We start from the raw sequence: 72089 nt of genomic DNA, 5'->3' as shown, positions 1-72089 counted from the left end.
GATGCAATTAGAAAAAAATTTATAAATTTTTTTCTTTGATTAATAAATATTATGTTTGCTTTCAAGTTCTTGTGTTTAATACTTATGTAGTTAATCTTTGAAAAGCTTATTCATTCGTAGGGACGGATCGTGATCGAGAGATACGGTCCATACTCGAGCAAAATATCCTATCTTAAGTATTTACTTATATATTTTTTTATTTTTTTAAAGATCTTTTATGATTCAAGTTTGAATAACTTATACTGTAGGGAGACGGGTCATGATCGGAAGATACAATTCATACTTGGTGAGATAAGTTATGATCAAATCTGATAATAAAAGATCTTAAAAATAAGATAAAAAATATATGAGTAAATTCTTAAGATAGCTTATTTTGCTTGAACACGGACCATATCTTCTGATCATGATCCGTCCCTACGAACGCATAAGCTATTCAAAGATTAACTATATAAGCGTGAAGCATAAGAACTTGAAAGCAAATATAAAATTATTAATAAAAAAAAAATTTATAAGTTTTTCTAATTGCATCAAAGATAAATACAAGAAAAATATTCAAAATAAAATATAAGATTGAAATTTAAAGACTTATTCTACTCCCTCGAAGACTTGAGCTTCTAATCATGCATGATGTCGATTCGGCTTGCCATTACTCCCTTCATCCTCCTTGCTCCAACACTGAAGAAAAGGCTTTATTACATGATACTAGAGGGTTGGGCTTTGTTTATAGGTGTTAGGAGAAAGGAGATTTATTGGGCTAAGTAATATGGGACTAATAGAAGAGGATAGATATTTGTTTTCTTTTAAAACTCTGAAGTCTCTCTATTTTCGTCGCATCCCAAGTCCTGTATGCGAACCCAATCCGCATGAAGATCGCTCCCGCATTCAGTCCACTTCCAGCATCTTGTCACGTCTTTCTACACGTACATCCAAGGCCCATACATCTTTCTCCCAATTTTTTTCTAGCATCTCACCAGCATCTTAACACATATATCCAAAGCCCCACGTTTGTAAAAAAAAATCATCCAAGATTCCTCTATTTTTTAAACCACCATGGGCCCACCTCTTTAAATGCTAATGCCAAAGCCCATATCTTTTAAAAAAGTCCTTCCTCTTTTATGCTAATACCGTGCATGTCCCACTTCATACTTTTAGTATACCTCATGAATTTTACTTGCCTCGTTCCAAAAATCCGTAAACCGTTCTGAATCTATACCGTATGCACATCTTTGAACTAGGTGAATTGATTTATGAATATTTTTCTGTACATAATAATTCCTACAAAAGAAAGAAAGAAGCATCAAATTCTGTATAATATAGATCAATTAGTAAGGGATTTAATGCTTCTATATCTTAATTAATGTATTTATTATCGAGGTTTTCACCAAACTCTCATAAGGAGAAGGAAAGTGCAGAGAAGAGATGAGGGAGGCAACAGCAGGAGGAGCTTGCCAAACATATTGTAGAGGAGGATGATGATGAGTTTTAAATGGGACTTTAACCTTCTTTTATGTGGTTGATGCTGTTTGAGTAATTTATTTTTCATTGAAGTAATGGCGGGGACCAAACTTTATTTCAAGAACCGGCATTACAATTTTTTGTAACTCTATTACAAGTTTTTATCTGATAATATTTATGGATTGACCATCTGTTCACAATTCTATTGAGCAAATGGCTTATTGTCCGGCATTATTTTTCTTGATTCAATTGGGTTAAATGTTTGCTGTTGGATGATATGGTTAATGGGATATGCTCCAGAATTCTGAGGTATAAGTTAAATTTGTTGTTGATGGCTAAAAGACATCTGGAATTACATGGTTGCATGTATGGCTATCAATCTCTTATATTGGATGAATGATATACAAGGAAAACACTGAATAATTTCAATAACTCACATGAGATTGAACTTGGCTTTGTCTTCTTTTGAGGTAGTTCGAAAGGATGGTGCACATGAATGTGGAATTGGCAGCTATTAAAGCACATTTATGATAACTGGTCTGGAGAGAGCTCAGCAAGCGCTTCAAACCATCATCATCAGCGGCTCCATCTTCAGTGTTCTGAGTGGTAATCTTAGCTTGCTGGCTGCAGTGGAGATCAAGGGATGGCAATGCAAGAGAACCAGGTAAAACAATTGGCCAATGCCTCTTGCTACCCAAATAGGGTTTCAAGTCACCGTATACAAACCCACCTTTTCAGCTTGCAGTGAATTTGGACACGGTTTATGGAATTAAATTTGTAATGTGAGATTGAGGAATGTGTACTCTGGTTTGAAAAGCTTATCTCTTATAGCTTGCCTCAGTTGTTATTGGTATTTTTGACTTATCATTTACAGGTGACTTACGGACTATGAGAAGCATTTAAGTAGGTGGTAATTGGTATGTTTAATCATTTGCAGGTGACTTGTGAAGTATGAGAGTCCAATCTTGTTTCTTAAACCATATTATCCTAGACAATGTTTATCACATGGGCTGTACCTTTGACTCCAAATCATGCATGCGTTGTGAGAAATTCAAAGTAATTTTTCTAGGACCGTGGACTGCAAGTGAACATTTATTTTTCAGGTATTAAGTAGAATTTTGTAGATTTGCATTCCTGAGGTCATTTAAAATGCAACATGGTTCTTTCTCATCATGACACTGCTTTGACATCCTTGCATTGCCCTTGTTTTCACTCTAACATGACCAAATGACCAAGCATTTAAAGAGAGGTTCTGAAGCAACAAATATTTGATTGAGAACTTTAGTTTGACCTTGATAATATATCCTGGTCTGACAATAATTTTAGAAAAATTTTCTTTAAGCTTGTGTCACATTGGATCTTGTAATGTTGACAAAGAAAGTTTCCCAATGGGATTATTCAATGATTGAAACTAGATTCCAAGCAAGACATGCAATGCCCAAATTGACTTTTAAAAGTTGCAATTTTGTTATTTTGGTATTAGATACACATTCAGGAGAAAAAGGGTAATTCTTTAAGAACAAATGAAATAAAAAATATGGCAATGTTTTATTGAACCTTGTTTCTTCATTGAAACCATGTTTGACTTATTTCAGTGTTTAGTACAATAAAATGAAGTAAGAAGTGATCATAGTAAATTTAGAGTCCTTTTATCTTTGACTCTCATGCAACAAGGCAAAGGGGTATTCCATATATGGAGAGATGAAGGTTTACATGGTTTGAGATCCAATTGCTGAATTGGACTAAATACTTAGAATGCACTTTAAATGAAGTCAACACATGCCTTTGCAAATAAGATTAAAGTAATAACCAATATACAATGCAGCAGACAGAATATATAGATGAATTAAAAAAAAAGGAACTGGGATGCCGGGGAAAGTGTGGCCCTAGTATTTGGACACCTACCTTATGGATGAAGACAAGAGTCATTATACCAGATATATTATACCATACCAAACATACTATACCATAATAGTATTGAGCCGGTACATAGTCCCATGCCATATTGATATTCAATATATTTTATTATCTCATATTATACCATGCATCGACGCTATAATAAAATGGTAGCAGTATGACATTGGTACCAGTATGTCTCATATTTGTTGCTCCCCCTCCTTTTTCCCGTTTATACCATAGGATTGGCCCTTGGAGAAACTTGAGATTAGTTGCACTGCAAGCTTTTAGAACCACAGCAATGCCTTCGCTCTGGCTTATGGGTTTGGAGATGAGCGCTAGCTTTGTACGAAATGGGAAGCCTTTCGGGTCGAAGATACTTATTTTTCATGTGTGGAGGTGAAGCTCAGGTTCTCGTTGGAAGGAAACGTACTGCATGCACCAGGTGCAATTGGACCGCGTCAAATCCCACCGTGGATAACACGCCACACTACCTTTGTATTTCACCAATTGCCGATTGCACGCTACCGGGTTCACTTGCACCTGGTGCATGCAATAATTTCTCTGGAGGCCTCAGTATGTTCTCATCCTCCAAGAATGTTGCTTTTCTCCTTGGCCGTCTGAAAGGCTCCCTTCCTATCTTTCCAGAGTTTGTCCAGTGGTTTTATGGCGTACTTTGTGATTGTTGTCATAAATTGCACGCATGTATTGATTTAAAGTTTATAGCGAAGTATGATGAAGCAAATTGGACCGTAAATGCCTCCCAACCTGTGCTTTGTTTTGTTCGGTTCTCATGGATTTCTTCTTCTACGCATCCAAATGCATCAAACGTTATTTGGGCCACCATGACCGTGACATCGATCCGCCTGTCCCTTGTGTCAATTTGACACATGGGCCAGTGGAATCTTAAATGGATTGGAGGATGAATTGACGGAACATACCCTCGTGCATTATCCGAAGATGACGTTGATTTAGAGGGCGGCGGATGGTTAGCTTTAGGAGGATGAGTAGCAGCACTTCATTGGATCTTTTTTTGGATGTAATCTATCGAAGTACAGTTGAGGAGTCGATTTGTACTTGAGCAGGTAGGATGACGAATGTGCCTATCAAATCTAACTTTTCATAAATAATTTTGTTATGATCTGGCCTAATTATCCAGCCCACAAAAGCCTAACAAAGAAAAAAAAAATTAAGAAAAACTCTCATGGAGAATCTTTTTCTCCCGACCGACTCCTAATCGGAGTCGGAAAATCTTACTGGAGAGTCAAACTCCATCCCTCTGACTCTATTTAAAGAGAAAATCTCTTTTCTCTTCCTCCCATCAAGAAATTAAGAGCCAAACGGCGAGGATCGTCGGAGTTTTCTCGCAGAAGCCTTCATCGTGTTTGCCTTAATATCTCGTCGAAGGCGTCACCAGAGCTCGAGGTAAGCCTCGGCTTCTCTTCCTCCTTTCTCCCCCTTCCTTCCCTTGCCCGTGTGCATGATTGCCGATGACCGGATTCACCGGATTTTGTTGGAAAAAATGTCTCCTGTTTCCATCCCTCTTTTCTTTAGTTTTTCGACACCGGTGGTCACCGCCGACCATCGATTTGGTTTCTCTGGACTACGGTGTCGTAGTCTTCCTACCGCCGGCCACCACCACACCAGGCGCGGCCTTTGATCGGTCGAACAAGGGAGGGACCACACGGTCCCCTGTTCTTGCCCAAAAAAATCACGGGAAGAAGAAAGAAGAAAGAAAAAAAAAATAAAAAAATAATAAATAGACTCTCTTTCCTCTCTCTCTCTCCCTCTTTTCTTCTCTCTCTAATCTCTCTCTATTTTTTCTCTCTATTTTCTCTCTCTAGATTATTTCTTTCTCCTAAAATTTTTAAAATTTTGAGAAGAATGATGATGAATTGAAATTGATCCTAATGATGAATTTTGATCTGTGATCGTCAGACGGTATACCGACATCAATCTTGATCAGACCTAATATTTTTTTAAGATTCTATTTTTTATGATTTTATTGAATTATCCACATGATAATTTTAGCATAATTTGATCTAATCGATAGGATTTGTTGAATCATATCGTTTGAAGAGTCCAAGATGAATTTTCTCTCTCAAAAATTTTTTTCTCTAAAATTTTTTCTCTCTAAAATTATTTCTATCTCTTGATCGATTTCTCTCTCTAAAAAAATTTATCAATAAATTTTTTTTTTTTAATATTTTTGATCTGATGAAGAATCTTGATCCATGATTGTCGGACAGCGTATTGGCACTCATCTTGATCAGACCGGATATTTTTCAATTTGATTATCCATGATCCTGATTTAATCATGACAAGGATTAGATCATTTTGATCACACCAATCAAGATATTGGACCGTGGCACCTGATTAATTTAGATTGTATCTCATGAATTCTCTCTCCTTTGATTTTCTCTCTCCACTTGATTCATGAACCCAATGAAGGAACCTCGGTCTTATCACTTCGAATCCGATTTAATCTGATAGTCAAACTTTAGATTGTTTATGTCCTAATTAGATTTTGATCAGATGAAATTAGATGATCGGACCAATCTGAATGATAGGATACAGATGTCCATCAATTCTATTTTTTCTTAATTGTTTCGGTCCTTTCTAATTATTGAAATTGATCCTGTATAGAATTGTAGATGTTTGATCATAGGATATTGCGATATGATCTACGAACAGAATTTTGAAAGAAAATTTATAAAATTATATGGATTTATTGAAATACGTTCGAGGTAAGTAATGTTTCACTTTTTCAAAATTTATCGATAAATTATAATATATTTTTTCTGATATGATTTGTGAAATGATGTATGAATTGGATGAATGATATTTTGTTATAAAAAATATCTTATTTTGATATGTTATGATGAAGCAAGATTGAACATATTAATTTCGTTATGCATTATATTGATTGATTTCGATACCATATGATTATATGATTTCTTATTGAATTAGAATAAGAAACATTATTTATGAAGAATTTTGATATAAGAATAATATGAATTGATAATTTGACTATGTAAAGAACCCTGCCAATGGGGGTATATACGTTGGCAATTGATTTATCCTGAAGATTTATGTCGCCAGCAAGACCAGCAATATGTCGCCAGCGAGACTAGCGACAAACCACTAGCGAGATCAGTGACAAACCGCCAGCGAGACCAGCCGTTCTGAAAAATTTTACTGCCAGATGATTCGCAGCTCACCGAAAGATGATATGCGGTATTATGACCCTATCACAAAAAAATATGGTCATAGCTCATGATTGATGAAAAGAACTTAAGAATAAAAGAATTTAAAATTTTGAAAGAAATTTAAATTTTTGAAAAATAAATGAATTTAGCATGAATTATATTGCATAATTAAAATTGATTTCAAATTAATGAACTCCATATGCTTATTTTCTATAAATAATTATTTACTTTAATGCCTGATGAAATTTGTTGAAAGTGATCATTGCTTACTAGGCTGTCTAGCTCATTACCTCCTATTTTTACTATTTTTACAGACGTTGAGAAATTAAGATGATACAAGATATGAATAGAAGAATGATGAGAAACAGAATCTCCATACTTTTATTTTAGGTTGAAAGTCTTATTGAATTTGATGTAAGGCCTATGAAACTTTGTTGACTTTATTGGGATATTAAAGTTGAAATTTGAATTGTTATATTTTAGATTTAAATTATTGACTAATTGTTCCACTGTAAAACATTAATATCGCGATAAGATGCCTTGTATGCTTATAGAAAGAGTTTTGTATGAGTATACGGCAGTTGCCATGACCTTCGGCTCACAATCTTGGATCAGAGGTATGATAATTAAGGTGGTATCAGAGCATAAGTGGATAAATTATGAAATATAAAATCAGATATAGAATAAATGTAAGTGGATAGATACTAGGATCATTATGATGTAGATCTATGATGATGTAGTGTAAGAAATCATTATGATTTTTGGTTAAATATTGAAACTATGTATGGAAGGATTATAGGAGATTATGGCACATAAAGTTTGAAATGTGATAGATGATCTGTAGATCATGATATAATTAATTTGATTTTGATCGAAAGTAATTACGAAAGGATTGACATGAAAATTTTATTGTGTATTATGGTTATTAATTTGATCATTGAATATTCGAGTGAATCGTAAGTTCAAATTCGATGCGAGAATAACACTATGATATTACTCCTAGTTGAGAAATTGATTATTATTGGCAAGATAAAGATTTAATAATAAAATATTATTCCAGGATAGACTAAGAAAGCTTTTTATGATGCTTGATTAGAATATTTATCAAAATTAAACTTGATATGTGGATCATATATAAAGTGACATATTAGGATGAATGCATATTTGGAGATATTGCAAAGAAATCTATTATGAGATTATACGATATTCATTGTATTGAAATCTTTGATCTAAATAATAGATCTTATTTGTATCTCTTAGAGACTACATGATGTGTATGAATTTTAATTTAAAAATTTTGTATTTAAGTTAATCAAAAGATTTTCTAATATTGTTGTTGAGGTTGTTAATGAAAAACTGCTATCTTTAGATTAAGATAAACGATTCGATTTATATTTATTCAAGATTATGGGACCCATGTAAATTTGTAATTTAAAATTTTAGATTTAGGAATTGATATGGAGTTTCTTTACTTTTGTTAATGAGGTCCCTGATTGAATCTACTATTAAATGGAGATTTGATTTTTTGAGGCTTGTATGATTGTTGTGAAAGGATACTTGATAGATATTAAAGATCATGATGATAGAAACTTTAGAAAAGATAATGATTTGAAATTCTTATATGTTCTGATTATGTCCTAACTTGGTGGAGCATCGAAGGATTTTCTTATTGATTTTACTTATAAAATTTTGATTTGGACTTATCTAATTGAATCGATATAAGAATTAAAATTTGATTCATATTGATTATAGTAAACCTATATGATGATTTTAAATGTAATTTTGGACTCAAGGGTTAATCAAGATTATTGTATACCAGTAAAAGTATGAATGAGAATAGAAAGTTAATCTTTGGCTTCAATTAAAATTTTGATTGTTAGAATAGAGTGCGCAGTGAAAGCACGGTGATCTAGATTACTTTGAGTAAGTCAGGAATGTTGACTCTTTGAATAAAGAATTATGATAGATGATATGATTTGATACAAAAAATTTATTGATATTAAAAAAAATAATATTTTTTTTAAAAAAATGGATATCCTTAATGTGATTTTTAAAAGTAGTACTTTCACCTACTATGCTACAAAAATATTTAGCATCCTAATTCTATGATGAGTGGACCCTTAATTTTTTATTTTAGATTTAGAATATTTAGAGATAATTTTTTTTATCTTAGAATTGAATAATTTTTATTTATTAGAAAGAATTTGAGATTATTTATAGAATAATAATTTTGATCTTAGATTTTCATACTCAAAAGTTTATCTATAGAGAATGTGATAAAATTTATTTATGATCTTGTGATAAATTGATTAAATCATGAGCAGTTAAGAATTTTTGATGAGAAATTTGATATCCTTATCTAGAATTGAGAGATTAATTTCGATGATCAGAAATAGTGATATTGATTCTAATCAATATTGGTGATATTGATCTTTATGAAATGACTTAATGATGAAGTTACATCGAGAATTAAAATATCAAAAGTTCGAGAATGAGATTAAAATAGTAAATTTTCAACTTTTGAAAACACAAATAAGAGAAAATATTTTTGAATTTTGATTGATTGGGATGTCATTATATGATTCACATAAGTATATTTTCCTATCTTATGATGGGTTTATTAATTAAGAGTGGTTAGTATTTTGAGGAAAAAAATGATGATGATATATGAAATTTTTATTCAAAAATTAAGATATTGATTTTCTTCATTTACAAAAGATAGGTTTGATTTTGATTTAGTCATGAGATATTAAACATTATTTTATAGGGAATGAGAGTATAATTTTGAAATCTTAAAAATTGAAAATCTTTGAGATGTTGATTTTGACAATAAAAAAATGAATGGTTCTGATTCAGATCAACACTGGATGTACTGACCTTTTCCTTATGAAATGATTCAAGAATAGATTTGCATTAAGAATTAGAATATTAGAATATTTATAGGTGAGATTTTAATCATAAATCTCAAGTAAGAATTTTTGAAGATTTAAGCAAGAAAAATTTTGAGGATGAAATTTTTTTTAGAGAGAAAGAATGTTATGACCCGACCCAATTATCCAGCCCACAAAAGCCCAACAAAAAAAAAAATTAAGGAAGACTCCCGTAGGGAGCCTTCTTCTCTCGACCGGCTCCTAATCAGAGTCGGAAAATCTTATTGGGGAGGAGTCAAACTCCTCCCCTCCGACTCTATTTAAAGGGGAGATCTCTTTTCTCTTCCTCCCATCAAGAAATCAAAAGCCAAACGACGAGGATCGTCGAAGTTTTCTCACAGAAGCCTTCATCGTGTTTGCCTCAATTTCTCACCGGAGATGTCATCGAAGCTCGAGGTAAGCCCCGGCTTCTCTTTCTCCTTTCTTCCCCTTCTTTTTCTTGTCTATGTGCATGACCGTCGCCAACCGAATTTGTCGAATTTTGTTAGGGAAAATGTCTCCTATTTTCGTCCCTCTTTTCTTTGGTTTTTCAGCGTCGGTGGTCACCGCCGACCATCGGTTTGGTTTCTCTGAGCTACGGTGTCGTAGTCCTTCTGGCACCGGCCACCATCGCACCAGCCGTGGCCTTTGATCGATCGAACAAGGGAGGGACCACACGGTCCCTATTTTTGCCCAAAAAAATCATGGGAAGAAGAAGAAGAAAGAAAGAAAAGAAAAAGAAAAAAAATAAAAAAATAATAAATAGACTCTCTCTCCTTCTTTTTTCTCTCTCTAACCTCTCTTTCTCTCTCTAATCTCTCTCCACTTTCTCCCTCTATTTTCTCTCTCTAGATTATTTTTCTCTCTTAAGATTTTTAGAATTTTGAGAAGAATGATGATGAATTGAAATTGATCATAATGATGAGTTTTGATCTGTGATCGTCGGACGGTATATCGACATCCACCTTGATCAGATCTAATATTTTTTTAAGATTCTATTTCTTATGATTTTATTGAATTATCCACATGATAATTTCAGCATGATTTGATCTGATCGATCAGATTTGTTGAATCATATCGTCTGAAGAGTCCAAGATAAATTTTCTCTCTCTAAAATTTTTTTTCTCTAAAATTATTTCTATCTCTTGATCAATTTCTTTCTCTAAAAAGATTTATCAATGAAAAATTTTATTTAATATTTATGATCTAATGAAGAATCTTAATCCATGATTATCGGGCAGCATACTGGCACTCACCTTGATCAGATCCGATATTTCTCAATTTGATTATCCATGATCCTGATTTAATCATGACTTGAATTAGATCATTTTGATCACACCAATGAAGATGTTGGACTGTGATATCTGATTAATTTGGATTGTATCTCATGAATTTTTTTTCCTCTAATTTTCTCTCTCCACTTGATTCATGAACCCAATGAAGGGACCTCGGTCTTATCACTTCAAATCTGATTTGATCTAATAGTCAAACTTTGAATCGTTTATATTCTAATTAAATTTTGATCAGATAAAATTAGATGATCAGACCAATCTAGACGATAGGATACAGGTGTCTATCAATTCTATTTTTTCTTAATTATTTCAATCCTTTCTAATTATTGAAATTGATCCTGTATAGAATTATGGATGTTTGATCATGGGATATTGCGACATTATCTATGAACAAAATTTTGAAAAAAAATTATAGAATTATGTGGATTTATTGAAATACGTTCGAGGTAAGTAATATTTTATTTTTTTAAAATTTATTGATAAATTATAATATATTTTTTAAATGATGCATTAATTGGATGAATGATATTTTGTTACGAAAAATATTTTATTTTGATATGTTATGATGAAGCATAATTAAACATATTGATTTCGTTATGCATTATATTGATTGATTTCGATACGACATGATTATATGATTTCTTATTGAATTAGAATAAGAAACATGATTTATGAAGAATTTTGATATAAGAATAATATGAATTAACAATCTGACTATGTAAAGAACCTCACCAATGGGGGCATATACGTTGATAATTGATTTGTCCTAAGAATTTATGTCGCCAGCAAAACCAGTGACATGTCGCCAGCGAGACTAGCGACAAACCGCCAGCGAGACCAACGGTTCTGAAAGACTTTACTGTCAGATGATTCGTAGCTCATCGTAAGATGATATGCGGTATTATGACCCTGTCACAGAAAAAATATGATCATAGCTCATGATTGATGAAAAAAACTTAAGAATAAAAGAATTTAGAATCTCGAAAGAAATTTAAATTTTTAAAAAATAAATAAATTTAGCATGAATTATATTGCATAATAGAAATTAATTTCAAATTGATGAACTCTATATGCTTATTTTTTATAAATGATTATTTACTTTAATGCCTAATAAAATCTGTTGAAAGTGGTCATTGCTTACTAGGCTGTCTGACTCATTACCTCCTATTTTTACTATTTTTACAGACGTTGAGAAATTAAGATGATACAAGATATGAATGGAAGAGTGATGAGAAGTAGAATCTTCATACTTTTATTTTAGGTTGAAAGTCTTATTGAATTTGATGTAAGGTCTATGGAACTTTGTTTACTTTATTGGGATATTAAAGTTAGAATTTAAATTGTTATATTTTAGATTTAAATTATTGATTAATTATTCTACTGTGAAGCATTAATATCGTGATAAGATGCTTTGCATACTTATGGGAAGAGTTTTCTATGAGTACACGACAGTTGCTATGACCTTCGGCTCACAATCTTGGATCGGAGGCATGATAATTAAAGTGGTATCAGAGCATAAGTGGATAAATTATAAAATATAAAATCAGATATAGAATAAATGTAAGTGGATAGATACTAAGATCATTATGGTGTAGATCTATGATGATGCAGTGTAAGAAATCATTATGATTTTTGGTTAAATATTGAAACTATGTATGGAAGGATTATAGGAGATTATGATACATAGAGTTTGAAATATGATAGATGATCTGTAGATCATGATATAATTAATTTGATTTTGATTGAAAGTAATTATGAAAGGATTGACATGAAAATTTTATTATGTATTATGATTATTAATTTGATTATTGAATATTCGAGTAAATCATAAGTTCAAATTTGATGCGAGAATAATACTATGATATTACTTCTAGTTGAGAAGTTGACTATTATTGACAAGATAAAGATTTAATGATAAAATATTATTCTAGGATGGACTAAGAAAGCTTTTTATGATGCTTGATTAGAATATTTATCGAAATTAAACTTGGTATGTGGATCATATATAAAGTGGCATATTAGGATGAATGCATATTTGAAGATATTGCAAAGAAATCTATTTTTTATTGATGAAATCGATTATAAGATTATACGATATTCATTGTGCTGGAATTTTTGATCTAAATAATAGATCTTATTTGTGTCTCTTGGAGACTACATAAAGTGTATGAATTTTAATTTAAAGATTTTATATTTAAGTTAATCAAAAGATTTTATGATATTATTGTTGAGGTTGTTAATGAAAAACTGCTATCTTTAGATTAAGATAAAAGATTCGATTTATATTTATTCGAGATTATGAGACCCATGTGAATTTGTAATTTAAAATTTTGAATTTAGAAATTGATATAGAGTTTCTTTACTTTTGTTAATGAGGTTCCTGATTGAATCTACTATTAAATGGAGATTTGATTTTTTGAAGTTTGTATGATTGTTGTGAAAGGATACTTGATAGATATTAAGGATCATGATAATAGAAACTTTAGAAAAGATAATGATTTGAAATCCTTATATGTTCTTATTATGTCATAACTTGGTGGAGCATCGAAGGATTTTCTTATTGATTTTACTTATAAAATTTTGATTTGGAATTATCTAATTGAATCGATATGAGAATTAAGATTTGATTCATATTGATTATAGTAAACCTATATGATGGTTTTAAATATGATTTTGGACTAATGGGTTAATCAAGATTATTATATACCAGTAAAAGTATGAATGAGAATCGAAAGTTAATCTTTAGCTTCAATTAAAATTTAAAATTTTAGATCTTTCCTATTGATAAGATAAAAAAATAATTTGATAAAAATTTTTTTGGTGAACCTAAGAAATTGTGATTGTTAGAACAGAGTACGCAGCGAAAGCATGGTGATCTGAATTACTTTGAGTAAGTCAGGAATGTTGACTCTTTGAATTAAAGAATTATGATAGATGATATAATTTGATACAAAAAATTTATTGATATTAAAAAAAATAATATTTTTTTAAAAAAATTTGGATATCCTTAATGTGATTTTTAAAAGTAGTACTTTCACTTACTATGCTACAAAAATATTTAGCATCCTAATTCTAGGATGAGTGGATCCTTAATTTTTTATTTTAGATTTAAAATATTTAGAGATAAATTTTTTTATCTTAGAATTGAATATTTTTTTATTTATTAAAAAGAATTTGAGATTGTTTATCGAATAATGATTTTGATCTTAGATTTTCATACCTAAAAGTTTATCTATAGAGAATGTGGTAAAATTTATTTATGATCTTGTGATAAATTGATTAAATCATGAGTAGTTAAAAATTTTTGATGAGAAATTTGATATCCTTATCTAGAATTAAGAGATTAATTTTGATGATCAGAAATAGAGATATTGATTCTAATCAATATTGGTGGTATTGATCTTTATGAAATGACTTAATGATGAAGCTGCATCGAGAATTAAAATATCAAAAGATCAAGAGTGAGATTAAAATGGTAAATCTTCAACCTTTGAAAGCACAAATAAGAAAAAATATTTTTTGAATTTTGATTGATTTGGATGTCATTGTATGATTCACATAAGTTTGTTTTTCTATCTTATGATGGGTTGATTAATTAAGAGTGGTTAGTATTTTGAGAAAAAAAAATGATGATGATAAATGAAATTCTTATTCAAAAATTAAGATATTGATTTTCTTCATTTACAAAAGATAGGTTTGATTTTGATCTAGTCATGAGGTATTGAACATTATTTTATAGCAAATGAGAGTATGATTTTGAAATCTTAAAAATTGAAAATCTTTGAGATGTTGATTTTGATAATAAGAAAATGAATGGTTCTGATTCAGATCAACACTGGATGTACTGACCTTTTCCTTATGAAATGATTCAAGAATAGATTTGCATTAAGAATTAAAGTATTGAAATATTTATGGGTAAGATTTTAACCATAAATCTCAAGTAAGAATTTTTGAAGACTTAAGCAAGAAAAATTTCAAAGACGAAATTTCTTTTAGAGAGGAAGAATGTTATGATCCGGCCCAATTACCCAGCCCACAAAAGCCCAACAAAAAAAAAATTGAGGAAGACTCCCGTAGGGAGTCTTCTTCTCCCAACCGGCTCCTAATCAGAGTCAGAAAATCTTGCTGGGGAAGAGTCAAACTCCTCCCCTCCAACTCTATTTAAAGGGGAGATCTCTTTTCTCTTCCTCTCATCAAGAAATCAAGAGCCAAACGGCGAAGATCGTCGGAGTTTTCTCGCAGCAGCCTTCACCGTGTTTGCCTCAATTTCTCACCGAAGATGTCACCGGAGCTCGAGGTAAGCCCCGACTTCTCTTTCTCCTTTCTCCTCCTTCCTTTCCTTGCCTATGTGCACGATCGTCGGCAATCGGATTCGTCGAATTTTGTTAGAGAAAATGTCTCCTATTTTTGTCCCTCTTTTCTTTGGTTTTTCGATGCCGGTGGTCACCGCCGACTATCGATTTGGTTTCTTTGAGCTACGGTGTCGTAGTCCTCCTGCCGCTGGCTACTGCCACACTAGCCAAAGCCTTTGATCGATCGAACAAGGGAGGGACCACACGGTCCCTATTTTTGCCCAAAAAAACCATGGGAAGAAGAAGGAAGAAAGAAAAGAAAAAGAAAAAAAAGAAAAAGAAAAGAAAAGAAAAGAAAAGAAAAAGAAAACAATGAAAAAGAAAAGAAAAAAAATAAAAAAATAATAAATAGACTCTCTCTTCTCTCTCTCTCCCTCTTTTCTTCTCTCTCTAATCTCTCTTTCTCTCTCTAATCTCTCTCCACTTTCTCTCTCTATTTTCTCTCTTTAGGTTATTTTTCTCTCTTAAGATTTTTAAAATTTTGAGAAGAATGATAATGAATTGAAATTGATCCTAATGATGAGTTTTGATCTGTGATCGTCGGACGGTATATCGACATCCATTTTGATCAGACCTAATATTTTTTTAAGATTCTATTTCTCATGATTTTATTGAATTATCCACATGATAATTTCAGCATGATTTGATCTGATCGATTGGATTTGTTGAATCATATCGTCTAAAGAGTTCAAGATGAATTTTCTCTCTCTAAAATTTTTTCTCTCTAAAATTTTTCTCTCTAAAATTATTTCTATCCCTTGATCGATTTCTCTCTCTAAAAAGATTTATCAATGAAATTTTTTTTTTAATATTTATGATCTGATGAAGAATCTTAATCCATGATTGTCAGACAGCGTACTGGCACTCATCTTGATCAGACTCGATATTTCTCAATTTGATTATCCATGATCCTGATTTAACCATGACTTGGATTAGATCATTTTGATCACACCAATCAAGATGTTGAACTGTGATACCTGATTAATTTGGATTGTATCTCATGAATTCTCTCTCCTCTGATTTTCTCTCTCCACTTGATTCATGAACTCAATGAAGGGACCTCGATCTTATCACTTCGAATCCGATTTGATCTGATAGTCAAACTTTAGATCGTTTATATCCTAATTAGATTTTGACAAAATAAAATTAGATGATCGGACCAATCTAGATGATAGGATACGGGTGTCCATCAATTCTATTTTTTCTTAATTGTTCTGGTCCTTTCTAATTATTGAAATTGATCCTGTATAGAATTGTGGATGTTTGATCATGGAATATTGTGATATGATCTATGAACAGAATTTTTAAAAAAAATTTATAGAATTATGTGAATTTATTGAAATACGTTCGAGGTAAGTAATATTTCACTTTTTCAAGATTGATCGATAAATTATAATATATTTTTTCTGACATGATTTATAAAATGATGCATGAATTGAATGAATGATATTTTGTTATGAAAAATATCTTATTTTGATATGTTATGATGAAGTATAATTAAATATATTGATTTCGTTATGCATTATATTGATTGATTTTGATACCATATGATTATATGATTTCTTATTGAATTAGAATAAGAAACATGATTTATGAAGAATTTTGATATAAAAATAATATGAATTGACAATCTGACTATGTAAAGAACCCCATCAATGGGAGCATATACGTTGGTAATTATTTATCCCGAGGATTTATGTCACTAGCAAGACCAGCGACATGTCGCTAGTGAGACCAGCGACAAACGTCAGCGAGACCAGCGGTTTCGAAGGACTTTACTGTCAGATAATTCGCAGCTCACCGCAAGATGATATGTGGTATTATGATCCTACTACAGAAAAAATATGGTTATAGCTCATGGTTGATAAAAAAATTTAAGAATAAAAAAATTTAGAATCTTGAAAAAAATTTAAATTTTTGAAAAAAAAATGAATTTAGCATGAATTATATTACATAATTGAAATTGATTTCAAATTGATGAACTCTATATGCTTATTTTCTATAAATGATTATTTACTTTAATACCTGATGAAATCTGTTGAAAGTGATCATTGCTTATTGGGTTGTCTGGCTCATTACCTCCTATTTTTACTGTTTTAACAGACGTTGAGGAATTAAGATGATACAAGATATGAATAAAAGAATGATGAGAAGCAGAATCTCCATACTTTTATTTTAGGTTGAATGTCTTATTAAATTTGATGTAAGACCTATGAAACTTTGTTAACTTTATTGAGATATTAAAGTTAGAATTTAGATTGTTATATTTTAGATTTAAATTATTGACTAATTGTTTCGCTGTAAAGCATTAATATCGTGATAAGATGCTTTGCATACTTATGGAAAGAGTTTTCTATGAGTATACGGTAGTTGTCATGATCTTTGACTCACAATCTTGGATCGGAGGCATGACAATTAAGATGGTATCAGAACATAAGTGGATAAATTATGAAATATAAAATCAGATATAGAATAAAAGTAAGTGGATAAATACTAAGATCATTATGGTGTAGATCTATGATGATGCAGTGTAAGAAATCATTATGATTTTTGATTAAATATTGAAACAATGTATGGAAGGATTATAGGAGATTATGACACATAGAGTTTGAAATATGATAGATGATCTATAGATCATGATATAATTAATTTGATTTTGATCGAAAATAATTACGAAAGGATTGACATGAAAATTTTATTGTGTATTATGGTTATTAATTTGATCATTGAATATTCGAGTGAATCGTAAGTTCAAATTCGATGCGAGAATAATACTATGATATTACTTCTAATTGAGAAGTTGACTATTATTGGCAAGATAAAGATTTAATGATAAAATATTATTTCAGGATGGACTAAGAAAGCTTTTTATGATACTTGATTAGAATATTTATCGAAATTGAACTTGGTATGTGGATCATATATAAAGTGGCATATTAGGATGAATGTATATCTGGAGATATTGCAAAGAAATCTATTTCTTATTGATGAAATCGATTATGAGATTATACGATATTCATTATGCTGGAATCTTTGATCTAAATAATAAATCTTATTTATGTATCTTAGGGACTACATGATGTGTATGAATTTTAATTTAAAGATTTCGTATTTAAATTAATCAAAAGATTTTTTGATATTGTTATTGAGGTTGTTAATGAAAGATTGTTATCTTTAAACTAAGATAAAAGATTCTATTTATATTTATTCGAGATTATGGGATCCATATAAATTTTTAATTTAAAATTTTGAATTTAGGAATTGATATAGAGTTTTTTTACTTTGGTTAATGAGGTCTCTGATTGAATCTACTATTAAATAAAGATTTAATTTTTTGAGGCTTGTATGATTATTGTGAAAGGATACTTGATAGATATTAAGGATCGTGATGATAGAAACTTTAGAAAAGATAATGATTTGAAATCCTTATATGTTCTGATTATGTCCTAACTTGGTGGAGCATCAAAAGATTTTCTTATTGATTTTACTTATAAAATTTTGATTTAAAATTATCTAATTGAATTGATATGAGAATTAAGATTTAATTCATATTGATTATAGTAAATCTATATGATGGTTTTAAATGTGATTTTGGACTCAAGGGTTAATCAAGATTATTATATATTAGTAAAAGTATGAATGAGAATCGAAAGTTAATCTTTGGCTTCAATTGAAATTTAAAATTTTAGATCTTTTCTATTGATAAGATAAAAAAATAATTTGATCAAAATTTTTTTGATGAACCTAAAAAATTTTGATTGTTAGAACAGAGTGCACAACGGAAGCATGGTGATCTGGATTACTTTGAGTAAGTCAGGAATGTTAACTCTTTGAATTAAAAAATTATGATAGATGTTATGATGAAGCATAATTAAACATATTGATTTCGTTATGTATTATATTGATTGATTTTGATACCACATGATTATATGATTTCTTATTGAATTAAAATAAGAAATATGATTTATGAAAAATTTTGATATAAGAATAATATGAATTGACAATTTGACTATGTAAAGAATCCCACCAATAGGGGCATATACGTTGGCAATTGATTTGTCCTAAGGATTTATGTCGTCAGTAAGACCAGCGATATATCGCCAGCGAGACCAGCGACAAACCGCCAGCGAGACCAGCGGTTTCGAAGGACTTTACTGTCAGATGATTTGCAGCTCACCGCAAGATAATATGCAGTATTATGACCCTACCATAAAAAAAATATGGTCATAGCTCATGGTTGATGAAAAAAACTTAAGAATAAAAGAATTTAGAATCTCGAAAGAAATTTAAATTTTTGAAAAAGAAATAAATTTAGCATAAATTATATTGCATAATTGAAATTGATTTCAAATTGATGAACTCTATATACTTATTTTCTATAAATAATTATTTACTTTAATGCCTGATGAAATCTATTGAAAGTGATCATTGCTTCTGGGCTGTCTAGCTCATTACCTCTTATTTTTACTGTTTTTACAGATGTTGAGGAATTAAAATGATACAAGATATGAATGGAAGAATGATGAGAAGCAGAATCTTCATACTTTTATTTTAGGTTGAAAGTCTTATTGAATTTGATGTAAGGCCTATGGAACTTTGTTGACTTTATTGGGATATTAAAGTTGAAATTTGGATTGTTATATTTTGGATTTAAATTATTGACTAATTATTCTGCTGTGAAGCATTAATATCGTAATAAGATACCTTGCATGCTTATGAGAAGAGTTTTCTATGAGTATACGACGGTTGCCATGACCTTCGGCTCACGATCTTGGATCGAGGGCGTGACAAGTTTGGTCTTCGAAACTAAGATTGGTTGCGAAGTACAACCGGTTCGACATTGCTGGCCTGTCCCTCACATCTTGGATCGATTCCTAGGACTCCTATGTTGCTCTAGCAACGATCTGAAGGGTTGCTTTCATTTTCTGGGAGCCCTTTCTTTTGAGTTTTGTCAAGATTAACTTTGATGATAGTGTTAGGGATGGCAGGATTGGTACTGACTATGACATCAGAGATTTGGATATCCGATTGCTGGCGACGGGGGGTTCATATTTATTGGAGCCTTTCGTCCTAGAAGCTGATCATATCAAGCCATCTGGGCAAGCATCATTTATGCCAGACAAGAGCTATGGGCAGAAAAGATTTTCATAAAGAGGTTCTGTTATTGTTATCACCTGTATCCAAGATGAGACTAAGCAACTGGAGGCCCATCCCCCTAGATCTAGGATGAGACTAAGCAAGTGGAGGCCCATCCACTCTTCCGTGATATCTAAAGTTTCCTTCATGATTTCACCACAATGTCTATCAGACATGTCTTCCAATAGACGAACATCACGGTATATTGGATTGCATCTTACGTTACTGAGCATAATAGAGATTGGATTTGGTGACAAGACGAGGTCTGTCCGTAGGTTGTGCAGGATATTTTATTTTCTGATTTTTTTGAATTGCACACTAGAATGATGTGATTGCCAGTATATATCAAAAATAAATAAATAAATAATGCTAAACTGCCAGTCAATAAAACAGTGAAGAAAAACCTAGCAGTGCTTACCTCCAACTCTACTTGTCAATCACAAAAGCATCCTTGTTCCATCTCAAAATCAAAGAATGATAATAATTTATTATAGCCTGAAGAAAGAGAGACCAATACCTCTACATGGGCACCTCAAACCAAGAACAAGTTCCTCGCCATCATCATAAAACTAGTATCAACAAAAATATAAGAAATTAAACTAACGAAGGAAAAGAAAGAATTATTGCATATCTACAACGTTGCCGCCGGAGGTCGATCGGGCTGCTTCTCCCATCATCTCCTGCGCCACCATCCTTCGGCTTCTATTAATAGTAATCAAGCACAAGTAGATGTGCTCCTCGAGCTCATTGAGCTGCGCCGCCAGCTCCTCCTCCCCTCCCTCCACCTCCCTCGCCGCCTCCCTCACCAGCTGCCGCTCTCTAATCCTCAGAACCAGCTTTGCCACGTCCCGGCCATGCTCCACCTCGTCGTGCGCCCGGCGCACCATCCGGCTCACCGTGTCCAAATCGCTCCCCACTATGTAAGCCCCCTTCGCCGCCGCATCCACCTGCGCCCCGGCTCTCTTAAGATAACTCTCCCCTCCTAGCCTCCTCCTTATCCACCTCGAAGCCACCCTTTGCCTTGCTGCCACCGCCGGCGCCGGCGCCGCCGCCACCGCCACCAGTCCAATGCCGACCACTGCATGCGCCGCGACCACCAATGCCGCGACCACCGCAGCCCCGCAGACGCCAATTAGGATGACGCCGGACGCCTTCTTTGCTGCACCGGTGAGATGTGCCCGCCGGGCTATCCTCCGGTTGGCCGTCGTGAGCCGGGCGACTAACGGGCGGCAGCTGGCGTGCACATAGTGGAAATGGGCCAAGTTGATGGGGGAGAGGGGGTTGTCGAGTTCGACGTGGGACTTGAGGTCGGCTAAGGTGGTGCAATCGTTGTCGAGGCGGTTGTGGGATAGTTTCAGGAGGAGACGGCGGATGGAGCGGTGGTAGGAACGAGCGCGGTCGATGGAGGCGAGGAGCGTCGTGCATGCGGTGCAGGCATCGGAGGTGGTGTCGAAGTAGTCGAGGAGGAGAGAGTGGACGGGGAAATAGGCGTCGGCGTCGGCGGTAGCGGCGAGGAGGGTTTCTTGGCTGGGCTCGAGAAGGAAGTCGGAGAGGTGAGCATAGCGAAGATAGGAGAGAGGAGAGGAGTGGGAATTCCGGCGATCCTTCACCACCTCTACTTCTTGGTCTTGATGATGGCTGGGGGATGGGGAGAGGGAAGAGATGGTTCGCCTGAGATGGTGGTGGGCTTTGGACCACATGTCGACGAAGGACTTGGTGCGGAGGGCGTTAGAATACTCCTCGTCGACGTTGAAGGTGGTGCGGGGCTTGTTGTTAGCTTGCCTTGTTGCCATGGAGAGCTCGCTCTCTGTGGGAAATGAAAGAGGAAGAGGAGAGACGAGGAAATAAGGAAGTGATAATTTTGATAAATAAGAGAAAGGGTGCAATAGTGTGTTACTTGGGGAAGAAGTAAGACCAAAACAAGAAGAGAGGGCTTCCTTCTAACAATGAATGCGTTTGTTTTTGCTTGAAGATAATCTTATAGATGATATATAGGAGGAAATCGGACTGTAAATCCTTAATTTTTTATTGTATTTCGTTTCTTCTTCATGATATTTTCATTTGCTCTGCGTAGTTAGTGGGAAGAAAAAGGGAAAAAAAAAAAAGGGGAGAGAGAATAATGTCCCTTTTTTTGGTAAACCGAGAATAATGCCTTTTAATATCACTCTTAGTCTAATTACTAAAAAAAAAGCAGGATATTTCTTGAACTTCTAAGATTATTACTATGTTGGCATTATCATTTTCAAAATGATCAATTATTTCAGTACTAAACAAACATACTTTTAGACTAGCTAGTTTATTGACAAAAGATTTGTTCATTAAAAAAAGGCTTAGTCACAAAGAAAACAAAATGGTTTAGTCTAAAATTTATGTGACAGACTGAATACAAGATGAAGGAAAATCATCAATAGTCCTGGATGGACTCACCAATGGATGACTGCTTGATGAATCTGGTCTTTGAAGCGGAAGAAGATAACATCAACTTGGGCCACATTCTTCTCTCTTTCCAACAAAATGAGCTCCTTTGACTAGAAACTTTTTATGATTCCAACCCTTTCTATTAGATCTACGTAAGCTCTGGAAGCAATATTTTTATCTTGAACAGGAGACTTGACCTCTCTAAGGAGTAGGATGAAGAAGATGGGAGAAGGGGTGGGCTGCTGTTTCTTATAAGGCAAGGGAGAGAAGAGAGAGAAAGAGAGGTTAAGAGGAGGCCAGAAGCCACACCGCCCCTGAGAAGATGCCGTTTGACACGTCAGAGAAGAAGGAAGGTCCCACCCCAGCGACCCCACGCGCTTCGCTCGGTCTCACGGATTGCCGCGGTATCTTCCGAACGAGCCAACCTCGAGCTGGAGTGCCACAACCACAAGCACACGCTAATTAACTCCTCGCCACCTTTTCTTTCTCTCTCACCCCTTCTCACACTTTTTCTCCCTTCCACTCGTTCACCACCTTTTCTCTTTCTCACCATCCCGCTACCACCCGAATTCTCTTCTATCAGGTTTCTAGAAGGGCATTATGTCCTACATCTTTTTTTTTTGCCCCCCTTTTCTTTTTTCTCTCCTCTTTTTTTTTTTTTTTTGGGCAGGCTTGTATTTGGAAGAATAGTCCCAAATTAAGGAAGCTCGTGTCATAATTAAGAAGAGGCGAGAGAGACAGCCTATTAGTATTACTGCTATCAGCATTTAAAACTAATATTAGGCCAAAAATTAATGCTATATATGTTAGTTTTATAGAATAAAACGTTGCAAGATATAATTCCCCATTGACGATATTTACATCTCTTCTTAATCTTTTCATCCATATGATAAATCCCCTCCGAAGTTGAGAAATAGATAAGAATGATTATTCACGATTTTAAGGGAATTATAGCTGAAATTTCTTTTAACTAACTCAAACCAATAAGTATATATTATCCCTCTAAAGCATGTGCATGTTGGTTATGGATTGAGGAAAGATTCAAAAGGAATTTGAAAAAGTGTTACAGTTGAGCTTGACATTAGTGAGGAAAAAAATAAGGAAATCTTGACAATAAAATAAATATTAAATCGTTAGCGAAAAACTAGACAAAGCATAGATGGTGCATACAAGAGGATTTAGACATTAATCCATGAGGAGATAGTAGACCACACAATCTAAACTAGTGCCATCTAGGGCCCAGTTAAAAGGATCACTTATCATCATAGTCATGCTTGACTTTATAAGTGGCATACGGGTTTTCATTAATAACAACAGCTATATGAGAAGGGCATGCAATAATTAAGGTAGCATATACTCTAAAAAGCAAGTATTTTTGCAAATTAATTTTTGTAGAAAAATAGAAATCTAGGTGGAACCCTATTTTCATTGAAAACTAATCACCCTTTGATGAACTTATTCAGGTCTAAAGTTGTGTAATCAATAGATAGATGCCATGCAACCCACTTATAGAAATTTGTTGCAACTGAGGTTGCAGAGGATTCACAAACACCTTTAAAAAGGATCCATACAAGTCAGTTGCATCCGTATGAAAGAGTACATTAAAATATTCTGCCAAATCTCAGATATTCTTCTAGAAGTAGGTTTTACATGGTGGGTAGTTTTGATTTTCTTGTACATTTGGCTTGGTGGGATACCTCTTCTGCCCTTAGCATCCCTTTCCTTTTTAAAGATCATTATCATTTCATAAAATAGGATTCATTTGATTGATTTCTAGTAACTAATCTAATCGAAAAGATTCACTCGACATGTCCTGTTGGCAAGGAAAAGTGTGGCAATTAAAAGTTATGGTAACAACATTTTCTTGTTGATTTGTATGTTAAGTGGAACTTTTTTCTTTTGCTACACATTGGAGATGACTCTAGTTCTCTTAGAACTTGATGCAAAATTCCAGCAGACACAGCTTTCATCATAAAATTTCAAGTCCAAAGCATTATGGTGATCCACATTGACACGAACCCAAGTGAAACCAACATAATGGGTTTGATCTTGATAAGAATGCCACGTTCCTTCATCACAAAACAGATCAGACGGTTAGAGTTGAAGGCACAAACACGAGCCTATTAAACCTAGACAAAGAAACACTATCCCCCATTTGCTTAGAGTGCACTTAACCACAAATCTATCCCCTATTTTTGGGTGCCAAAATACCAACACACGCAAACCGACCACGCTTCAATCTCCCAACAATAATCTATACACGTGTCGCACCTTAACAATAATTCTTTATAATTCGCGAACGCTTTCTAAAGATGGCCCCACCACCTGATCTCCCTTCAAAGTCGAGTTCCTCAAGAAATGTGTTTCGTGCCAAATCCAGCAACAGAGGATAAAGAGTCGGTCATCACGGGTGTTTGATTCGTTCCATTGGAGCATCTCTTTTATTGGATAACATCATGTGTTATCTTCCGTGTTCTAACGTACGTCATAATTCGGTGTACTTCATGATTTAATGGTTGGACGGGCTAAGATGCATGGATTGGTGATTCGTGAGATGGTTGCTCCAACGGTTGTTCCGCCGAGATTTCACGCCGTCCGTGGATTTCCACGTTGTGATTCGTGAGATTGCTGAGTACATGGAGTCTACCGAGACTGGGCTGTGATTGGTTGCATGTAACTCATGCTGGAAAGTTGATGGGTGAACGTAAGGGCGATGAGGACGAGGAGCCTCATCATATCGTTTGGCGTGTTTAGGATGTCAAAATCCACATCGTTTGGCGTGTAGGAAGCCAAATCCACGATATATGGGATATTTTCAAAGGAGAATTAGCAGCCGATCCTTTTTTTTTTTTTTTTTTCTCTCTCCTTTAATTGCCATTTTACGTTCAGACTCATGCATACCGGATATCTCATGTTTAGCTCAGCTGGTACAAAGTTGGGATGTTGTAATGCACATTTAGTTGTATCTAATTACCCATACCCATCCTTCCAAGATCACAATGGCTAAATTGTACCTAATTACTGAGTTTCAAATCAGAAAGCTCAAAGCACCATCTAAGGCATGTCTGTTTTGAGAAAGTTAAGATTCTAAAATAGAAATAAAAATAAGTAATTCATTCCAACCATTCGGTTGGAAAAAATTTTATTTTTGTTTCGATTTTGAGGAGGAATAGACTGCTTTGATCCTCTAAAATACAATCATTATTTTCTTTTAAATTCAAATTTCATTCTAATTACGAACCAAATATATCTAAGGATATAACCATTCCAATTCAAAACACGAACCAAACATGCCCTTATTATGACCAAAAAAGTGACTAAAATTTAAATGATGTTCAACACACAATCTCATGAAATTGAAAGGAAAAACCAGCAACCTAGGCCTAATCAAGAATCTAGGTATCAAATGACTTGCATAGAATGGTAGTACCTAATATCAAATCCAGACATAAGAAGATAAGGGAAAGCAAACAGCTACAAGAGGTTGGCATCTCTTTGATTTTGGAATACCTCAATACCGCATTTCATTCATGATGAGTCATGACCTCAGACTATATTTCAACTACATGAGCAATGTGGATGCTCCATGTGTTCTATATTTGTACACCCAATAGGCAATGCAACTTGGAAGGGTTGGACCAGGCTAAACTGTAAGCTCAAGCCAGGCTTGACATGATGTGCCTAAGCTCTTGCTGAACTGAGCTTGAACAAGTTTTTTTTTATCAGGCCGAGCCAAGCGGAGGGAGAGGTCCTACTCATTATTGCGAGTGATATATATTTGAGCTTGGCTCAACAACTTGAGTGTCACAGTCCTCAAAAAACATTGCTGACCAAATTTTAATACAGTTTTGTACAGAATCACTGCCTAGAACAGTATCACTCGCAAATAATTCGGAGTTTTTGACCGCTCACATTCCACATGGGCCACTAAAGCAGCTGATGCACCAGCATACAAAATGAATGATTTTAACCTAAAAGTTATTGTACAAAGCCAGGGATCAATATCAGAAAATTGGATATAGTTTGGCATTGTGGAAACTTAACATCTGGAGGGTCATGAGAAAGAAGAAAGGGAAAAAGAATAGGAAGAGCAGAGATAGGATAACAGTCTTGGCAATAATCACAAAGTGCAGCTCCACTACAAAACACCAAATTTACAACAATATATCTCCTATCAGATATGTTAGAGAGGCAAAAGCAACACAGGACAGGGGATGAACTCGGCCAACAAATTTCCATCAACATGCTTTGAATGGATTGCTTCCATGCTTAAGACTACAAGATCCAAGTTCAAGTCATCAGCAACCTCACCTATAATAGCAGTTGGCATCTTTCCTTCTCCAAGCTGCTCCATCAACTCAAATTCCTTAAAACCACCTGACAAAGAAAGAAAGAGTCTCAAACATATGTAACTGGTTCTAAGTACTGGAAGGACAACTAAACAAAACCAACCTTCTGAAAGGTGCAATCTGATACTAGAGAGTTGAGTGTCATGCTCCGGGATTGACTCTTTCGGCTTATCATCAATAACTGCAGGGAAGATGAAGTTCTATATTTCTTGAAATCCTTTGTTCAAAGGTCTATCTTGCCAAAATAATTCTATACAGCTTGTGCACGGTGTATCTCTAGTAAAGTAGTTGCAACTGAAAATTCGGTAAGCATACCGACAACTGTGATGTCCGCTCCATACTTTTTAGCCAGAGCAGTGGTGGTTGCTGCAGCCTGCCAAAGACAAAATTTTATCAAAGAAAATAAAATACAAAAAAGAAAATTGTTCTGAAAGGTGTAAGGGTCTAAATGTAATGTCTCACAGAGCAAGAAAATTATCCTCACTAGATTCTTTAAAAAAAAGGATTTTCTGAAGCTATCTTTAGTAAGATGTCAGACTGGGTTTTAGGTCAAATGGTATCTTGTAAAACCTAAAATTATATTTTGCAAGATATCTATTCACCCTCTTTTGGCCCTCTAAACAAGTTTCCTTCAATCTCAAATTCCACCTTGAAAACCAAATCTTCCGTATCCAACCATATCCTTCCACCAAAATGAATGGTTCAATCACAAGCACCATCTACAGCATTAGTATGCTTTCCTCCTTTCTTCCTCCTTTGCTTTGTCGACCTCCACTATCTCCTTTCCTCTTCTACATCTGCCTCCAACTCTCTCTCCCTCCAACTTCATAAGCCTGCTCATCCTCTGCTCCTCATCTCCTCTAGTCACCCCACAGGTTCTTCCTTCTCATCCACTTTCCTCCCCACCCCTCCTCTTCCTCCTTCAAACTGTTCCATAGAAAAAGAAAAATTTTCACATCCTGCCTAAGCAAGCATTGATGCAGCGATCGATGGGTATATTTAGGACTATGAGAAATAGAAAGGACCTGTCTTGTTCCCTCTGAAAGGTAAGGATTCCGATCAGTAACTGGAAGAAGCACATGCTTGACATTTGCGAAAGCATCTACAGCCAAAGCACTTTCAGATTCATGCATCTCTGCCCTTGCTGAAAAGGTGACAGATAAAGGATTTAGCTTTAAATTATATCACATATAACCATAACAGCATCTATTCCAGGTTTATCAGCTTCATGAATTCTAACATGCTTTCTAGACAGCTGCATTTCACAAACATCAGAAATTGATGTGCTCGCATTTCACTTGGGTGTATGTACTTTTCTTCTTTTTTTTTTAATAACAAATTAAAAGAATTGTTTACAAATAATATAAAAAACAAACTATCCATTCCAGAAGGAAAGAAGAATCCATACAGAAGCCATCACTGGTAATTTATCTCCTAGAGACAGAATCGGTAAAAGTAGAAGACCACAAAAAGCTGGAAATAACAAAAAACAACCACAAAAGTTCCTAAATTTTTTACACAAGTAATGCTAAAACAAAAGATTTAGTCTATAAATCTTGAGCTCCTACACAGCATTATGAGCTTGATTGGCAAATGAACACTCAACACACTTGGCAAATTACCTCTCATACCCCCCACCCAAATAAAAAAAAGAAAAGAAAAGAAAAGAAAAAATATATTTTCACAAATACCTAAAAAAATATAATGGATAGACAAGGTACAACTGTACAATCAAAAGTTGATACATGGAATGAAATTCATGCAATTTCCATGTTCTCCAAAGATGTTTAGAAGACTAGCAATTTTGAGGCAGCTACTTCATAAATTAACTTCTATTTTGAATAGAAACCCTGAGTAAACTACTAATGCCACAGATAAGATTTTTATTTAGGAGCCCACTTGGATGCACAGGAAGAAAATACAATAGGATTAAAATCTTTTGTAAATGACTGATGGTTTTGAGAGAATCCTTCAAGCAAAATGTATTCTTGTAATTGTTACATGGATGATAAAAAGAAATTATATAGGGAAAGAAAAGTGAAATCAGAATTAGATTAACTATTAGAAAATTATTCAATGACAAGCAAGGTTCACCACTTGGAACTGGACTCTATGCTAGTTGGCCAGCAGTATGGTTTGATATACCCTATACCCTTCTGTATCGGTCTTGAACGGACATGGCAAAGTAAGCGGGAAAAAGGAAGAACTGGAGAGATATGTATAGAGAGAGAGGGAGGGAGAGAGAAGAACAGGAGGGAGAGTAGATGGAGATGCCAGTGGTGGCCGCCAGAGAGCCACAAGGACTCCTAGAGGGTGGGGATCTTCCTCCCAGCCCTTCGCCGGGTCGAAACAGGGGCAACCGCCCCATTTCGATCGCAATAATTTTTTTTTATCATGATCTACAGTGAAGTCGGCAACATGGAGGAGGGCGGAGCTTTGGAGGCCTCAACATCCTTCCGATGGACTCAGCAAGCCTCCAGCGGCTTCTCCGACCTTTCCTCTCCTTCCCCCCCCCCCCCCCCTCTCTCTTTTCTTCTTCCTCCCAACCGATGTACCATTTTTTATGCTAGAACCATGTTAGTCAACCGCCAATACAGTTTGGCACACCCTAAACTGGTTGGTTCAGGATACTTCAGCAAATGCTGGGGACAAGTTTTTGAATAGAATTACAGGCATCGAATGCTCTCCCAATCTCCTTACTTTGAAATATTTTACTTCCAATGCCAAATCCATACACAATATTATTAGATAGATCCATATACCATCTCTTAGAACAAACTCGGGTTCACAAGATGCAAGAATTAGCACCAAAAATACTATTTGTTACGGATGGATCACGATTCATTTTTTTTATCATATCCATGAAAGTTGAGAACTTCATCCTTGCTGCATTCACCTTCTCTTTCACATGTTAAAGCCATAAGATCACCATCACCATCGATATCTAACAGCTCTAATGTGAATTCCATATAGATATTCAACTTCAAGGAAATAAATGTTTAAAGACAGAAAAGAAGAAAAGACAACAAAAAAAAAAAAAAGAAACTAAACTAACTTATATTCCATGTCCTAGACCCTTTGGATTAAGAGAGAAGTGGTGGAGGAAAGATGACCAAGCAATCAATTCGTTGCACATGACCAGATGTTGAGAATCCAACCGCTTGAGAAACCTACATAGAAAGAAGAAACACGGGAAGAAACACCACCATATCCCATCAGCAGAGTCATGTCCATCATATTATCTCCTTCCCTCTGCATGACGTTGAATCAGGTAGGCTCAGCACAGTGATAGGTGAAAGGGAACAGACAAGAGAACTGAGGGTTTAGGTGTGAAGGGCAAGACTGTAGGACGATAAGATGTTGCAGGCAGCAGACTCATGGACAACAGTGGAGATGGGTTTTTTTAGGAAGAAAGCTGGGGATTCTGACAACTTGGCTGAGTGGTTTAGGAATGGACAATGGAGATAGAGGCATTTGGAAAGTGGTGGAGTTGCTAGCAATGTTGCAGCAAAAGATGGGTTGCCTTGGTTGTACGACGGTAATGGGGGCAGTGGTTTAAGACCCTTTGATATATCTTCATCTGCAAAGAAAGTGCAAACACCCAGACAAAGGGCTCATCTTTGAATAGGAAAAAGAATGGATCCATAGGGTCCCAAATGAATTGGCATGGAGAAAGAGACTTCATCTAACCTGTGGAATTTATATGTGCAATGTACTAACCTGCATGCATGTAAAGGAAAGAAAGTCAAGCATATTTTACCACATTATTGACAATTTATTAAGTCATTTTTCACCTTAAAAAGTAATCCAAACACTTGCAAGGAATATAAATATTCATTTAGATTTACCATGAAAAAAGTTCTGATTCTTGCGGATTTATGGTATTTAAAGGTATCCAAAAAGGCCTCAAGTATGTAATCTGCCCTTATTTAAGAGGTTCAGGTTTCCAAATTGCACCATCTTAAGCTTGATCCTACTACTAGAGAAAGGACCTCGAAGAATCCATCCACTGGCAGTTTATGGCACAGACATAAATTGAAGAAACAATGCTAATGAGTTTGACAGCTATGCCCTCCCCAAACATGTTACATTCCAAAAGATCATATACATCATAATGCTATTTTGTGGATTGAGTAATGATTATTGTTTTTATAGCATGGCCTTAAATAAAGTTGTCTAAAAGATTGGCTTTAAATAAAGTTATCTAAAGCACTCTACATTTTTATTAAAGTACCTCTAAATGAACTTGTCAAAGAGATCATTTTTCTCATGAAAACCTAAGACACACTGAAAAGCTCAATGTGAACTATGCGCTCAAAGATACCAGATTTGAAAAAGAAAAAGAGATGATCCAGGGTTTCTTCATTTTGATATACATATTACACAGACGAGCAATTTTAAAAACATCTCCTTGCAGTGATTTTGGTATATGAATAATATCAATATTCTCTCCACCTGTAATCGCCTGAAACCCCACCATAGGTGATACACTGGTATTCCATACACAGGCTTTAGTTACTTATCTCTAATTAGATGGTCTAAAACTACATATAAGCAGTCAATATCATATTTCTTTTTCAGATTGGCCATATTGACTCTGCCATGTAGTTGGAATCCTCCCAAGTCATATCTTAAGATCACTTCCCACTACATTCACCCAAACCCTCTATTATCTCCTTCCCTACATTCCTACTCATATATATACACAGATCAATAGAGGCAGTTCATGGTGCTGATCACATATCAGGGAAAAAGTAATCAAATGGTAGTTTATGTTAGCGTTTGTACGTTCATATTAGCCTTAAATGTACAAAACATAATGGACCTCGTTATTATGAGTTTGTAACTACCTGCAGCCTGAAAGAGAGTAGTGTTTCCAGTCACTTTCCTCAAGTAGGATCTTAATTAGAAAAAGAGTTCTACAATATAAAGTTATAAACTATATATAACCATTAATAATGTATGCACATTCACTCTTTCGCTCTTTCATCTCATCATTCTCTTTTCTCATAATCCTCCACAACTTTTGAAAATGTTTCGGGTCTTCATCAATATGTACAAGAAAACATGTGGTCTCTCAAACAAGACCACAGCTTGCAATGACTTACAAACCCTTTTCTTTCCATTAAAGTCAAGAAAATGCCAACTCACATTGAATATAAAAGCAAAAAAATGATAAAGAGTGCCTTGTTATTTAATCATTTACCATGCATCACTAACCATGGGGCAAAACACATGGAACAAAAAAAATTGACAACAACATCATATAGTCATTTTTTTATTCAACAATCAACAGACATGAGATTCTTTTTGTAGCCATAAACCATAATCAACAAATAAAACTCCAATAAGTAACATCATTTGCCAAAGCAAAAGCTTCCCCAATTCCATCACCACACATTCCATCCAACTTAACACAGTTTTTCGTCACAGACTGCTTAATGCAGATCCAACTCAATCTCTTCAAACTTTTGTTAGACAGGACCCCATACCATCAAGCATGATTCTTCATTTTGAAAAAAAAAAAGAAAAAAGTAAAAAAAAAAAAAGCCTATCGTTCAGACTACCTTCTCAAGTTTTATCACACCCAAAAACACCTATCTTTGCAATACCTAGATCATGACTGGACCCTATTTGCTCATACCAATTTGAGTCATAAAGCATTCTTGTCTTTTTTTTAAAAAAAAAATAAAGAATTTGCAAGGGAACAGGGCAAGTTAGGGCGGCACAAAACTAATGAACCTTATTTCTACTTTTCGAGCTGAAAAAAAAAAAAGTTTCAACCACGTGGCCAAGTGAGGTACATGTTCCAATCCATAAGAGCTGACTCTGACTAAAGATGCCCTCTCTACACAACAACAGAATCAATTAAGAAAAATTTCACCTTTAATCTCAAAATTGGACATAATCCATAAAATTAAAAAAGCGGCAAAAGGAAGAAAAAAGTCCCCAGAAATCCTTAAGCATAAGGGAAAAAAAGTACTGAACGAACTTAAAAGATGTCGCCAAGCATCTACTTAACAAAATGACTATTCTCTAGCTATAGCCTAACGAACCATGGATCAAAACTACCAGCAACAAAGAAACTATAATCCAACCCATCTACTAAGAGGCGACGCAATGGACTATAAAAATAGCTGGATTAGCTAATACCTCTGTGCTGACCTCCTCGGCAGGTGGAGAAGGGGTTGGCCTGGAAGGGAGGAAGAGGGGGATGAGAAGAATAGAGAGGGAACGAGAGACGATTTATAGGCATCGATGGCGACCAAAAAACGGAAGTGGAATTTGAACTGGGGCGAGCCAGAGGCAAGCGTGGCAGAGAGTAAGCAAGAGCCGTGGAAAGATTGCGGAGCACCTTCTCTTCTATCTTCTCGTCCTTCAAAAAAGAGCGACAGAGGGGAATGGGATAGTCGGCGATTTGGTTCTGGATTTTAGTTTACGGAGTTCATTACCTAAGTGATTTTAAAAAAGAATTATTTATTAAAATAATATAATTTTTAATCTATTTATAAAAATAATATAAATTTAAAAAATATTATTTAAAATGATATTTTATAATACCATCTCATCATCCCTCTGCTCCACGTGGATGATCAAAAAAAAAAAAAATCACTATTTGAAATAATTTTTTTGATTTAAATTATAAAAAAATATAAAAAAATAAAAATTTTAATTTTAATTTTTTAAAAAAATAAAAATTTTAATTTTGATTCAAATAAAAATCATCATTTTAAATTAGTATTCCCATTTCAAATTATTTTTTTAAAAAAATATTTTAAAAAAATCTAAAAAAATAAAAAATAAAATACATCATAAAAAAATAGAAAAAAATAACAATTATAATTCTAAATTTTAAGAAAATAAAAATTTTAATTTTAATTCAAATAAAAATCATCATTTTTAATTACAATCTCTATTTCAAATTAATTTTTTTAAAAAAATATCCCAAAAAAATAAAAAAAATAAAAAACACCATAAAAAAGAAAAAAAACTGAAAAAAATAAATAAAAAATAAAAATTATAATTTTAAATTTAAAAAAAAATAATTTTAATTCAAATAAAAATCACCATTTTAAATTAGTATACCCATTTCAAATTAATTTTTTTAAAAAAATATTTTTAAAAAAGAAAAAAATACCTCCAAAAAAATAAAAAAATAAAAAATATCATAAAAAACTAAAAAAAATAAAATTATAATTATAAATTTTAAAAAAATAAAAATTTAATTTTAATTCAAATAAAAAATATCATTTCAAATTATTTCTCCATTTCAAGTTAATTTTTTTTAAAAATATTCCAAAAAAAGAAAAAAAATTCCTAAAAAATATCATAAAAATAGAAAAAAATAAAAAAAAAATAAAAAAATTATAATTTTAAATTATAAAAAATAAAAATTTGAATTTGAATTTCAAAAAAATCATCGTTTCAAATTATTTTCTCCATTTCAAATTAATTTTTTTAATAAAATACCCCAAAAAAAAATATCTTAAAAAAAATAAATAAAATAAAAATATGATAAAAAAAATAAAAAATTATAATTATAATTTTAAATTTAAAAAAAAATAAAAATTTTAATTCTGAGACACATGAGATACATGAGACTATGTGTATCCATGTCCACAAAGCATAATATCCGATCACTTGAAATGATATTTTCAAAAATGAGCTTAAATATCAAAAAATAAAAAAAATATAAATTTTAAATTTAAAAAAAATAAAAAATAAAAATTATAATTCTAAATTTTAGAAAAAATAAAAATTTTAAATTTAATTAAAATAAATTTTAATTCAAAAAAAAATAAAATAAAAATTTTAATTCAAATAAATTTTAAAAAAAATAAAAATAAAAAACCAATCCGTATCATCTCCGTACCGACTTATAGCAGTCCAAACCGCATCGCACCGAGCGGTTGGTAAAAGCACCATAATGTACTAGAGCCTTACCGACCTATACCAGTCTATACTGCACCGTACGTAGTTGTTCGTACCCGTACCAGATCGAGATGTGCCAGTGCTGTCCGATTCATCTTATTTATTAAAAAATCGGTTTGAACTTTGCTGGTTCCCCACTGACTTGTCTGATTTAACTTATTTTTAGATATTTCAAGAAATATAATTAAATTATCCGATATATTATTATTATTTACATTATAATTTCTATAGTCCTTTTAGCATAACTTTTTCTCCCCTAATATTCTAAGACACATGAGACTATGTGTATCCATATCCATAAAGCATAATATCCGATCACTTAAAATTAAATAATATAAAATAAAATTAATAATTAATAATATAAAATAGAATAAAAATATCAAGTGTACAAAAAATAGTACAATAAAAATTTTAAAAATACTAAGTACAAATCTAAAAAATACTAAGTCCCATAAGGACGTCGTGGTACCCGTGGTCGCTTGGACCTTCTCAGGAAGGTCCTCAACGGCTGCTCCTGCTCCTATATCTGCTGTGATGGCTCCTCTCCTATATCAGTGGAGGTCTGCTGGTCATACTGCTCAGGAATAACTGATGCTGATGGATCATCTACGGACTGAGCAACCCCCTCAACCCTCTCATCTGGATACACGGATGTGTCTGAAAAGAAAATATCATACTCATGTGAACAACTGGTACCCGATGATGTCATCTGGGGGATGTAGGAAGAAAAAGGTGCTGCCATCTGTGGATCAAAAGGTGGTGGCATCTGTGCAGCATGTAGTGATGACATCTGCGGAATATACAGTGATGGCACATGTGAAACATTTGGTGATGGCGTATATCTCAATCTGGTGCATCGGGTGCTCCATACCAAGGCACACAGCTATATGAGTCAACACCAATCACCACAAATATTTTTGAAGACGAGCGTCCAACACAAGACCCGACATAGAATCAATCTACATAATAAAAATAAAATTAATAATATACTATAAAATATAAAATAAAAATATAACACAAACAACATAAACTATTTTTCAATCTTACTTATTAGAAGTAAAGATATTGATATAAAATATAATTTTCATGGTCTTATCAAAAGAAGCACAACAGAACTCTCACTCTCGTATCCTAGAACTGCATACTGAGGTTGTCTAATGACTCGCATTGTTATGCAAAAAAATTAAGCCATGTAGTCCTCGGTATATGAACGGCCTCTCAAAATGGGATCACCATGAACAATGTGATCTCGACGTGCATTCCAAATATCGATGTACTCTGCATGTCTGATACGTCAGTTAATATGAGCTCTCTCTTATCGACCAATACAATGAAGTTTCTGGCTGATATCAAACTGCTCTGGGATGCTCTGAATCTGACTAAACTATCACATGATACGATCGAAAAGATGCCACTCTACCACATCAAAACAAATAAGTGGCACTCTAGCAGTCCATGTGTCATGTCCAACTGTACATATCTACGGCAATATAGTCAATATCTTATGTGTATATGACTTCCACAAAAACTGACATAGTTAAAATAAAAAAAATTAGTAAGCTAAAATTTTAATAGATTATGAATACTGTAAAATAATATTTATAAATAAATAAAATTTATCCATCTATGTGTATCAACTAATGTATCCAGCTGGCACCTATAAACCATTATCACTCTCGTCGATATATGATGAACGTTGAATGCAACATTCCATCTGCTTGACAATCTACTCATGTTAAATAATTTTTTTCAGATTTAAAACAATACTAAATTTTAAGTAAACGAAGCAATATTTTTATACCTACATCCCAATGGTCTGTTTAGTCTGAATGGAATATCATGGTCATACTGCTCTGGTGGCATCTCGAGCAACTGTCGCCGTAATGGACTAATAGTCGGTATGCTCTCCTATGTCCAAATCTGTAAATTTTAAAAAAATTATACCTAATATATCAAATCAGAGCTACAATATTAAATTTTTAAAAATATTAAAAATATAAATTTTTAATTCACATATCTATAGTAATACAAGATAACCATCAATCTTGCTCTGATCAGCATAAGAATCCCGATACATAGCCCTGTGCAGGCAAGCTAGTACTGCACTGCCCCAACTAAGCCTACGAACGAACTCTAAATCTTTCAATAATAGCAAAAACATCAACTTCATCTTGTTCGATGAAGTATCAGGTAATAGAACACCACCAAGTAATCGCAGCACCTGACCTCTGACATACTGCTGCACCATCTCCTCTGGTGCATCATCCCTAATGTGAAAATATCGATAACGATCATCCAAACACTCTATCCTAAGTCATGAATGATCAAAAAACTGGATGTCAGGCTCAAATTTTAGCAATCGTAAGCATAAAGCCTACCACTCTGAAATGGTAAGTGTGGGATCAACTCCGGTAACTAGATCGCCATCAATCGATAGTATGGTAAGAATGCTAACATCCTGTAACGTGATGGTCGCCTCACTGAATGAAAGATGAAACGTGTGTGTCTCTGGACGCCATCTCTCAAGCAAGGCAGTAATAAGACCAATGTCCATCTGTATGCGATCAATCCGATACACTCTATAGAATCCAAGATATCGTAAATAATCCACCACTCTAAGTGGGATATGCTCTGTCCTCCAGAAGTCATCATCGGATCGTCGTAGTCTAAGATGTCTGGGCTCCTGCAATAAGATATAATATTAGATGATGTATATGATTTTAAAAAAATATTAATAATAAGAGTAGGATTGGAATGCTTACGCCGCCATCTAAAATAGTCTGTGACCGATGGTGCTCCTGTAATGTAAGAATACTCATGTCTCAAGGGCCTGGATATCACGGATCGTAAGCCATAGCATGCTAATGAATCTAAAATAATGATATTATCCCAAGTGTATTAGAGCATGAAAAATATGATAGCCATTCATTTTATGAGAAATATATTTTAAACATAATATTGTCATATAATACAACTAAAACATACAATACAGTTCATCTTCGGATAGAAAATAATATTAAAATTATAATCCCACATAAATACATAAAACAACATCCCACATAAATACATAAAGTAATATTAAAAATACATCTTCAGAGCCTTTAATTTCTTCCACTGCTTGAAGTTAAAGTGTGTTGAAGTATCCTAGGACAGCGACGACGATCATGACCCTATTCCTTACAAATATCACAGTGATTCTTACTTCTTATTTGTCTATCATCCATTTCATTTCGCAGTCTTGTTGACTTTGGCCTACCTTTCTGCTTGGGTCTTAAACGATGATGATTAGAAATATATTTGAACATACATGTATGCATCCAATAATCTTCATGTGGTAATGGATTAAACTCGTCACTCTAAGCATTCATATATGCTGTAATTGTATATGCATCATTCACAAACCCACGAAAATGTATAGCAATTTCTTGGCACACAGCTAAAACGTGTGAACATGGATATTTGTACATGCTCCACTTCCACAAGAATATTTTTTTTAGTTAAAGTAACAGTATGAGAATTTTCTCCACCTCATAACCCTGCGCTTGCTCTCCTCGTAAACACTTCATATATGCCTCTTTGAAGGTTGAATGTTGTTACTCAGTGCTGGTTAGCTTTAACTTGATCTTCAGCAATCTTAATTGCAACATGAGAAGTAACAAGATTATTTGGATTTTTCTGTACATATCTCAAAGCTTGGGCATACCTCGTATTAAAGTATTTCACAAGATAATAAAATATCATTTGAACATAAGTTGTAATTGGCACATTTCTAACTCCTCGTAAAATACTGTTAAAAATCTCCGACAAATTTGTAGTTAAGACACTATAGCACAGGCCGTCATCATATGCCAATATCCACTTCTCCTTTTCTAACTCAAACAACCAGCTCTAAGCCTCTTCATTCACTGTTCTGATCCTACCCATGATAAAGTTAAACTTGCAAACTTGATGAGTGCTTCCTGCTTGCCATACTGCTCTTTTCAGCTGCACATTTTTAAAATAAATGTTAAAATTACTGCAGATATGTCTTAAGCAGTATCGATGATACGCACGTGGCGGACTCCATCCAATAGACTCATCTGTGATGGCATTTAATATACCTGGATGTCTGTCAGAAATTAAGCATATTCTATTTCTATACCTGGATGTCTTCTACTTTTCATACCATGCTTTCCTGTATGACACTGTATATTGAAATTGATCATTAACGGTTGCCACAATAGCTTCAACTCTAACACCGAGATCTTTTTTAACAATATGTCGAATTAGTGTGCCAATCATCCTTCCACTAACATGTTTATGGTCTCAACTCAACTCCGTAAATAAATAAGTGTGAGGATCCTCATATCTTGTGATTTGAAAGTATCCATATTTTTTCAACATTACAGCATGAAGCCTCCATTTACAATTTTGAACATTATCTGATGATGCGCATCGTACGGACCATAACTTTGAATATGACTGAACTACATTGTATGTCCGATGCTTCACAATGTGATAAAGATCAATAGCTCTCCTTACATAATCTTTACTCTCAAATATTAGATTTTTAAAAAATTCAGTCATCGAGGAGTCCCAAAATTAATAGTCAAAGTTCAATCTTCGACCAGCACTAACACAACCACCATCATCTAAATTTATATTATTAAAAAATTATGAGAATTCGTGCAAACGAGATTGAGGTTCTTCCACATTAATATTAAGCTGAACATCTTCATCATCATCCTCATCTTCACTATCATCATCTTGACTGCTACTGTCTTCATCCATCCAATAATCTTCATCTCCACTTTCATCTGACTCAAAGCCTAGATTATTAGAATTTATTCCATATCAGAAGACACAGGAGAAGTCACCATAGAATTTTGAATAATTGGACAACTAGGGCCGGCAGTAGTAGAATGTTATTCTGCAAATATGACCTCAACATTGTCGGTTTGCATCATAAAAGTTACGAAAGACGAGGAAGGCCCAACAGTATTGTCCGCATGGGTTAAAAGCCGACTATAGTATCTAAAGCTCGGTACATCTTTTTTTTCAATATATAATTCTAAAAATCGATATTCTTAATATTTTCAAGAAAAAGTCAGTATTTTTTCGATATCTTCATCGTTATCAATTGGAACTAAGATATACTTGCTTTGCATTAATTGCCCCGACAGATTAGGAGATCTCCATTTCAATTTTATTTCATATTTCTCTTTGTCTACAGAAATATTGATGTATAAATGATCCAATAACTCTTGACGTGATAATGATGAAGATACTCTAATCATCCAATTTGCAGGATAACTGTACTGCCCATCAATTTCGTCATTCTGTATCATGCCATCATAATATAATAGTACACGAACCCGAGTACTGGCCATTTTCTCAGAGAAATCTATGACAAAATCAAAATCAAAAAATTTAGTATTAGTAATTATTTTATCGTTTCCAAAGATTTACATGATAAATGCAGCGTATCATCAACAAATAGATACAGATAGGTCCTATCCCATTCAAGAATTGCATTAATTCTATAGGTTAATTATATTAATCAAACGATACGCAATAGAGATCGAAAGAAATTTCGACAGTATTTCTCCTTAGTTCTTCCCACACGGTTAAAAATGAGTGAGGAGAACTAAAGAAAAATACTGTCCGAAATTTCTCTCGAACCCTCTGCATATCGTTCGAATAATGTAATTACCTACATAATTAAATACAATCCCCAAATTGTCCAAACTGGACAATCAATTAATCAATATATATATTTTATGGTGTCCGTACAAAAATATATAATCAAATATATATTTTATACGGATACCGTAGAATATCCTACATTGGTCAACTGACGGATCTACGGTTCCACGAAATGCAACATATTGTAAAATTCTTAAATTAGGGTCGAATCAAATTTTAAATCAAATCTGAATCTAATGAGACAAAAATAAAAAATAAAAAATAATAAGACAAAAAAAAAATAAAAAAATGAAATAGGAGGTGGGGGGCACACGGGGCCGCCATCGGGGGGCCACCGTCGGTCGACCGCTGCAGGGCCGTTGCCGACCAGCCACCGCAGAGCCGTGCCGGGCCAAGAAAAAGGGGGTGGGGGGGCGCGGCGACTGCGGCGACTCCAACGGGCCAAGGATGTGGGGGGGCGCAAGGCTGCCACTGGTCGACCGTCGTAGGGCCGTGCGGGGCTGCCGCCATGGGGTAGTCGCCGATCGACCGCGACAGGGCCGCACGGGGCCATCGCCGGGGGGCCACTGCCGGTCAGCCACCGTTGGGGGCCACCTCAGGGCTGCCATCGGTCGGCCGCAGCAGAGCTGCGCGGGGCCGATGCAGGGTAGCCGCAGGTCGCCACAGGGCCGTGCGGGGCCACCGCTAGGGTCCGCCGCCATAGGGCCGCTGTCGGGATCCCGTCGTCGGGGGGATGCCACCAGCTGGCCGCCGTCTGCAGACGATAAGGGAGGGCCAACGAAGGGGGACGGCCGCCGCCTGCCCGCCATCGGGCCAAGGATGTGGAGGGGGGTGGCGTGCGGGGCCACCGCTGGGGGGCAGCCACCGACATGCCGTCGATCGGCCGTCGCCGGCCGAGCAAGGGGGAAGGGCGCGGGGAGGGGCGACCGAGCAAGAGGATGGGGCGGCCGGCCAAGGGAAGTGGAGGGGCAGGGCAGCCGCCGCCGGCCCACCGACAGGCCAATGACATTGGGGGGCGCATGGGTCCGCTGCCGGCCGACTGTCATTGGCGGACCAAGGAAAAGGAGAGAAGAGGGAGAGAGAGAGGAAGAGGAAAGAGAGAACAGGGAGCTCATCGTCGTGTCGCCAGAGAGAAGGAAGACGCCGGAGCTCACCGCCAAGATGAGTTTGGTTCTGCTTTTTTCTTTTTTTTTGGGTCTTAACCAGGTAAAACGCCATGGGAGATGGCATTTTTAAAAATGCCACTTTCTACGTTGTTTCTTAATTTTTTTTTTAGGTTTTTTTTGAGATATTTTTTCAAAAAAAATAAATTTGATATGGAGATAGTAATTTGAAAAGGTGATTTTTATTTGAATTAAAAATAAAATTTTTATTCTTTTTAAAATTTTAAATTATAATTTTTATTTTTTCCCCATTTTTCTCCTTTTTCTATAGCATTTTTTAATTTTTTTATTTTTTGAGATATTTTTTTCTTTTTATGGGATTTATTTTTAAAAAAATTAATTTGAAATTGGGATAGTAATTTGAAATGATAATTTTTATTTGAATTAATATTAAAATTTTTATTAATTTTAAAATTTTAAATTACTTTTTTTATTTTTTTCCAATTTTTTTCTATTTTTTTCTTTTTTATGGCATTTTTTAATTTTTTTTTTATTTTTTTAGGTATTTTTTCCTTTCTTTGGGATATTTTTTTAAAAAAAATTGAAATGGAGATAGTAATTTAAAATGGTAATTTTTATTTAAATTAAAGTTAAAATTTTTATTTTTTAAAAAAATTTAAAATTATAATTTTTATTTTTTTCTCATTTTTTTTCTATTTTTCTATTTTTTATGATGTTTTTTTTATTATTTTTGAGGTATTTTTTTTATTTGGGATATTTTATTAAAAAATATTAATTTGAAATGGGGAAGTAATTTGAAATGGTGATTTTTTTGAATTCAAATTAAAATTTTTATTTTTTTAAAATTTAAAATTTTAATTTTAATTTTTTCCCATTTTTTCCTATTTTTTATCTTTTTTATGGTATTTTTTATTTTTTATATATTTTTAGGGTATTTTTTCTCTTTTTTGAGGTATTTTATTAAAAAATTAATTTGAAAAGGAGAAAGTAATTTCAAACGATGATTTTTTACAATTCAAATTAATTTTTCTATAAATTTAAATTTTAATTTTAATTTTTTTTCCATTTTTATCATTTTTTCTCTATTTTATGGTATTTTTTTATTTTTTTGGTATTTTTTGGAATATTTTTTAAAAAATTAATTTGAAATGGAGAAAGAAATTTGAAATGGTGTTTTTTATTTAAATTAAAATTAAAATTTTTATTTTTTTTTTAAATTTAGAATTATAATTTTTATTTTTTTTCTATTTTTTCCTTTTTTTACGATGTTTTTTTATTTTTTTTAATTTTTTTGAGGTATTTTTTTGGGATATTTTTTTTAAAAAATTAATTTAAAATAGGGATACTAATTTGAAATGGTGATTTTTATTTGAATTAAATTTATTTTTTTTTTAAATTTAGATTTATAATTTTTATTTTTTTCTCATTTTTACGGTGTTTTTTTTTTAGGTATTTTTTTCTTTTTTTGAGATATTTTTTTAAAAAAATTAATTTGAAATAGGGATTGTCATTGGAAATGATGATTTTTATTTGAATTAAAATTAAAATTTTTATTTTTTTAAAGATTAGAGTTATAATTTTTTTCCCATTCTTTTCCCCTTTTTTTCTTTTTTTATGGTATTTTTTATTTTTTTAGATCCATTTTTTTGAATATTTTTTAAAAAAAATAATTTGAAATGGGGATACTAATTTGAAATGGTAATTTTTATTTGAATCAAAATCAAAATTTTTATTTTTTAAAAAATTTAAAATTATATTTTTTATTTTTTTATCATTTTTTTCTTTTTTTTTGAAAGTAAATAATTAAAATCATCATTTAAAATGGTGTTTTTGGAAACACCATTTCAAATGGCATTTTCAAAAATATTATTTCAAATGGTATTTTCAAAAATACCATTTCAAATGACGACTTTAATCTTTTCTTTTTTGAATCGTCTACGTGGAGCAGAGAGGGTGGTGAGGTGGATACTATAAAATATCATTTCAAATGATGTTTATAGATTTGCATTACTTTTATAAGTAAGTTAAAAGTTATATTATTTTGATAAATAATTTTTTTTAAAATTATTTGGGTAATGAATTCTTAGTTTACGTTAAGCGAAGGATGCGAGCAAGCTTCGAGAAGAGTAGAGATGCTCTGATGGAATCAGAGAGAAGAAACTGATCGAAGCGAGGAGAAGCGACTCATCATTGAGCTGTAAATGAACGGGCTGGCCCAACCCAAATACTTCTGGGTCTTGGATATCATTGGTATCGGCTGGTGGTGAAAATATCGTAGGTGCTATTCATTTGGATTCATTTTTATATTCAAATTAATTTATAAAAATTTAAAAATTTAATTAATATTAATATTAATATTTATATTTATAAAAAAATATGAATATTGATAAGCAGCTATTCGATCCATATCCGAATATTTAAATCTGAATATAATCTTATAAAATTTTATACAGTACTTATTAACTTTTAAAAAAATATATAATTATATAAATATATTATTAATTTGATTTATCATCTATTTACTAATATTTTTGATTCTATAATCAAAAATTTTAATTATTTAAATTATATCCATAATTATATCTATACTTTCAATGTCAGAATTGTAACTGTATCTATTTAAAATAAATATGGATATAAATTTTTACATCTGAATAATATTTGTATTCATATTTATATTCATCAAACAAAATAAATATAGATTTGGATATGCTGACATCCGATCCGTATCCGATCTAATTTTAACCTTAGTACCAGCCCTTCCTCCTCCTCTCTCTTCTTTAGAGAAATTCTTTGTGCATCGCGGGTGGTGTAGAAAATCCGATGTGGAGTGCATAACTTTATGTGATTGGTTCATATAGCCATTGCTTTCTAACGTGTATTTAATACCTGCAATTTCATTTTTTCATTTGAAAATTTTGAATGATAAAAATATCTTTACTCTTTGAAAGAAATTATGATATCTTATATCTATATTATGACATCCTGCATACAAAAAATTATAATTTTGACATGGGAGTCATAATATGCCACAAGATATTATAATTTTTTTCAAAAAGCATGGATATTTTCATCATTTAAAATTTTTAAATGAAAAAGTGAAACTGCAAGAATTAAGGGGGTGCTTGGTTGGGAAGAGTGGAGGCCTGAAATCGAAATTGGAATGGGTCACCCCTATTCCAACCATTTGGTTGAAAAGAGTCTCATTCCGATTTCGATTCTGAGATGAAATGGGAATGGCTCAATGTATATAGAACTCAATCCCTACTCTCCTCTATGGATTCAAATTTCTATTTCAATTCCGATTCTGATTCCGATTCCGGTCACAAACCAAACGTTTCGGAGGATTTGACCATTTCAATTCCGATTCCAAGCAATTCCGATTCCCATTCTTATTCTAATTTCGGTTGCGAATCAAAAAATGTGTATTGAAAAGTGATTGGACAAAAATGTCCCTTCTTTATTATGATATCTTGAGCCATATTACGATATTCTGCATGCAGAAAGTCATAATTTGATGCAGGATATCATAATATATTATAGAATATTATAATTTTTTGAACTATATTATGAAATCATAATATATCGTAAAATATTATAATTTTTTTTAAAAAAATAAAAATATTTTTATCATATAAAATTTTTAAATAAAAATAAAATTATAAATATAAAATATATATTAAAAAATAATAATTATATAGATCAATCGTGTACAATGATATCCTTCACGTCGGATTTTCTGCACCAGCTGCAGTGCGCAAAGAATTTCCCCTCTTCTTTAATTTTCCGAGAGAAGCTCTTTCTAGGTTTTCGTGTCCTTTACCTCCATCCATTAGCGGAAACAACGAATACTCGAAGAGAACCTGGATCTAATCTTTTATGGGGATCCGTAAAAATCAGATCCATCGATCAAAGATCCGACGGTCCATATTTAATGGAGCCCGTGACGCTTATACTTCTTCGCGGTGTAACATAATTCGCAAGCTCTCTCGACTTCTCTTCACTTCTTTAAGAACTCAAAACCCCAATAAAACCCTAGCGGTTCTTTCGTCGTCTTTAGGAAAATCCTAACGCTAACCCTAGTAACGTCGGAGATGGCGTTCACGGGGAGGATGCGGGAGCTGATGAAGAAGTACGGGAAGGTGGCGCTGGGCGTCCACTTCTCCGTCTCCGGCGCCTCCATCACCGGCCTTTACGTCGCCATCAAGAACAACGTCGATGTCGAGTCCCTCTTCCAGAAGGTTGGCCTCCTCAACAAGGACCCCTCCGCCGGCTCCACCTCCTCCTCCGGCGCCGGCGGCCACCCGTCCAGCGACCGCGCCGTCGCGTTGGACAGCTGCGATGCCGGTGCTCTTCCGCCGCCCGTCGGGGTGGACAAGAAGAGGAACAGGACGGCGGAGCTGGCGGCATCGAGCGGCGGAGCGCTCGCCCTGGCGATCCTCTGTAACAAGGCTCTTTTTCCGGTTAGGGTTCCGATCACCATCGCCTTGACGCCGCCCATTGCGAGATTTTTGGCGAGGAGGAAGCTTCTTAAAATTCATGTATGAGCATAAATTCATCTCCATCTCTTTGTTTTTTTAATTGTGCCTAGATTTTGTGAATTTTCTAATAAGTGTTGGGAATTTATGTATCACTTGGGACCTGTTTCTGATCCAAATTAGTTCCCAAAGATTGAAAAAAGAATGAAAAAATTGCATGTTGGCATGATTTTTTGGCTTCTATCACAATAGATTAGTAGAATTTTTCATTATTGCAGTTTGGGTTCTTAGGAATGTATGGATTTATAACTCAGAGGTTAAAATTTTTGATGTCTCAACTCTTACAAATATTAAAAGATACTTGGTTCTTTCATGAGCTCCTCGTGGGGAAGATCTGAAACCAAATCCAATATATTTTCAAGGAAATGTCTCCTCCCCTGTGAATGAAGTACATATAATCTTCCCTGATATGCAGTTAAGTTTGCATATAGAATAAGATTTAAGCAACAATTTTGGTCCACTTCATGTATGGTTAAACAAATACTATCTCTAATGATTGCTAGCATTTCAACTTTCTGATTTCCTCTGTCCTTGTTGAACTTGGTTTTACCCATATTGGCCCTTCTTCCTTTTTTCTTTTTCTTTTTCTTTTTTTTTTTTTTTTGTTCGCAGTTGATTAGTTTTGTTATATGGTTATCTTGTTCCATGCCTCAAGTAGTCTTGGATATCCAAAATTAGATGGGCTAATTCTTCCTTCCTCAGTTTACATTCTGGATGCAACTAATATAATCGAGACTGGTCTTTGTGGAAATGCTCTTCACATACTGTCCATACCATGACATTTATTTCTTCCTAAGTTGAAACTGCATCTTTCGCTTTGGATAATTCTTAGCTCAATCACCTCATGTCTGCTAATGCTGTCATTGTTTTTTGTTCACAGTGCTTACCTGTCTTTTCATAAACATTCCCAAACGTTGATGTATAACCAAAAAAAGTTGAAGGATTTTCTGTGACCTGGTATCCTTGTTCACAATAGCATCTTTTGAATTTGATTTGTGGAAACAAAGATTTATCATCATAAAATTGGGTTTCTTGGTTGGTACTTGCCAAGCCATTGTGATATCAAGTTTAATCTATCACCATTTTGTGTACATATTAAGTTCAAGTAAGGCTAGATCAATTTTCCTGTTTGGTTACCTGTTTCCTATAGTTTGGCTGTGGTATGGGGGATCCAAAGGACACCCAAATAACTTTGCTTTCAGGGCAATATTTGTCATATATGCTGGTAATGATGGCATTGAAGAGGACTATTTGATCTAAAAGATTCTAGTAGTGTTTGCACCTTCACTTCAAAGAGTCTGCATCTTTATTTCATACCCCCTGCATGATTATATTGAAAATGCAATGCCTAGGAAAAGGCCAACTCTATGCTTATGTTTTAAACCAAAGCCCCAAACAACATTAACAACCATTAAAAAAAGAGCCCCAAATAACATTATAGGAATTTGCTGACATTATAAATGTCAAAGTGGTGAGCATAAGAAAACAGTAAGCTAATGCTAAACAGAAAAAGAGAATACAGATAGATGATAATTTTAATTAATTTGCAAAAAACAATAGGAAGATTTTAAACTTCCCACTCGTGAATGTTTATGCTAGCACTCACTGATTTTTTCCCCCTTACAGACAAGTAGCAAAACACGTCTCTTACCAGAGTTCATTTGAAATGTGAAATCTTTTTTTGTTTCCACCTCTTTTTATTCCCCATGCACACACAAAGGCATAAAGATAAATCCTAAATGAAAAATTTAAAAGTTCCCAATAATCACCATCGATCTAATCACTTTTGCGCATTAACCACCCTGCAGTCCAACCGCACTTCTTGTCCACCCGTTATTTCACTCATTTTGATCATAGAGTTGACAAATGCTTCATTGAATTCTTCTTGTGAGGTGGCAAATATGGAAGCCAACCCTTTGGTCTTGGGATCAGTTAGAAGAGCTTGGTCTGAAGAGAACAGACTCTTCCCTTGTAGGAGTAGCTTGTAATAGACATTGTCGAATGTTGTGGTTGTGGAGTCCATGGTTGATCCTGCATTTTTCACCTTGTTATGAGCAGGGCACACCTTTTGAAGGCTTGCTGCGAAGGAAGGATTCATCGAAGGGTCGATATCACGACTAGCATCAAAGTTGTGTATTCTATTCTGGAAGGAGGAGCAATGAGAGAACCCTAGGGTGTGTCCACCTACAGTACATGCACAAAGAATGCTTTAGTCATAATAAATTGTGGAATGACCTGCAAATCTGCTCTAAAGGAAAATAAAAAGGCACTTTTGAAAATTGTGAGAGTTTGTAGTGTGCACCAATCTTAAAATAGCTAAAAAGGTGCCACATCAGTGGAGTGAGATTTTTGAGTTGTGCTGGCAGTCCTATTTAGTTATTTATAAATATAAATCACATGGATTGTAGGAGAGCTGTCAGTTGGTTTCCTTTGGAGCTAGCAAATCCAGTTTCTTTTCTAGGTCTAAAATTGGTTCAACAGAGGAAACCTCAAGCAGAGCTCGTAGTTGCTCCACAAATGGAGATTGTTTTTTGTTAGATGAGGAACATAGAACATATTCCAACTCTGGCGTTTCTTTTTGTCACTACCTGAGAGTGCCACTAGATCTTCTGTGGAAAGGCCTCTCTGAGAGAAGCTTTGCTTCAGTTGGGAGAAGTTGAAGGTGGGAGCTGGCAATTGAGTTGTCTCACTGGCCTTGGAAACCCTCCCATCTAGTCTTCCTTTAGGAACCTCCCATGTGGGGCCCCCAGACTGTAGAGGAATAAGAAAGTTATCATAGTTATGAATGGATTTACATGTTGATGAATAGTTTATCTCAAGGACATGGTAAGAAACTTTTATTAGTAAAATAAGTCATGATCAAGAGGCCTTAGATTCTGGTCTCATGTAGGTGGCAATGGTTTGGATGACTCTGGCCTCACTAGAAAACCACCTTGGGTCCATTTCACTCTGCTTGGGTTCCAACCTACTGTTTACTTACCAGGACCACTGCATCTCTTGCAGCAAGAGCCAATATATCTGCACATGAAACTACACCTGGGCACGTTGCTTCCACTGCTTTCTTAGCATTGTCAATCACGTAGAAAGCATGCAATGAGATGTTGGGAGGTCCATCCTTCTCTGCGGTGTTATTCCCCTTCGAGTTCAGTAACACTGAACCATCACAACCCTTCAACAAATAACAAATGCATATTGTTAGAAAGGCAGTTACATGCCAACATAATTGAGAGAGAAAGAGAGAGAGAGAGAGAGAGAGACCCTAATGAAACAATCATGGAAATGCATGCGAAGCAATGCTGCAGGAACTGTTCGATCATTAGCCATTGCATTCTTCACGGCCTCTGTTACTGCCGTCTCAACATTTGGGCAAGTCTCGGCATAATAATCTACACTCAGAGCATCACCAACATGAACAAGGGAGAGAATGAGAAGAGAAGAGATTAGTGCAGCCATTTCTCTTGCTTCTCTTTCCAATTTTTCTTTGGTGTGGAAAGGGTGGGGATAGATGGTATATATAGTAGTGACAAGGGAAGATGTGTGGACTGTGGAGTCGTTACAGTCTCTTAAAGATGACTTAATTTAAGTGTTTGGTGAGCAAGAATATTTCATGATAATGGAGTAGTATTCTTGAAGCTTTCCCATCTACTTGGACCAAAGGCCACACTCGTTTTCTCCATTGGAAATCTCTGTGCCATTTTACTTATTTATCTTAATTCTTTAAGAAGTGTATGTGAGGTTCTGGATGATAGAATAGCCGGTTGATTGGAAATATAGGCCATGAGATCAGTTCCATGACCCCTTTAACTATGAAAAGAGAAATAATTTGACCTTAGTTTGGATTTCATCCGAAGAAAATCACAACTGGATTGAATTAAGATGTAGGATGGTGATTTTTTTTTTTTTAATGTAACAGCGTAAGGAAGTAAAGTTTCTACAGGACAAGGGATTGCGACCCAACAACAAATACCATCAAACACTGATATAGAGTTAACTGAATCATTGAGAATCATGTACCTCTGCTGAATATAAAATCTCTCTTCCAACATTGTGTTCAACATACTACACATGTCCATAACAAAAGAAAATTGGAAAGCAACCATGCATCCAAATTTGAGATGCAAGTTGTATGGTAGCAGCAGGTCATGATTCTAGCCTGACACCCAATTTTGATATGTGAGATTTTTACTCCATATAAAACAGTGAATATCCATTCCTTACTCTCAAAAACAATGAATTTCTATTTGTTATTGTTGTTGTTTTTGTTGTTGTTGTGCATGATTTGGTTGCTATTCTTTAAGAAATATATGTTGTTGTGACTATAACATGCTTGATTCTGAAGGAGTCTAAAATTAAATATTATGAAACAAGTACCGAGGATGCACATTCTAGAATAATTGCAACGCCAACACATAAGCGGCAGCCATTTCCTTTGTTATTTATTTTTTTTTTTAATTTTGATGAACCATTTCCTTTGTTACTGAAGGGTCCGTTTGGTTGATGAAAAATGGAGAGAGAAAGAGGCAGTTTCTAGAAAGTTGTAGAGGAAATCTCTTGTTTAATTAGAGTTTTAAAAAGAAAGAGAATAGAAAAAAAATTTCTCATAGAAAATCACTTTCTACATTTCATGAAAAGTGAAAACCCATAGGAGAGATAGGTTTTGACATTTTTCATGGAATGAAAAGTGACGATACTTTTTGTTTCCAAAATATCCTTTTGAGATCAATGATCAAGATTTTTTAAAATATCAATGGATGGTTAGAATGAAATATGGAACAGTGATATAATATTATATTAGTATTATCCTAATATTTATATAAATATAATATTAATATTAATATCAATATTATAATATTTATTATATTTTAATATTATTTTAATATTTACATTAATATAATATTTTATTAATATTAATATAATATTTATATTAATATATTGATATTTATATTAATATAATAAATTATTATGATCTTATGTTATGTTATATTATAATATATTAATATTAATATTAATATAATATTAATATTTATATAAAATTTAGGAGTAAAAATGTATGGTTTTATGCCTATTAAAGATATAATAAATATTTTATATAATTTTTTTAAAAAAATAAATGCACAACCAAATGTAAGGTATTCTATAATAAGTTATTTTCTCATGATTAATTAAATATATTAAAATTTTATTTTCAAAAAATAATTTTTTTAAAAATAACTTTTTAGATAGTTACTTTTCGAAAAAAAAAAAAATCCCGTGAATCAAACAAGTCCTAAAATTAATGTTGCACCTCCAAATGGATTTTATTTTGTTTTCTAAGTAACAAAGTTTTTTCACCTCCCCTTCTGTTCACGATAATGACCCGAGGCTGTGTCATTTCACTAACGGCTATTACTTGTGTTCCTTTTTAACAACCACAGCGCTTTGCTAAGAGAAAGGAGGAACATGGTGGGTGGAGTTGAGCTTTCAAAGTGGCTTCAAGCTAGAAAGCTTTGTCTACAAGCCTCTATTATTAGAAACGTCATAAGATTAGGGACTAAGTTGGAGTAGGAGGAGCCCCAAATACCAACAGCATGTTCTTGGGGGTTCATGGATGTATCATTCTTTGTTTCCACTTCATCCATTCACTTACAGACAATGCACTATAAGACGATTCTCGTGGTCTATTTCTTGGCTTGGAAGGGCATTTGAGGTGGACATGGTGTCGAGCCGGTGGATTTATCATTGGTTCCTTGGCTTGTAATTTTGGATATCTAATGATTTGGCAAGTATTCAGGCCAGATTTTTACTTCCAAGAATGAGTGTTTTTTAAAAGTAATTTTACATTGCAGATCACTTTTCCTTTTTTACTGCTGGTGTGGGAGAAGTGAAGTTCACTTTAACTTTGCATCGATCAGCCAATTTTCCCTTTTATTTTTGTCCTTTTTGTTGCATCTCCTTTTTGGGAAATCTGATGCATAATATATGTTTTTTTTTAAAAAAAATGAAAAACATACACCCTTTGCTTTTTTTTGATGCATAATATGTTGAAGTCTTTTTAATTTGAAAAGATTTAAATTTTAAATAAAAATAAAACCAATTTTATCCTATAAATTTTAGCTGGTTTAAATGTTTTAAAATAGTTGATTTTTTGGTCCCATAAAACATACCTTTTTGCTGGATGCCTTTTTCCAAAGTGTTACAACTTTTATACTCCCATTGTTTTTTTGTTTTTTCCAATTTTTTTCCATCTACTTTTTTTCTTTTGTATATAATTGAAGAAGTTATTTGAACCAAACCTCCAGCAATTATACTTATTAAAGAAAGATCGAATTGAGCCAGATTATTATATCTTAAGAACCAAATTGCTATTGACTCGAACAACATTCTCATACGTCTTAATCTAAATAAACTTTGAACCAACTGATTTTTATAGATATAAATTTTAATTATTTTATTATTTCAAAGCAAAAAAAGTAATTTCTAGGTGCCATTCTGCGAACACAATATGTTGGATTTTTTTTTAAAAAATATTTTTTTTTGCTTCAATTTTCATGATGATCAGGGCAATGTGTTGCAATATCTCATCTTTTTTGAAAGATGAAGTCAAATTTTTGGATGGTTTGCACATAAACTTTTTGTATGCACTAAATTTGCTCCTTGCTTTTAATTTCTCATTGCAAAAGCATCCGATATTTGTTTTGCGCATGGCATGAGAATGTCCACGTGTTATCAAATAGAGGAAGAGAATCGAGTAATACAACTATTTGTAATAGTGACAAACCAGTGCCATATATGAGGTCGGACTAACAATACCAACTAGTGCACAACATCAAGGCTCGACTCCAAAAATAAGAGAGCTCTAACAAGCCACAATGGCTTCAAAACATTTCAGCCCGTTCGAACGGAAACTAACAAAATATAATTATCAACCTTCCCTAACACTTTTAGCAAAGAAGGATGTTATGTTTTAAATTATTAGGATGCACACTCGACAATTATAAAAATAGTGATAGAAGTAATATCTTTTGAGAAGATCATGAACAATGGCCACTCTCAGGATCGGCTCTGAGACAGGTCGAACTGGGCGACCACTTCAGGCCCCAAGCTCTGCATTGATGTTCCAATGAAGTACAAAGATGATTTTTTATAATATTATAATAAAAAAAATAATTAAATAGGTTCATAATAAGTTTTACATACTGCTTAACAAATATATCTATAAAAAATTATTATTCATAGATTAATTTTTCAATGATAATTAATATTCAAAATATATTAAATTTTAATAGAGAAGATGCTATTTTTTCATTTGATCTCAGATCTAAAAAATATCAGGACCAACCCTGACCATACTTGCCATATGTTGAACTAATTGTTACAGGGGACGATGGATTCGAAGTAAAAGTGCTAGATAATATGCTAGAATAAAGTAATAACAGAGCAAGAGGATAGCAATTTTGAATGATTAATGACTTTGGAGAGCTATGCTCAGCTCCATACTGGAATCAGTTGATTCTAGACATCAGTATGGATGTTAGGGTACTTAACCCATCCTGCAAGCGCAAAAAAGCGTGCACTTAGGGCTTTTTGAAGGGGTTACAACTTGAGCAAAATATTATAATATAAAAAGACAGTGATTGTAGTTTAAAATATGCAAATCAGTGCTTTTGATACTTCAACATAAAGGGATTCCCCTGCTTTGATGATTGAAGCCAAAAGGAAGTTGCTATAACTGTTTACTTTTTCTTTTTCTTTTGCCAAGGGATAATGTATCTTTGGTCCCTAGGCCTTTTTATTACTTTGTTCGGTGATTCCAAGATGGGAGAGTCAGGGTCTCTTCTACAAAAGCAAATTCTTTGTGCATCATGAGCGGTGTAGAAAATTTAACGTAGAGTGCATCATCTTATCCAATTGATCCATATAGTTACTGTTTTTCAATACGCATTTAATATCTACAGATCGATTTTTTCATTTAAAAATTTTCTATGACGAAGATACTCTTATTCTTTAGTAAAATTATGATATCTTATGTTCATATTATGATATCCTGCATCCACAAAGTCATAATTTTTGTCCACCGAATGTCGTAATATTATGCAGGATATCATAATATGCACAGGATGTCATAATTTTTTCAAAAAATAAGGATATTTTCGTCATTCAAAATTTTCAAACAAAAAAATAAAGTTACAGGCATTAAATGCTCATTGAAAAGTAGTTGGACAAAAATATCTTTTTCATATTATAATATCCTAGGCCATATTATGATATTTTGGGCTATAATACGTCACAAGATGTTATAATTTTTTCTAAAAGACAAAAATATTTTCGTCATATAAATTTTTTAAACGAAAAAGCCGAACTGCAGGTAGAGCTGTCAATTTGGGTTGGACCTGTCAGGTTGGCCCATCCCGCAATGTAAATGGGACAGATTGGGTTCATGTTTTAGCAACCTATTTAAAAGCGGGTTAAATAACCCACCCCATTTGGGTTGCTGGTTTGGGACAGGCTGGCCCATCTCTTTTTTTTGACGGATTGTGACGGATTTAGGACGGACTGGCCTACCTCTTTTTTTTTAGTACCACATGTTGTTTTAGTACTATATTTTCTTTGTTTATATTGCTGTTTTACAAATTTTTTTGTTGTATATTCATCTTAAAACTATTCAAATATCTTCTAAATCATATTTTTGTGCTTTACAATCTACCAGTACTTCATTATGCTTGATCACTACATATCTTTTATCCACAAAAACAATATGTAATACTTGTTATCCTCTGTTTATTTTGCTATTTTAGTACTACATTTTCTCTCTTTTTTTAATACTACATTTTCTCTGTTTGTATTGCTATTTTACCATTTTTTTTAAAAAAATTTAGTGGGCTAGCCCATTTAACCCATAGCCCATGGCAAGTCAGGTTGGATTGGGATTTTTCCAACCCACTAGTTAAATGGGCCAGCCCGTCCTATTCTGTTTAGAGGCGGGTTGTGGCAGGTCGGGGTGGGCTGGCCTATCTTGACAGCTCTACTTGTAGGCATTAAATGCGTATTAGAAAGCAGTAACTACGTGAACCAATCAGATAAGACAATATGCTTCACGTCGGATTTTCTACGCCGCCTATGATACACAAAGAATTTCTCCTTCTACAAATGTTTCAATGGGTCAGGCCTTTTCAGATTCTATAACCAGATGAGTAATTCTTTATCCACTATGTTTGATGAAAAAAAAATATATTGCTTCATTAGATTGCACCATGTAGCACAATTAATAAAGAGACATATTTAATATAGCTTAATTATTTTTTTCAAATTTTTTCGGATCAAAATGTTTTTTTCTAATATTATGACATTCTGTTGCTTTTTTGCAGGATGTAACAGAACGTTATAGGATGCAAACATGATGTCATAATATTATTATGATATGCTGTTCATTTTTATGACATTTCGATAATTATTTATAGGATGCAACAGGATGTTATAATATTATTATGATATTTTTTTAATTTTTATGACATTTCAATAATTATATATAGGATGCAATAGGATGTCATAAGATTACAATAAGATGCCATAATGATATTATGATATTCTGTTATTTTTTATAATATTTTGATAATTATATATAGAATGTAATAGAATGTTATAAGATATGATATGATATCATATCATATCGTTATTACGATGTTATGTTATGGCACCTGAGCAAAATAAAGTAGGAGTAAAAAAATAGCAGTTTGGTTAAAAAAAATTGAGAAAAAATTTGAACTGCGTTGAATGTTAGTTTTTTTATTAATCTAATATATATATATATATATATATATATATAAACAAAGATCTTTTGGTGGAAAAGTTTCCATTTGACACATGGGCATTTGAAAATAAAAGAAGGGAGCCGTGTGGCGTCGCCTAAGCTTCCCTATTCGATCGCGCGTAGGAAGCTCCCCAGTTTGTCTACTCTGGAGGATGAAAACCGATTCCCGACCTCGACTGGGGCCAGGCTTCCTCTTGGTTAACCGGCTTGACCAAGGAGCACTTCGATGGTGAGGCCGTCAGCCGCCAGGACGCTCCCGGGAGTGAGCTCAAGGCGATGGTGAGAGCAATGGATGAGGAAGATGAGATCTTGCGGGCGATAGAGAAGCATAACCGGGAGAATAAGGCGTTCATGGATGATACTTGCATCAAGCTGGAGATCCCTCGGGAGCCTTGCAAAGTAATCCGGGGGAAGCTTCAAGAAATCCTAGATGCAGAGGCCACAAACAGAGATGTAAGCGCTAATACTAACTATAGAGATTGGGGGGAATAGGACTCCGCAAGCGCAAAGGAAATGACGAAGGCTCGAATTCTCAAGGACTTCTTACGGGAGGATTCGAAGGGGAGCAGGAAGGGACGTGGCAGGGATTTCGGTAAAAGATCGGGACAAGGGAGCGGTTGTGAGCGGGGAGAGATACGGAAAAGACGAGAGGTGTCGTTTTGTTCTTAATATGTTTGAAATATTTTATTGGATATATGAAGATATATTTATCTGCAAGAATTTAAAAAACTGATCTTTGTGCAGTATTTTTCGTGAGTTACATGGAACTCCAAAGAAATGAAATTTACAAACCATTAATGCAATACATCAAAATATTTCGACTTATATGTTATATGGTGGAGATGTTAGGTTCACGTACCCGGAGATGCTTTGGTTCACGTACTCAGAGACTCGGAAAGTGGCCGATCGGAGACTTAGCATTCGGGATCAAGCATCTCATGAGGCGACAGGTGGGTAGATTTTTGAATCTATTTGTTGGTCTCTTGCATCAGTCTATAATTATATATATATATATATTTTATTAATTTTTTGAATTCAATAAAATAATTTTTTTATATATAATTTTATTACGAATAACTAAGCATTGTGAACATACAAGGCATCGTAGTTTCATTGTCAATGACAAAAATTGCATCCAATGCATCACATAAGATTATAAACTAATTGCATTATATGACCCCAATGACGAATGCAAGAAAAAAAAGTGAGATCAATTGATCCCATAAAAAAAATTGATTCATATATTTATATACTAAATTACTAATAGAAAAATGAAGAAAAAAATTACGACAACATAAGAAAAAGCTCAAATTAATTTCATTAAATTTATGAATTAACTTCATATCTCATATAAAATTTAAAAAAATAAAAAAAATTATATTAAAAAATAATTATGATCTGCATTTGCTCTCTTTAATGACTTACATATCTTCTCTTTTTTTCTCACGAGACTTTGACGTCTTTCTCCTTCTATCTCTTTTTTTATTAATTATTTTTTTATTTATCTTTAATATTCCGTCCCAATCCCATCTAGTCATCTCTTATATCTAAATCTTACATCAATATATTTTTATATCTTAAAAAAATCACATCAATTTATTTTTTATTATAAAAAATATTTAAAATATTATATATTATCTTTTTTATATATTTTATTTTTTTAAAAAATAATATTTTATCATTATTTTTTTTCTTGATACATTTATTTTTTTTATTATATTGATCTTATAAAATAATTTTTTTTTAGATCCGCCATTGTACGGTCCGATGAAGCGGTATTTTTTTTTTTTTTCCTCTGACGGGGGTGTCCAAAAAGCTCTAACCTGACCAGACCGGAAACCCAGAAAATCTGAAACATTTCGAAGCTGGCCTGGGTGCGCGTCAGGAGTGGCCTTCATCGACACGTGTCAGATTCTCGCTTGCAAAAGCAGCTACGCAGTGCGCTGGTCCAAGCAGCAAAGGCCTGTCGATAGCCTCGCGCGGTGGAGATCGGAGTCCCGGCCCCTCTCTGCAACCCCGAACTCCGAGATCGTCCGCCGCCGCCGCCGAAGATGATCGTCTGCGTCGCCGTCGTCGGCCACCAGGTCCGTACTCCCATCTCCCGCTCGCTCACCACTTTTGCCCCTCAGTTTTCATCTGACGGCCGTGATCCGTGGCACAGAACAATCCGCTGTACCTGCAGAGCTTCACGGAAGCCGACGATGCTTTGAAGCTCCACCACATCGTCCACTGCTCCTTGGACGTCATCGAAGAGCGAGGTCCCCTCTTTCCTTCTCCCATTCACCTTAGATCGAATCAAGAACCTTTTTCTTTTGAGCTTTTTATGCTGCAAAAATTTCTCTGTGAAGACGGCAAATGGTCCACGAATTGTTGTTCTTTTTACACAGTTCGTGGATTGTGCATCGATACGGTGAAGCACAATCTTGAGTCCCATTGTCATGATCTTTTTCTTGTACGAGATAATGTTGCTAATTCTCCTTGTACATGGGAGACTGAATTTATTCATCGTTAATGGAATAACAGCATGATAACATTTTGTAGGACTTTGAAGAATTTCTTGTATGAATGGTTTTGAGTGTGCACATTCCACCTATCCTGCAAATCAACATATTGAAATACTTCATAACCTAGGGCATGCTTTGTATTGGGTTTTACTTTTTCTGTTTTGTTTTCAAAAACCCAAGGGAAGAAATGAACTAGATGAAACCCCTTTCTTTTATTTTGTTAGTAGAATTTTTAGAGCTTTTGGAAGCAAGATTTATTGCTTCTGGAAAGAGTGAAAATAAATGAAAAGAATAGCAAAAGTCCTGTGCAAATGCTATTTCAAAATCCATCTCTAGTGGTGTTCCACTAATATGTAGAGAAACAAGTGACATGAAAACAGCAACAGCACCAAGCAGGCTTTCAGCTTTCCCTCCCTTCCTCCCCTCACAATCCCGTCTCTAAGTTAAAGCCACATCGGTGTTTTACTGTTTTATGGAGCATTTAGCATCACTGTCTTTCTTTTTGAAATACCAGAGATCAAATTTTATCAGATATGATCCAGTAATTAAGCTGACTGTTTCTTAAAACTTTATAGTTGAAACTCCTTGTTGGGATATACCGATCGATCTTTTTCACGCCGACTCACCCTCGGGCCTGCCCGACCGGTGCTCGACTCTACCGACCGCACCGACCGACGACTGTCGACACTGTCCGACCGAAGGTATATCGGTCGGGCGGATCCATTCTGTTCCCGACTAGCCGAACGGCGGAGTCCGACTCTACCGACTCACTGTCAGGCGGGGGTGGTGGCCGATGTCCGATTCCCGCAATGCGCCAGACCAGCCGACGGTGTCCCTGGGTCTTCGCCCGACGTCCCGCAACCAAATACCGACATATGGTCGGTCGGCTCCCCCAAACGCCGTACGACTGCTGAGGGCTGCCGTCCTGACAAGGGCGTGCGGCATAGCCGCCCTGGAGCATTGTCCTGCAAAGGACATAGATTAATCCCAGCGATTTGATAGCCCACGGCGACTTGACAGTCCGCGGCGACTCTGACAGCCTCCGACGATTTGACAACTCCTCCAGTTGTCTGCGCCATTAATAACGGCACCACGCCGCGCTCTACTATAAAACGGGGAAGGCAATAGTGCTGCGGGGAGGTTCTTTCGAAAACCCCTGGACCCACTCTCTCTCTCTAGTTCTCACACACTCTCTCTCACTGAGTCCCCCTGATTCTTTTCTACTGTTGCCTAGTCTTCTCCCTGACTTGACCGTCAGAGGGTCCCCGTCGGAGGCATCTCCAGTCAGTGTGGACTTCTCTTGCAGGTGCTCGTTCCCGGCGACCAGGCGACGAGGGGATTGGCCGCAACACTCCTCAATTTTATTTGTTGGTTTTTATTTCGTTTGGGGAAAAAGCTTTGCTCATCAGAATTCTTTTAGATGTTAAGACACATTTATCATATCCTCGACTAAAGTTTCAACACTCTTGTTCTCCTATATTGCTTAATTACATTCACCCAGATTTGGTCATTTTTGCTTTTCCAACATCAAAGCCACTTTTTTTAGCAAAACCAGATTTGCTGTAGTTGTTTCCCTCATTCACAATGCCTCTTATGTTCTTTTTGATATTCTATATCAATTAGTTTGGTAAATTTTAAAGCATTGATCATAGCTATATATTGTGTATGTGCCTGTACCAAGCCAAAATGAATGAGCTTTATTGACCTTTAAGGTAACTGGTTGTTGTTTTAGAAAGGCTGCAAACTTATTGTGAGACAATTATGTATTGAGAGGTTGAGGTATTGTAAGTTGGAGTATAGTGAGATAAGTATCACGTTGACTCCAGTCTTGACTGCGTTGATATGTTCTATTTTGTGCGTTACCAGCCACCATATTATTGATGCTTGAATGCTGTTATTTCTAGTTTTTTGTTGCTCCTTGATTCCAAATACATACATTATTGGACATGAATGTTGTCTTGGGGACCTAGATATGTTGTCAGATTTGCTATCAAACATTTGCAACATGGACACATATGTTTTCCTTCTGTTTGTCACAGTTTCTGAACTTCACTGTTCCATTGGAAGTGTCTTTGCAAAGATTTTAGATGTCTCTGTGTCCAGTTAGTCTTTTTCCTGCTCTAGTTTTGTAGGATTAGTACTGCTCTAGTTAGAGGGGCATGCCTCTTTTTAATACATATATCATTAAAGATGATCCACATTTTGATGTGTTTTGTGAAGTGAAATGGATTTACGTCAAAGTTTGTAATATATATATGTGCGTGTGTGCGTGTGTGCAAGCAATAGTGCCATCATACACTCATTGAATTTGAAAAACGTCATTGATTGGCAAACCTTGCAAGCTGCAATGCCATGTGCTACTCATAAAGCCTCCAACCGTCCAACATAAATCCATCTCTATTATCATTCATGAGTTAAGTCATGAACACAAATCTTATTTTTCGATGATTACAGATGTTATGGCATCATGGAAAGGGAAACTACCAAGATATTTTAAGAGGAATAAATGATTAAAAAATAATTTAATGATGAATATTTCATGAGAAAACTATGTATATATGCATATTCTCATAGTTAGGTTCTGATGGATGAAACGAATGCTACAAATTGTTCACCCAGAAAGGACATAGAGACAATATCTTGATTTCTTTGTCCTTAATTAACGTGCAAATCTTAAAACATTAATTGTTTGTATCTGAATATAACTTATTTGCTAGATCAGTTAAAAAATTTATTTTACAGTTATGTAAATAACTGACATTAATTCTTTGTTGAACCTCAATTTTTTTCCCAAAATTATAAGACTGACAATAAAATATGTAAAAATTGGGTTATGAGAGAAAAAATAAAAGCTTTGTTCATTTGATCTCTTGGCTTTTAAAGGACCACATGTTGTTGAAATTTTTTGGAAGTGGAGGGTATGGCATTTCATTAGAGGTATCACGTGGTCCACACAATTAAATGATGTCATAATTAGATGTTAGAATAAAGGTCAAAAATTGTTTTGTCACATATTGAAGTATACATTGATCCAAAAGTTCTGGCTTTTGCAGTTATGTGGACATTTAAGTGCAGAACTATTAATGCTTTTATTCACCAAATCAAGAAAATTATATTGTAGTGCATCCTCAGTTAAGGGCCCATCAATCACTAACTTTGAGTAACTGTTTACTCTTAATGTTCCTACAATATGACTTGCCCATGTTCTATATGGTACCTTATGCTTTGTTCACAATTATAGATTTTGTCAGTAATCTAGTAGGAATGGTTTGGGAAATCCAAAATTTGAGATTATGAAAGATTTGTTGTTCAATTTAATTGGGCTATCCCAAAACAATTTTCTCTACTTCAACCCCTTCTCTTCAGTGCATCTTTAACAACTGATGTCTTGCTTCTTTGAAGCATTTTTGCAAGTGGGCTACACTGATTTTACAGTTATAGTTTCAGAGTTGTGGAACATCAATGCGGCCTGATCATTGTGGTTTCTCCATTATTCTCCTACTGCTCTCAAATTTTCTTCCTTATGTTATCTCTCTTCGTTGCTCTTAGATGCCATTCTTCTTAAAGGGGTTGTTACTGACTGTTGTATATCCCACCATTGATGGAAGCCCCAGGGAATTTGCTGCAGCTAATTTGTTCAAAAAAAAATTTGTTAGCAATATCAGTCTCGCCTTGTTCCTGTATTGTCTGTATGGGTTGCTAATAGCGGATTATGGAAGTAATTCTGGTAGTTTTGTGGTTGTTAGCTGGAACACAACTTTACCCATAATTATTATCCCAACCATTTGGTATTGGTTTTATGGTTGTAAAAGGGAATAGCTCCTTAAATATATTACTCCAGATAACATAAAATTTTATGCAGCTTTCTGTCTTATTTTGTTCCTTTTCTTTGACAGTTAATAATCCCAAGAAAAGTGGATCTACTTTAAATGAGACATTTCTTGGTCTTCTGTATCCAACAGAGAATTACAAAGTGTAAGTTTATTGGAGTCACTTCTTTGTTGGGTCTGATGTGCAGACACTGCACGCTTAGAGCATTGTATGCTTTGCAGGTATGGGTATCTGACTAACACAAAGGTCAAATTCATCATGGTTATGACTGATTTAGATGTCAAAGATGCAGACATAAGAAGTGTAAGTTTCCTCTACATGATGTTCAACTCTTACTAGATTTGCCCTCTTTAGTAGTCTTTACCCTGTAATTTGGTTGATGGAAAGGGTTTGGATGAATGTAGACATACTGTGGATAGTTTGGTCTTAGGATATTGCCGCCATACTTTCGTTATTTAGTCTCTTATGCTTTCATGATTCATACAAAATTAAATACGTGCTGTCTTCATTCTTTCAACTTGCAAAATTAGCACTATTGCATCGACATGTATCATATTGCTTAAGTGGTACAAATAATTCCAACTTCTCGATATGAGTAGCAAGATTATCTGAATAGTAGCCAAAGAAGGATTGGTGTCTGAGCGTGCATATTACATCGCGTTTCTTCCTATTCCTAGAATGGCATGTGTTATGGCTGCATGCCCAACTCCTCCAGGTCAGGGGAATTGGTACCCATGCATGCTCATGCATGCCAAGCAAGCACTGGCATGGTATGTCATGGCACAACATGTATTCTGCAAGTGCCCACCCATCATATGACATGTTCAAACATTATAACTAAATGCTTTGCTGTTTGATATCTTTAGATGAAGTATGGAGCATCACATGTTATCAAGAGTATATTGCAGGATGACCAAAGAGAGCTCCCCCTCAATTGGTTATCACTAAAAAATAAAGCACATTTTTCAAGTTTTAATCTTGGGTTGATGTAAGTAAAACATAAAAAGGCATAACTAGAAAAATTGTTCATCTTAACAATGATGGGCATTGCCCTGATCCAATGGTGAAGCCAAGATTCTGCTTAGTGATCCATATACTTTAAGAAATATTTATGTGTACATTGTGTAATTAAAACAGGTTGACAACTGTAAAAGTATAATTGTCACCTAAATGCTTAAACAAAGCAGACAACCAGATTCTGTGGTAGACCTCGTTTGTCCAAGCTTCACTTACAAATTTAGGCATTCAGTTAAAAGTATTAGAAGTGCATGCTCATTTTCCTCCAAATCACCATTATTAGTTTCTTGCTTTCTTAAGCCAAAAGCATGTTTTAGAGTAGTATATTGCGGGTCATCAAACTTATGTTACAAATAGACGGCCCAATACACGAGGCTCCCACTATTGTAGGGTCTGGAGGGGTTCAAAAGTACATGGCCTTACCCCTACATGTTGAGGAGCTATTTCTATATTTTAAACTAGTGACCTCCAAGGCACAATGGAGCAACTTTACTATTGCGCCAAGGCTCACACTTATAAAATACCATATAGCGACTATTTAGTATTGAAAATTTAATTTTGGCTATTGGCCCCATCTACAATGAAACAAATGGAGGGAAGCAAAATCGCATGCTTGGCTGGTTTTTTACAGCTGCTTTTGCCTCTTCCTCTTCTAGGACTACTGGCCTTCTGCTGTTTTATTATTCTTGACTGAACATCTGCAATATAGATCTGATGCTATTGCTAATGAATCAAATCCACTCCTGTAAATTAAGGACTGTGAAGGAATTACACACGATATTGCTTCTATTCATCATTTTAAAAAAAAAAAATCTGAAATATATATCCACAATAGTGTGAAATATATCAAACCTAGTGACCCAGTCAGTCAATGTAAATTAGATAAAGTGAAAAAAACACATCAAAAGCAAAGAAAGTACAATATATGAGAAAGAAAATGGAAATCAGTACATACCTGCTCTGTGGGGATGACTTCACTCCACTGATGCAGTATTCTATTCCTGTCTACTGAACAGTTGTCTTACAGATCTGCAGCAACTTTGAACAAATCAAATCCAGGCCTATAAAACTTAAAGGATTGTGATATATACACACACACACACATGTGTGTGTGTGTACATACGTATGCATGAGTTTGAAATAAATCAAAACCAGAAACTGTGTTGGTCAGTGTGAAATAGGTAAATAGTGAAATCACATGAACCAGCAAAAAAAAAAAAAAAACACACTGGTAGAATTATCTTTTTTTCTAAAAGATAAAAACTACCATGTGTCTGCTTTGGGGAAGCTTATTCGGCTCAAGAACCCACTAATTTTCATGTAGACAATTTTCTTCTCATTATTCTATTGCTAAATGATGTGAAATGTGAAATCCTAACATTTTTTTTACTTGGTAAGGATTTAGCACTTGATGACTGGACCTTTGATTCAGAACTCAGGTGGACTTCAAGTTGCATGTCAACGGGTGGCTTATAGCAGGCAGGTTTAATAGGAAGGTGTTTTAAAGGTGGGCCCTTTGTGAATGCAACTGCTTGTTCTTAAAAATATAGGAACATGCATGAAAGCTCATACAAGTAATTTTAATATTGTAAAAGCCAAGCCCTTTAGAGAGAAGCTTGAAAAATAGGTAGAAGCCCAAAGCCTCAATGTTCATTAGTTTTCTTCATCTTGAACTCTAGCACTTTATTTTTTTCCTTTGATTACCAAAATACAGGCCCTGTTAGTATTATCATTACTGAATGTTAAAAGCACCAAATCCCTATTTTTGCCATGATTGGGAGTCTACAAGAAAAGAATATGTGATAAAATTACCTTATTCCATATTTTTTAAATGCCATCCCTGTTGGCTGCAATTATCTTCTGTGCTATGTGAAGTAAGTACTTTTGGTGCTGATAAAGTTGGCACTTCCGAAACTTATAAACCAGACTGTAAAGTTCTAATTTTAGGGTTCAGAGGTTTTTTCCTCTTTTTTATTTTTTTTTAGTATGTTGGAAGCTAGAAAGCAAGAAGGCAGGTGAGCAGAGCATTGTCATAGCATTTAGAATGAGAAAAACCTTTAGCTAGTGGAGAACTATATTTGAATCAAGCTCTACCCGTTACATAAACCTAAACATTTTATTTAGTTAATTTACATGTAGACTGCTGCCTTGTGTTGGTTGAATCACCTTTAATTCAGACTACGATCTCAAAGAATATGGATTTTTTGATTGATCATTTGAAGAATATTTAAGGTTCCCTTCAAAAGAGCGGGCGCTGACTTTTGATGATTGGTATTAAAAGGTGGCCAGAGAATGAAATCAGTCCAGATTTGTTTGTCTATTAATGGAAAAAGTCACCCCCTAAACTTTAATGAGATGAGGCTTTGGTTGTAGTCATAGATAATACTGCATTTTCTTTTCAGTTACTGAAAATTAATAAAGTCTCTATATTGAGAGTCTGCATTACCGGCTCGGGTAATATGACTTATGAGTTATGCCTTTGGACAGAAGCAAGATTGTCTCTGTATTTCCTCGTCAAGATTAGTTTCTGTTTTTTTTTCCCTACAGTCAAATATTGTAGCAATGGCGCTCAACACATATATTATGCATCGAGTTATGGCGGCCATAGGGATCTTAATTCCCAAGTAAGATTTGCTGGTAGGTTTTTTATGGTATAGGCGCTGTGCTTTGAATGGGATATGAGACTGCCTCTTTAGAAAGTCGAACAGTTATAATCAGTTTTACAACAAATCTAGTGGTTAGAGACTCCATTTTTATCCTTCAAACAGTCTCTACATAGTTGAGAACAAAGATGTGGAACTTCCCACAACATATTGATGTTTCAACTCTGATCTTGTTGGTTCCTCAGTTTTTTAGCAGGTTCCATGCCGCATACGTAGATGCCGTCTCCAACCCCTTCCATGTCCCAGGGAAGAAGATTACCTCCAAGAGCTTTGGACAAAGAGTTAGTAGCATGGTCAAGTCCTTTGTACCGGGTGCAACTACATAACAGCACTGCTTTTGTGATATTAGTTTCAAGCACCGGTTGCATCAGGGGAAAGGTATGACGTTTTCTTTTTCGGACGTCAAAATCACTATCCCTGTTCTTATCTGTTCCTTTCTGCCTTACCTACTCATGTAGTTTTGACCATGTAAGCTTACTAAAGTACTTTTCTTCTTCTTTTTTTTTTTTTGAAAAGAAGCTTAATAAAGTGCTTTCAAGGGGAATATATGTGAATGAGATATCTTTTCTTAATTTTGGTCCTCAAAGTCGTTTTCTTTGGGCTTCTCTGAGATTTCTGGTAATGAAGTGAGCCATTTATGTCGGGCGTGTTTTGTTGCTATTTGTTCTTCAAGTGGATCCTGTAACGAATCATGGAGTAACGTCCGCTCAAAAGTTGGTGGAGGTGTTTGTTCAGGGATTCTGGGATATGGTTCTGGAAGTTTCCAGTATTAGCTAGATTAGGACACGTAATAATAGGCTAAAGCAATCAAAAACAGACGACGAAGATATCAAAACATGCTCAGAATTAAACCAACTTCTCAGTGCTGTTAAAGAGGAGACTAAACGATTTTTTTTTTAAAAAAAAACCTGTATTTTAAAACAACATATTCACCTCACTCTCACCCAGACATTAGTTTGCATGAATTCTAAAATTTGGTATCAAATCATCACATTGTCAATAAAAAGGCTGCTAAGCTTGTACACGAACAAAACGAAATTTTAAAAAATATATATTATCTATAAGTTGTTTCCAAGTTGAATCCTCACAATACCCAATCCAAATATTCTTCATTTTTGCCTAAGTGGGAATTCATTTATCCAGAAGATCTAATATTACGATACTTCTTTTTTTTTTTTTTTATTTTATAATTGGAAATGCGCAAATTCCATGCAGTACTCCTCCATTCATGCATGCCACGTCCATATATAATTATATGCGTACACGTTCAAAAGCAGCGGTTGGTAGGTAGTAACACACACTAGTAAAATTTCTCCTAAAAGTTACTGCGGGTGAGAAGACGCCCTCAACTCACCCATACAACGAAATTAGAAAAATTTACATCAAGAACCCATTTCAATCAACCTTCTATAACCCCCCACCCTTCCTCCTCTTCTCCCGACGCTGCTCTCCATACCGCCTCTTCTCGCGACCGCCGCTGGCGCCGTCGATCGGGGCCGTGGCCGCATAGAGATCGTCGATCAAACGATAACGCCGCCTCCTCCGCCGCGAGACTCCACCGATCTCGTCCTCGTCCTCGTCGTCCTCGGCCACGGCCTCCATCGTCGCCGGCGCCGGCCGGGTGTTAACGGATCGAGGAGAAGAAGAAGACGACGAGAAGGACGAGGAGGAGAGGGTCTTCCAGAGGGCCGAGTCGCCGCTGCTCTCGCTGAGTTGGACGAGCTGCTCCGCCGCCGCCAACTCGGTAGCCGTGAAGGAATCTTGGGGATAAGGAGAATAAGAAGGGATTGGGATTTGGGTGGGAGGAGGGAATAAGAGAGGGGAGGTCTCGTGGAGGGTTTCCATCTCTCTCTCTGGGTCGCTTCGCGTTCGATTTCCTCGTCGTGGGGGGTGTGTGTTTGCTTGTTCGTTTGTGTCAAGGCTTTAAATAGAGATATTTGAATTCCGATTCCGAGTGGAACAAGGAAACCGACCTAGAGAAGGATTCGTGTTGTGGTGTCTCGCGGAGGAATTTTAACGTGGAGGGAAGTGGGTCCTGATTGGGACAGATGGGCGAATGAGACGTTAGCACGTATTCACTTATGTTTTTTGTTTTTAAATGGCTGTCTGGATTTGTGGTGTTCGAGCGGATAAGGTATCGGCCGGTTGGGTGCTTTAACGGGAGATATTTCTAAGGTGGGAAAGGTGGTGCAGTGATGTGGTTTTCCAAAGGTGAGATGACCGTGCATCAAGCCAAGATGCGACGGGATAAGGATGGTGCAAAGGTGTTACGTTACAGATGTAACGCTAATCTACTAATTTCCATCCTGTATGAGCCTTATCAGCACCCATTCTGGTTTCTTTTCTGGCTTTGGAACCAGGTCTAACCCAGTAGCAAATTTGGTTGGAAGGAGACAATATTTAGATCAACTGAACCAGCCAGGCGAGATGCGACTCTTGCCTATGTAGAATTTGTCTCAAAATAACTTTGGTACACATGTACAAGATAGAAGAAAAGTATATTGTTCATTGGATGTCTAAAGGGAAAACTATTGATCTAGTAATGATTTGCTTAAGGGATGTTGGCATAGAACGCCATAAATACGGTTGTCAATCTTGGTTCAGCCTGCAACATAGAAACGATAGCTTTCCTATCAAAAAAAAAAAAAAAAACAGAAACGATAGCTCTGATATATAAAATTCAGATCCTTCTCCACTCTACGCTAAGATCCTTGTCGGCATCCTAAACGCATTCTTAACGTGGGCACTGCAAGTTGGAGGTTCAATTTTTTTCTTTTTCACAAGAAGAAGTAAAGAAAAAAAAAAAATAAACTAAAAGGATGTTTGGTTGGAAAGAGTAGGAGTCTGAAATCAGAATTGAAATAGATGACTCCCATTCCAACTGTTTGGTTGAGAGGAATTTCATTCCAATTTCGATTTTGATTTCAGGATGGAATGAAAATGGCTCAATCTATATAGAACTCAATCCCTACTCCCTCTATGGATTCAAATTTTCATTTCAATTCCGATTTCGGTCACGAACCACATACTTTGGAGGATTTGACCATTTCGATTCCGATTTCAAGTCATTCTGATTTCCATTTCCATTTCGATTTTGGTTACGAATCAAACACCTCTTAATTTTGTTAACCCAGATTTGCCGTACACATGTGATCTAAATGATTGGTCCTATAGGAGCTTAGGGGACATTTGGTTCGTTACCAAAATCAGAATAGAAATGAAAATCAGAATGGCTTGGAATCGAAATTGGAATCGCCAAATCCTTTGAAATATTTGGTTCGTAATCGTGATCGGAATCGGAATGAAAAATTAAATCTATAGAGAAGAATAGGAATTGAGTTCTATATCGATTGATCTATTCCCATTCCACCCTGAAATTGGAATCAGAATGAAACTCCTTCCAACCAAATAGTTAGAACGAAAGTCACCCATTCCGATTCCGATTCCAGACCCCCGCTCCCCTCAACTAAATATTCCCTTAATGAAGTCAGCCATAAGCTGGTCCAACCCATGTATAGTCTAGTTTAGGTCATATTTTTTATATGAAAGATGATAGATTTTTTTTCAAATAATATCGACCGTTGGATCGTATATTGCACAAATCTCGAAATATTTTAAAATTTTTTATTATCCATCCGTGTAGATCTTGAATCATTGCACGATCCAACGATAAATTTGCGTGAAATAAGGTGAATCCTCCGTTTGAAGTTCACATGAAAGATGCAACCCGTTTTTTTTTTTTTTTTAACTGTAAAGGAAAGGTACAACCCGTTTGGAGACGTCCCATTACAGAGAAAAAAAAAGGACCCAACCCATAAAAAGGCTAAAAGTATCGAAGCTGCTTGTATTTGCTTTAGTCAACCCACTCACAAATTTAGCTCTAAACTTTAGAACACTAAAAAGAAATACTTGCGTTCTTGCTTATCGCTAAAGATACCTCCTCATGAACGTCTGTCCAAACTAAAAAAATAAAATAAAATAATCAATCTAACGCAAAGAAAGCCTTCCGCGTATTCAAGAAAACACCTTAAGCCTCACCCAAGTCCCAAGTGGAGAGGACGTCTCTAACAGTACTCTTTACCTCGTAGGATGTGATAATTGGAATTATATATACAAGTTACCCTTAAAATGTCAAAATATATATAGTTTCAACCTCTTATAATCTTATCATCCCTCCTTTGCCGCTTTCTATATTCCACGGTCTATTGCTCGATGCTAATATCTGAGCATCGGTAGAAAGCTCTCCTTCATTTGCAGGCTATTTATTTGCACACTTATAAAAAAAAAAAAAGAAAAAGAAAAAACACTACTCTTTAATGTTACTTTTGTTATCTTTCTAAATTTATTGGTTCTGTTTCATTTATCAGCCTACAAACAGTTGTTTACAAACCTAGGAAACATTTCACTCTTTTGGATGAACTATTAAAGTCATTTTACTATGTGTGTGTCAAACATCAGTGTTTTTCTTTATGGGTGCTCGGTCTGTCTGGAGGAATCTTCTTCTACTTAATATGTTACCCACTCTTTGCATCTTAACAATTTTAGATTATTAGTTAGAGTATATAGAGTAATATAACTATATAATATATAAATAGATTTCTTTCTTTCTCTCTTTTTCTTCTTGGCACTAGTTTCTTCTTACTTTTCTTAACAACTAAGAGATGCCAACTCTAAATTAACAGGGAGGTACTACTGGAAATTTCACAGTGAGATTTTAAATAGCACATCTATGCCATACTTTGTTAATAGCTAAGTATTCCAATTCAACTGCAATATTTTGTCCTAAAGATCAGATTTTTATCCTTTAGCCGTATGAACCATATATCAAAAAGGAACGCGTAAAATCCATCTTGTTTGATATAACAAATATATTGAAATAATGATTGAGGAGGCTAATTTCATGGATTGTCTCTTTTCAATTAATGGTCATGTTTGCACAAATAAAAATTATTATTTTAAAATAATTTTTTATTAACACTATTTTAGAAGAAATTATTAGCTAGACCCGAAGTACTAGGTATTGGGTCAAGCACTACTTCCTATGTAAGACTCTAAGGCAAAAAAAATCTCTCTCATTCTCGATGCTTAATCTGGATTCTTCCTTAGGAATGGGATTCTCTGCGGTACTCAAAAAAATATTGTACTGCATATATTGAGACATTCATCAAAAAAAATAATTATGTGATATTTATTTAAATTATTTAAATATATTAAAATTTATTTTTTTTTAATATTTTAACACGCACGTGTAAGCGTGCGTAATCATTCATCTTTTGACGTACGTTTTCGAAGCATGCACCTCAACCTCCCCACTTGCCTCGGACACAACGCCATGCTCTCAGCGTTGCCAACGTTCACCTCATGGGAAAGTAGTCTAACTCTAACCCTCTCGAACCCGGGCTTTCTTATCTCCCGAGAGGCCTCTTGCAGCCTGGAAGAAGCGAGAGATGGCCTCACCAAATCCCTTTTTTTCTTTATGCCGCTGCCTCCTTTCCTCCAACCCCGCCCTGGACATCACGGCGGAGATGGTCATCGCAAACCCCTTGGATCTCCTCTTGGATGGCAACAACTATCCCTCGCCCATGCATGCTGCCTTACAAGAAAAGGTTGCAGCCAAAAAAGCTAGCTTGTCCTTTGAGTGCTCGGAGATGATGCCTTTGAAGATCTTTTCTGGCGACAAAGTTCCTAAAGACACCCATCCCTCCATCTTAGGCTGCTGAGTCAATGAACCCTGGTTAACTTGGTGGCATTGAGAATGAGATAGATTTTTTTTTTTTTTTTAAAAAAAAGCCTAACAATAATCAATGATTGGTCTACACTTGATGTGCTAGACCGGCTCTCTCTCTCAAGTAAAATCCAGGCTCCACCACCACTAATTAGATGAATAATATTTAGGACATAAAAGATGAACCAAATTTTCAAGTCAATAACCTCCTTTCCAATTTAAGCTTCTTGTTACTGCTCAATTTAGAATTCGGTTGGGAAAAAAGAA

The 72089-nt window shown here is 34.7% G+C and overlaps 6 protein-coding genes and 1 pseudogene across 8 annotated transcripts; 3 read left to right on the top strand and 4 right to left on the bottom strand.

The window, feature by feature from the left end:
- LOC105059659 (probable 26S proteasome non-ATPase regulatory subunit 3) overlaps positions 1–2389 on the top strand; it is a 15682-nt pseudogene extending 13293 nt beyond the window's left edge.
- An 18304-nt stretch (positions 2390–20693) lies between these two features.
- LOC105059729 (putative UPF0496 protein 2) lies at positions 20694–22916 on the bottom strand. The gene is made up of 2 exons (XM_010943144.4): positions 22677–22916; positions 20694–22056 (listed from the first exon to the last, which is right to left on the bottom strand). The coding sequence occupies exons 1-2, from the start codon at positions 22741–22743 to the stop codon at positions 20870–20872; spliced, it is 1254 nt and encodes a 417-aa protein (XP_010941446.2). The 5' UTR covers positions 22744–22916; the 3' UTR covers positions 20694–20869.
- A 3848-nt stretch (positions 22917–26764) lies between these two features.
- Positions 26765–33446, bottom strand: LOC105059658 (uncharacterized; the record flags this gene model as incomplete). The annotated part of the gene is made up of 5 exons (XM_010943038.3): positions 26765–27044; positions 27120–27197; positions 27332–27389; positions 28042–28160; positions 33170–33446. Coding segments are annotated over 5 exons (726 nt in total), but the record flags the coding sequence as incomplete, so codon positions are not given.
- Positions 33447–45777: 12331 nt separating this feature from the next.
- LOC140854387 (uncharacterized) lies at positions 45778–52103 on the top strand. 2 transcript variants are annotated; one of them, XM_073250333.1, is made up of 2 exons: positions 45778–46298; positions 51710–52103. In XM_073250333.1, the coding sequence occupies exons 1-2, from the start codon at positions 45852–45854 to the stop codon at positions 51749–51751; spliced, it is 489 nt and encodes a 162-aa protein (XP_073106434.1). In that variant the 5' UTR covers positions 45778–45851; the 3' UTR covers positions 51752–52103. The 2 variants fall into 2 exon arrangements, with proteins under 2 accessions (XP_073106434.1, XP_073106435.1); XM_073250334.1 differs by lacking the exon at positions 51710–52103 and adding an exon at positions 47176–48026.
- LOC105059657 (peroxidase 64) lies at positions 47992–49790 on the bottom strand. Its single transcript, XM_010943037.3, has 4 exons — positions 49554–49790; positions 49276–49464; positions 48884–49046; positions 47992–48479 (listed from the first exon to the last, which is right to left on the bottom strand). Exons 1-4 carry the CDS (start codon positions 49746–49748, stop codon positions 48076–48078), a joined length of 951 nt encoding a protein of 316 aa, XP_010941339.1. The 5' UTR covers positions 49749–49790; the 3' UTR covers positions 47992–48075.
- A 5848-nt stretch (positions 52104–57951) lies between the features above and the next one.
- On the top strand, positions 57952–66669 carry LOC105059656 (uncharacterized). 2 transcript variants are annotated; one of them, XM_073250193.1, is made up of 6 exons: positions 57952–58166; positions 58244–58340; positions 62483–62561; positions 62639–62720; positions 64833–64941; positions 66283–66420. In XM_073250193.1, exons 1-5 carry the CDS (start codon positions 58134–58136, stop codon positions 64908–64910), a joined length of 369 nt encoding a protein of 122 aa, XP_073106294.1. In that variant the 5' UTR covers positions 57952–58133; the 3' UTR covers positions 64911–64941; positions 66283–66420. The 2 variants fall into 2 exon arrangements, with proteins under 2 accessions (XP_073106294.1, XP_010941338.1); XM_010943036.4 differs by lacking the exon at positions 64833–64941 and having other exon boundaries at positions 57967–58166; positions 66283–66669.
- Positions 66670–67293: 624 nt separating this feature from the next.
- Positions 67294–68019, bottom strand: LOC105059655 (uncharacterized). The gene has a single exon (XM_010943035.4). It carries the CDS (start codon positions 67940–67942, stop codon positions 67505–67507), a length of 438 nt encoding a protein of 145 aa, XP_010941337.1. The 5' UTR covers positions 67943–68019; the 3' UTR covers positions 67294–67504.
- Positions 68020–72089: the final 4070 nt, after the last annotated feature.

Source organism: Elaeis guineensis, chromosome 16 (assembly GCF_000442705.2).
Source record: "Elaeis guineensis isolate ETL-2024a chromosome 16, EG11, whole genome shotgun sequence".
Lineage (NCBI taxonomy): Eukaryota > Viridiplantae > Streptophyta > Magnoliopsida > Arecales > Arecaceae > Elaeis > Elaeis guineensis.
Note: the sequence above shows the minus strand (reverse complement) of the source record. Positions and strands in the feature narration are given on the sequence as shown.

Excerpts from the sequence above, each read along its gene's own strand:
- LOC105059729 (XM_010943144.4), bottom strand. The coding sequence starts at position 22,743 with ATGTGGCCCAAGTTGATGTTATCTTCTTCCGCTTCAAAGACCAGATTC. Across the intron at positions 22,057-22,676 it reads CATCAAGCAGTCATCCATTG|AGAGCGAGCTCTCCATGGCA; the intron begins GTGAGTCCATCC and ends CATTTCCCACAG.
- LOC140854387 (XM_073250333.1), top strand. The coding sequence starts at position 45,852 with ATGGCGTTCACGGGGAGGATGCGGGAGCTGATGAAGAAGTACGGGAAG. Across the intron at positions 46,299-51,709 it reads GGAAGCTTCTTAAAATTCAT|CGCTTTGCTAAGAGAAAGGA; the intron begins GTATGAGCATAA and ends TAACAACCACAG.
- LOC105059657 (XM_010943037.3), bottom strand. The coding sequence starts at position 49,748 with ATGGCTGCACTAATCTCTTCTCTTCTCATTCTCTCCCTTGTTCATGTT. Across the intron at positions 49,047-49,275 it reads CAAGAGATGCAGTGGTCCTG|TCTGGGGGCCCCACATGGGA; the intron begins GTAAGTAAACAG and ends ATTCCTCTACAG. Across the intron at positions 48,480-48,883 it reads AGATCTAGTGGCACTCTCAG|GTGGACACACCCTAGGGTTC; the intron begins GTAGTGACAAAA and ends CATGTACTGTAG.
- LOC105059656 (XM_010943036.4), top strand. The coding sequence starts at position 58,134 with ATGATCGTCTGCGTCGCCGTCGTCGGCCACCAG. Across the intron at positions 58,167-58,243 it reads TCGCCGTCGTCGGCCACCAG|AACAATCCGCTGTACCTGCA; the intron begins GTCCGTACTCCC and ends TCCGTGGCACAG. Across the intron at positions 58,341-62,482 it reads GGACGTCATCGAAGAGCGAG|TTAATAATCCCAAGAAAAGT; the intron begins GTCCCCTCTTTC and ends TTTCTTTGACAG.
- LOC105059655 (XM_010943035.4), bottom strand. The coding sequence starts at position 67,942 with ATGGAAACCCTCCACGAGACCTCCCCTCTCTTATTCCCTCCTCCCACC.